Source organism: Schistocerca americana, chromosome 1, assembly GCF_021461395.2.
Source record: "Schistocerca americana isolate TAMUIC-IGC-003095 chromosome 1, iqSchAmer2.1, whole genome shotgun sequence".
NCBI classification, from domain to species: Eukaryota; Metazoa; Arthropoda; class Insecta; order Orthoptera; family Acrididae; genus Schistocerca; species Schistocerca americana.
The window spans coordinates 662,503,617-662,575,705 of NC_060119.1; positions in this window are offsets into that span (position 1 = coordinate 662,503,617).

The following is a 72,089-nucleotide window of genomic DNA, read 5'->3' on the forward strand; positions in this document are numbered from 1 at the left end:
AGGTTCGTCGATGACATTGTAATTCTGTCAGAGACATCAAAGGGCCTCGAAGAACAGCTGAACGGAATGGGCAGTGTCTTAGAATAATGGAATATAGTCGAATTAAATCGGGCGATGCTGAGGGCATTAAATTAGGAAATGAGTTTTGCTAGTTGGGGAGCAGAATAACTGCTGATGGTCGAAGTAGAGAGAATATAAAATGTAGACTGGCAATGACAAGGAAAGCGTTTCTGAAGAAGAGAAATTTGTTAACGTCGAGTATAGATTTAAGTGTCAGGAAATCATTTCTGAAAGTATTTGTATGGAGTGTAGCCATGTATGGAAGTGAAATGTGAACGACAAATAGTTTAGACAAGAAAAGAATAGAAGCTTTCGAAATGTGGTGCTACGGAAGAAAGCTGAAGATTAGATGGGTAGATCACGTAACTAATGAGAAGGTATTAAACAGAACTGGGGAGAAGAGAAATTTGTTGCACAATTCGACTAGAAGTAGGGATCGGTTGGTAGGACAAATTCTGAGGCATCAAGGGATCACCAATTTAGTATTGGAGGGCAGCGTGGAGGGTAAAAATCTTAGAGGGAGACCAAGAGATGAATATACTAGACAAATTCAGAAGGATGTAGGCTGCAGTGGGTACTGGGAGATGAAGAAGCTTGCACAGGATAGAGTAGCATGGAGAGCTGCATCAAACCAGTCTCTGGACTGAAGACTACAACAACAACACTGTGTATACGTAATTAAACTGCATCATATACGTAATATGGTGTATATTATTTGTTGTTGTAGATGATTTGGTGACATATGAAGAAGGGGGCACGGAGGGATATGTGCTGGAGGTATCCAGGAACCATCGCAGATCTCATGTAAGTGGGTGGAGGAGATGGAGAGAGACTTTCGTCGTCGCGAGGAGTTGAACGTGATGTCAAGGAGCCAGAGCGAAACAGGTAATATATATATTCACTCTGCTTACAAATAATCAGTATCCTTTGTTTCCCTGCAACAGTAGCGACAGCTGGTGATGTCTAGAACGTAGTATTTAATTTTGTTTTTCATTATTCTACCGCGGTCGAGTCAGGGGAACAATTCCTGTAGTATGCCGTGGTTCGAGTACCGGCGGCGGCGAAGACTATAACATCTAAACGAGGTCCTGTGAGGCGTACTTCGCCGGCGAGAGCGCCGTTAGTCACCGCGTGGGAAGTGGCCGCCGCCGCCCCCGCAACCACTGACGCCGCCGCTGACCCCTCCGCCGCCGGCGCCCCGGCTGCGCCCGCCAGAGCATCGCCCTGGCGTCCATGAGCCGCTCTCCCTCAGGCTAGTGGGTCAGGGCTGCAGCAGCCAGACTGCTCGCAGCGGCCCGATTCCGCAGCGTCTCCTCCTCATCCTTCGCCGTCACGTCCTCGCTGATCACGTGAGGTACAGCACATATCCCTGTCCACCTCGCCAACTCCATCGACTAGTTGTAGTTACAGTATTAGTAATAGAGAAGGTCCTATGGCTAGCGGCAGTTCTCTCTCCCGTCGTTTTAGTGAAGGGCATCAGGTCAGTGACACCATACTACAGTTAGAATACTCTGAGATTGCAGACGCTTTTGAGTAGCAAACCTCATTCACTAGGATCGAGAACCCGGCAGGAGGGTACCGCGACCCTATTGGTTTTCTAAGGGCGTGCCTTCCTGTCAAGGAAACGGAGCTCCTCAAGGTAGTCAATGATCAGCGGTAATCCGCCATTAAGAGCGGTGCTTTGCATCGAATTATCGCACCCTCCTAAAGTTGTGTCTGCTGTCGAAGAGACTTGTCTTCACTATCTTTGGGGGAAGGTGGGGGAGGGGGGATGGCGTGATAACGCAGACCACATCAATCGCCGAGTGGTTTCGTAAATCCACCCTGAGTGCTATACTGGGCCATTTTTCCAAGATGGAAGTCAGAGGCTCAGCCAAAGCACTCAGCCGAATACTACATCGGGACATCTATACACATGTCTAGGATCCAATAAATGGAGGGTCAAGCTGTATCAGGCTCCCTATAGATATAGCTGATAAGCATGCATGCATTAATGTCGAAAATAGAAATGATCAGCCTTGTTTTGCGTGGTCAATCCTGGCTTCGGAGGTAAATTGTACAAAAGGTCTGCAATGCACAACTCAGTATGGCAGATACCTTGACATTCATAAGTGTTATAACTTTGATGGCATAGAGTTCCCCGTCAAGATGAAGGACGTATCTAAATTTGAGGTGCAGAATACCAGCATATCAGTTCATGTTTATGGCCTGGAGAAGAAAAGCAAGTGAAATGAGCACGACAAGCTTATTGTCGTCGGCCCCCTCCATTTCTCAAAATTTGCCAGTCAGCGTGAGTTGCATGTAAACATGCTGCTCTTTTCTGAAGGTGACAATTATCACTATGTTTCGATCAAAGTCTTGTCCCAACTCCTTTCCTCCCAACTATCAACAGATTGTCATGTAAAGCACATTTGCTTAAGATGCCTGAATTACTTCTCCTCTGACAAGTTATTAGCGGCACATGTAGTAGACTGCGCTTCCAAGGATCCGGTACGTGTTGTTATGCCTACTGAGGAAAACAAATTCATGAAGTTTAACAATGCTCACCACCAGGAGTGATGCTCCTTTGCAGTGTACGCCGACTTTGAATGCCTCCTCACTCCTGTGATCCACTGTGAAGATGACCCTACAGCCTCACATACCACCTTTAGAGGAAAACACGTACCGTGTGTGGCAGCGTACCAAACTGTATCGTCATATGATTTCAGTCTTAACTGCTACAAATCTTTTGTTGGGGATAATCCTGCGGTTTGTCTGCTCATTGAACTTATAAAACGTTCATGGGAGGTTGATAAACTTTACAGCGACAACGTTCCCATGACCAAATCGAAGGAGAATGAAGATTTGTATAATAACGCACTTGATTGTCATATTTGTGGGCTGCCGTTAGATAGAAAAGTGGAAACTACTTGTAGGGACCACTGTCATCTTACGGGGAAGTTCTGTGGTGCAATTCAGAAGGCACGCAATTTGAAGTACCAGCTACCTAGACACATACCCGTTTTCTTCCATAATTTAAGCGGGTATGATGCTCACTTTCTAGCTGAGCACTTGGGTGATTTCAGCTTGGAGAACAGTCAGGTCAGAGAGAGTCGAGAAATACATTTCATTACCCAAACGAATGACTCCAATAACTATGCTCCGCTTCCTTGATGCACTATGTTTTATGCAGGCACCACTTCAGAAACTCGTTGGAACTCTACCTTGGGAGTATAGGCATATCATTCGAGCTGCATTTCCCGATGAGGAAAATTTTCAACTTGTGATTAGGAAGGGGGTTTTCCCATATGAGTATGTTGATAGTATGACGAAACTCAACGAAACCAGGTTACCTGACATAACTGCATTCTCCAGCAACCTTACAGTTGATGCCATAACGGATGCTGTGTATGAGCATGCCGTGAATGTCTGGCGGGAATTCAGTATTTCAACTTTAGGAGAGTACACATGGCTTTACTTGGACACAGACGTGTGCTTGCTAGCGGCCGTTTTCGAGAAATTACAGAGTCTATGCATGGCCATATATTCTCTGGATCCTGCCTTTTATTACATGGCACCTGGGTTGTCTTGGGATGCAATTGTTAAGAAAATGAAGTACAGCACTGAATTATTGACCGATACTGACATGCTCCTTTTATTTGAGCAAGGGATCCGTGGGAGACTTTGCCAATGTGTCCATAGGCACACGAAGGCAAATAACCAACAGATGGGTGACAGGTTCAGTGCATCCCTTGATTCAAGTTACATAATATACCTGGACCTGAATAACTTATACGGGCATGCCATGCAGCAATCACTGCCGATTGGTGAGTTTCGATGAGTGCCTGATGAGGAATGCAAGGGATTAGGTGGAAAAATCATGGGGGGTATGGGAGCTGATTCTGATGTAGGGTATGTGGTGGAGGCAGAACTCACATACCCTATTAGTTTTCATGATGCACACGCCCATTTGCTGCTGTGTCCAGAGCAACTAGTTCCGCGAGAAGGCTCCATGCCAAAACTGATAATTATGCTGGGGGATATATGGAGGTACATCATTCATTATCACAATCTCCAGCAGTGTCTCAGCTAGGGTATGGAGCTGGTTAAAATCACCCGAGCTATCTCCTTCAAGCAGTACCCCTGGTTGAAGGAGTATATTGATTTGAATGCGACATGTGACTTTGAGAAATATTTTTATAAATCAATGAATAATTAAATTTTCGGTAAAACAATGGAGAATTTGAGAGAAATTTTGATTATAACCGAATGGGATGGCCGTTATGGCGTAAGAAAATGCATTGCCAGACCAAATTGTAAGCAGGTCACCATATTCAATAAGAACTTTGTTGCTGTGGAGATGGAGAAGACATCACTATTTATGTGGCAATGTGCATACTAGACATATGAAAACTCCACATGTACCGCTTTTATTATGAGTTTACGAAAACTCATTTCACAGACCCTAAATTTATATAGATACTGATAGCTTCATCTATTGGGTGAAGAACTGTAATCCATATGAAGTAATTAGGTGCCATGGTAATGAATTCGACACGTCCTCATACACGGCCGATAATCCTTATGGTATTATTCCATAGAACAAGAAGGTTGTCAGTCTTATGAAGGACGAGGGGAATGTATTGCCAATTGTGGAGTTTCTAAGTCTACGCTCAAAAATGTATGCGTATCGCACATTGGAAGGTGCCATGCAGAGGTGGGCTAAGGGTGTGCATTGTATGGCATCGAAAGCACTCTCTATCGAAGACTATATGCAGTGCCTGTGCAGTGGTGTTCGCGGTGCTGCACCACAGCCACCACATATGGTATGGCAGGCCAGTATTCGATCGAGAGGACACGAGGTGTACACTGTGCTGCAGTCTAAAATCAGTCTGTCGCCTCATGATGATAAGAGGGTAATTTGTGATGACAGGGTTGAAACTCTCCCATACTCACACTACTCACTTGTAGGAGAGAAGGGGTGGGGGGGGCTCTGATTGAGTGAGTATGTGAGAGATTGAGAGAGTCAGAGAGAGAGAGAAAAAAGAAAAAAAAGAACAAAATTTATCTTTATATTTGCGGACTATGTGTGTGAAAGAATGAAAAAAGAATAAAGAAAAAAATTGAAAAAGCAAAAATAGAAAAAAGTCTTTGTATATTGATATATTCGTTCAAAGAATATATATATATACATATATATATATATATATATATATATATATATATATATCCCCTCTGTTTGTAATTATATTCCTCCCGACTATGAAGACTCCTGTAGCACCAGTTAAGTACAATATATTATTTTTTACAACGACTTCTAATTATTTTAGTCGTTTTAGACCCAGAGCATGCAGGCAGCTCGTTATCGAATTCACTGACAAACCTGCTGTATATGCAAAGAAGAGATTTGTATGTTTCTATTTAGCATTGGCCACTAGTCATTCACATTGGCGACGATTCGTTCGTCGTCTTCATAACAGAAATAGCTGCGTATGCGATGCGTAGGTGCCAACCTCGTCGCTGATAATGTCGGATATATCTCACGTATTTTCTCGAAAATAGAAACTGGCGTAACTCTCCTTCCACCGTCAAGAACAATTTCGATGTATTAGCTATATATCGTACACTGTAATGTATGGTGTAAAATGCACCAAATGCAAAGTGGCCAACACTACATTTTTCATTGCAAACTTTTCAAAATATGTGAGGTGTTGTAATTTGCTTTGGAGTACCACAATAACTAGGGGCAGTAATAAAAAGAAAAAGAGTTCATTATCAAACTGTAATATGTGGAGAAAGAAATATGCGGAGAAAGAGTTTTTTTTTTTTTTTTTTTTTTTTTTTTTTTTTTTTTTTTTTTTTTTTTTACCGAATAGTTTCCTCAAAATCGAATGAGAAAGACAAAGACTGCATAGTGGATAACGTGCATGAATCCCAAAACAGTGGTTTTTGGTTCATGCCTTTTTACACGAAAAGTAAACCTTTTACTGATAAAATGACTACACAGATGGATGTAGCTTTGCAGCATCTATGGAAAAAAAAGGGGGTTGGCAAATCGGATGCTTGAAATTTCACTCCCCATGTATCTTCGGTTGGAGTTGCATAGAGTGACCAGCTCCTCTGTGGTTGTGGGTACCCAAAGGGAAGGAGGCCTACTTAAAGGAGATGAATAGTATATAAATAAAAATCAGCCTTGTTTTTACAATACTTTTGTCATTAAATGAACCTAAGCATAAATGAGAAAAAAGTTTCAACGTGAAAATTAGAATCTTAACCCTTACATCAATGCATGTGGCTCACCATTTTATCGATGGTCCTGTTTATTGATCTGTCTAGTCGTCACACAATATTGTAGCCGATGGCCGGGCTGGATTTACAATTAACGATTCAGTAAAACAATTACGTTATTACTTCAGTGGCCACAACAAAATTTGTTACCATTTCACTTGCTGAGTCGTCTGTTAGTGGAAGAAACTTGTTAATCGGTTAGTTAGAATACAAGAAAACGACTTTTCCCTTGATTCATGTTTTATAACAACTACTTCCATACGTTCACCTAGGAAAAGTAATATCCAGAACTACCAAAGTAAGCCACTGAATGAAAAACGCACTACACGCCGTAAACCGTCTCCAAATGGCGTGCACTGTTCTTATCCAGTTCCCTACTCTCATCGTCCTTCCTCTTCCTGATCATGTTCCATCCTTTCTCAAACTTTCTTAACGTCGTCAGGTGTTCATGCCAGGCCAGTTAGGATTGTAGAGAAGTTGGCAATTACTTGCTCTGCAAAACAACCGTTTTTTATTATCCTCATCTAACACATAGTCGACAACAAACACCAAACAGGTCTCCTTACATTAACTCATTCACTCCGATAGTCACGTGTCATTACCTCGAGTTTCTTCATTCCTTCCTACACTTGGTTTGATGGCTACGTTTATTTGCAGAATTTCTCCCCATAGGCGATTAGTGCTTCTACTCACTTACTCCTCAATATGTTCTTCACCTCTTAAAATTTCTCCTCCGGTGACGCCAAACTCATCCACATGGTGGTTACTTAGAGAGAAAAAGAGCAGAAGAAGAAAAAGTTTGTGTTACCGTAACTTCAGTCACCACTCTACTTTCACAAAGGTTTTGTGACAGGGTGTTGGTCGCCTTACTCCTATACTGGGCGAAATGTGTTGGTTGATTTGATCAGACCCCTGGTAATATAAATCTTTGGAAATATCTGGGCCTCATATTCGATAATGAGTTGTGAACTAGTAACAGCTGATAGTTCCCGTCCTACTAGATGACATTAAAAACTATCACCAGATATTCATTCTTTTACTGGATATAATTAGTCGTCAACCATAAGTGCAGTTAATCGGTTAGTTACAATACAACCAAACTACTTTCCTCTTGATTCATGCTTTATAACAGCTACTTTCATACACTCACCAAGGCAATGTAATGTCTGGAACTACCAAAGTAAGCCAAAGAAAAGTTATGAATCATCTAAGCCCTGAAATTAATAGAGAGTGTACTGAATCTAACGATATGCATGGTAACGATGACTCGGTACAGCCATATGGAGATGACTACTTGATCTTTAAATGATATTTGAAGTTTTCAGATTTATGCCATTGACTGTGATTTCACTGGGACTGTGGAAGTAATTTAAAAATCGCCGTAGCAAAATAGCGCTTTTATTGCCGTATCCTGGAAAACGGACATTAAATTTGACTACAAAATTATGGTGAACTGCTACGCACTATTGTGCCGCACGAATTTGTTTCAGAGGCAAAGCAGATGGGAAAAAATGATCAGCATTGTGCGGACTCTGACATTAAGGAAATTAGTTCTAAGATTGGATGGAATGTTAGCCATGCGGGCATTGGGCATACTCAGTTAAATAAGCTAAGGAATCTGGCTGAAGATGCAGAAGCATTAGCAGAAAGTTCTACTGAGCAAGCAAGGGGCAAGATTGGAGTGGCTAAGTTAGAGCACCATTAATTAAAACTTCTGTAGACAATAATTGGATGGACCTCTGTAGGAACTTGCTTTTTTAAAAGAACTGATCGGTCACTTTCGCAGACTGAAAATATGGCTCTAAGTCGACTCATTGCGTGCACATGCACTAATCTCGCTTACGTTACATGTTTTCTTACCATTTCAGCCCGCGGACTGAATGAGTTCTGCACGGAGGTAACCACTGAAGTGTTCCATCAGCCTTCTGCTGCGTCCTATATAAATTTGATTTATACAACACCCAATAACTCTCTGATACTTTCAGCATCGAAATTGCTCTCTGCAAATTCCCACTGCTATCTGACTGAACTGTACATCTTCCCATAGCTATCTATCTACACTCTACAACATCACAATAACTCTCCACTATCCACACACATCTGGTCCCTACCGCTCTTCAAAGTTATCTGACTATTCCCTATGAAACTATACAGCTAACACTCCCAGCCAGCGAAAGACATGGATTCTCGCGCTCGTTTTTCGCAGTCCTCTCTCACCAACCCACTGCCATGCTTCTCTGCGTGCCACTCTAGTCCAGTCAGATCACTAGAAAAACGCGTAGGATACATCTTCCTGACGCTCTTGCGAAGAGAGAGAGAGCTACCAGATACTTCTAGCAGCTTCTGTCGGGAGATCTGAAGAGCCAGTGAAATATCTCTCCTAGAAATTCCACGTACGACTCACGAGTCACGTATACCACTCAATAATCTTCCAGAATTTGTTCCGACCGTTTTTTCTTGTTATTTGTGCGTCCATCCTGCTATTGTCCACGAAAGCTAATGGAAGTTCCTTCCCCTACTCTAGCAAGGCAGAGCAGAAATTCATCCCAACATCCAACTAAAATTATATTTTCAAACAAGGCAGAGAACAAGCACAGAGAAGTGATTGCTGGTCATAAAGGGCACTTACAAGTAAAATAAAATGCAGCTTGCACAGACATTTCCTCTGGGCATCGGTATTACTCAGTTCTTTTAAGAACAGGTGAAGTTGATGAGTTCAAGTACTACCAAAATCTGTGTACGTCCTTCATAACTCCCTTGCTCAGAGTAAATTACTGTACGATCTCATCTATTTCTTAATGGATGAGGGACAAGGAAATTTAGGATCAGTTGACAGAGAAACATTATGACGTAAGCCAGACAAACTTAATATTTCAAGTGATCCAGAATGCACCCTACTAAGAATTTCAAAAATAGTTGTGAGCGTAAGTCTGTTACCATTATCACATGACTGCTCAGGAATGTGGATAATATGATTCAATGTCTATAATGCAAAATGTACAGACAACTATTGTGATTGAAATATCACGGGATGACCAGTGAGGACAACAACAAACAAATACGAGGGTATTGCTGAAGGCAAAGACATGACTACGTGGCCAGCATCGACAGACAGCACTATAAACAATATCAGGGACTTTTCCACTAGTATTGTTACATAGGATGATGAATACATCCACATTTGGAGTTATTTTCTATGTATGGGTACTAGCTTATTTTTGGTGTCTTTTGTTCGACCTGTCATAATTCGTATTTGCACACCGGAAATTTTTCAAACAGAATTCTTTCTTTGTCGGTGTGCTACGAGACAGAGGTTCGAAGTACAAGAAATGTGACCTCTGGTTGTCAGTAGCGTTGTCGTTGCCATTTTGGCATTCAGTGGGAAGTAAGTGAGAGAGTTGGCTGTTGACCCACATTGCTGAGCGGTCAAAAATAACCAACAGAACACAGGAATGCAAATGCAGAGGATTTTGCTTTTTGGAAAAATGATTTTGCAAAGATTGATTTGAGAAATGTTAAAGTATTCGGGGAATATTGTCGCTTTGTTGCTTCCATGCACATAATTTATCATCTGGGATTGAAAAAGGCAAGTATTTAGCACGATTTTTCCTTACTGGTTCTCGTCAGTTAGTTTGATTGTCGAGATGTGATTAAACAAAGTTATCTGCTTACATAGCTTGGACACAGAATTATAGAGTCACCACTCCTTTACCATTTTATTAACTAATTTCGTGGCAGTTATTTTCGGAAAGACGGTGGTAGTTGTTAAGGAATTAGGTCAATAATACCGTTTTGAATGCTAATGTCTTTTCAGTCATTCAATAAGTTTAGTTTCTTTCCCCGTCTCCTCACCAAAATTTTATTTTTTAATGTGTGTCTTTACTCAAAGTAAAGTGCGATGTGCTTAGCATAGCTGTGTTCCTTGCATTGCACTTTTCGCGGTTTTCTTTACCTGGTTTGCTGCCGCGCTGTACTTTAACATTCATCACTTTCGAACAGTACCCTAACATGAAAATTTGTTAGGGCCAGTTTAAGATCAGTCAGGACACAATAAAATCGTTCAGTCACGCGTATCATTCCAAAACTGTCTTCGGAGTCATCTTAGGTAAAGTTCAGTTTAGATTTCATTTCTTTTTCAGACATTCTCATACTTGCAGTGCACTGTTGCATATTTGCGCGTATGTCATTAAGGATTCGTAATTTTGTTCAGCGAGTTTGTGTGGATAAATTACAGGGCATTTTAACAGAGGCGTTGTAGAGATATTCTTTCATAGTTTGGTTTGTAATTTTATGTCGATGTTTTACTCTGTTGGCTTTGTATTTTGCATCTGCAACACACGTACTGTGACGTCACTAACGGGAGCATTGTTCCCTGCACCTCACAACACAGAATTTCACAGGATAGTTCCTTTAGTATACGGTTTTAGATTTTCCAACTATTTTTGGTAAAAGGTAACGTCTATAGAGTTACATTGTTTCTGATGGCTTTGGCGACTCTTTTTATCACATAGTGTTTACGTTGGTACACCACTTGCATTCTTCAGGTTCAAATTACAACACAGGCATACAAAAAGGTTTTGGAATAGGAAACCAGTTTACATAGCCAACAATCAACCAACAAAAATAATGAAAAAAAAGTCAATGACATCTACTAACATAATCACAACGTATAATTACTAAAAGTTAAGCTGAAACACTTACAAATAGCCAAATATGTAAACTGTGTCACTCAAAGTGAACTATACAAGTGTAGATTGTTACAACATCTGTACAATGCACAGTACAATAATTCATACAACTGTATGTGTAGTTAAATTGTGTTGAAACAAAAGTGGATAAATCATAGTGTAAAACAAAGATGAAATTAGCGCATCAAGTTGACATAAGCAAAACAGAAACTTACAAAACCTAAGAATGTGTAACACTATGTACTGAGTCAAACTGTGTTGAAACAATAAAGAATAACTGATAGCAAAAATAAGAGTAAAATGAATATATGCAAATTGACACGACAAAGATACCGTACAAGACTATGCCAGGTCGTGTATTAACACAACTACAATTAAGGACTAGGCTTAATCACAAGAGTACAAGACACATACATAAAACGGCACACACATATTTACATGAAACTTATTCGTAAAACAGGAGGAAAAAGGACAAATACAAAGAAAGACACACATATAAAATGATGAAGAACACGGGTTGAGAGAGAGACACACACAACCAAAAACAAGTCGTTCAACAGAACATGGTTGAGAGTACACCTAAACATAAGCAATAACAACAAAAATATACACTCAAACAGAATAAACATCACAAAATCACAAGGGTTCATAGACAAATCAAGCATGTATAACCATAGCAAAATAAATATTTTTATAGTGATTCGCTTTTACCATTTCATGACAAATATACCACAGCCCAGAGCTGTTTCAGACTACACCTTAACCGTAGTAATACAGTGTCCTCTCAGTTCACACGAAATTAGACACTGCTGAGATGGGATGCAGTCGTAACCACGGAACGGTTCGAAGAATGGTATGCTTTGGTTGGCAGTTCTGTAGTAAGTAGTAATTCATATGGCGCCTCTTTCATAGAAATGAATCAGAAACAGGCGAAAAATTAGTACTTTACCAAGCTAAATTAATGAATCGCCAGAATCAATGTAAATCTTTAACAGATAACGCATCGTCGTAATCCTGGCCCTGTCTTCTCCTTTGCATAAGGCTAGAAATCTTACAAATTAGCATTAGCCCCTGCCCATTCTGGGCTCCTAAACAAAATACAAACAAGTGTCAGCCTTTCATAATACAAGCCGAGAGGTGTATTTTACACTGGACAAATAAAATGCAAAAAAATCCTGTCGTACTTAACCTGTCGATAGGATCCAAACGCTCATCAGGCGTGAACATGAATGTAACTCAACCTCACTTCGTACCCAAGACAAAGACGATGTTACTCAACTCTTCCATCTAGGGATGTCACAAACCAAGAAAAACTGGAACCCGCTACAATACTGGATAAAAGAAAACCACATCGCATCCACAATGAATTGACTGAAGCGAACCCTACGTATCCGTTTGACTGAGTAATAAGAGCAATAAAATTATCCACGATCTTCACTTCTTTCTTAAGTACAGCAGCGAAACAAATGTCCAATTGGTACCAAGGCTACCACACAGATAAACAGCTGCTACGCTTCTCTCGGACTCCAGCCCACCCATCAGCCTCACAAAAATAATAATAGAACGTACTCTTCGCCAAGACAACATAACTTTCACGTCGTCAAAAACATAAGACAAAAATATCCCAGAGAAAACACTAAGAATACTCATGAGATGGACTATATAGCAAATAAAATGAAGCTCTTGCTGATTTTACCATAATACATAAACAAACAAGAAAAGAGTACATCATTTGATCAACCCATAACTAAAATGAACCAGAACTTTGTCCATGAACATCTTAAATGAAGAAATAGACGTACATTATAACAAACAAGAAAGTAGAAGAAATAGTTTCCTGGGAACAGAGAAGGACATAAGCACAAAGATCATGGACATGACCCTCAGTTACTTTCAATTCTTGAGGTTCCACGGTACGGCGGCTCTTTCTGTGGTTAATGATGCTGGGCTGCTCGACACGTTATCATTCTGCTCATCCTCTTTCGTTCATGAGATGGGAGAACATCTCAGACCATAGTTTATTTACAGAACAATGCGTCGTGCTTGATGGGCGTGGTTTCTTATAAACTGTGCACAATGAAATGCGCCACTGGAGTCTTCTCTTTCGCAAAGTTCGCCTTGGAATCTTCATAATCGTTGTTCTTATTCCTTTCGTGATTTTGCTTAGTCTTTATAAGCATACCCCTTGGATATACACTAATCAGCCAAAACATTTATGACCATTGCCCATGGCGACGTTGGATACCGGCTGGTGACGTTGCTGGTACATGAGGCAGTAACAAAAGTATATCAGCGGAGCATGAACTGCAAAGATATTTATAGTGCTCATGACATGAACGGAAAATATAAGACATTCACGAACAATGTCAATACCATGTTTGAAAACTGTTTTCCTCTAAAAGTTACTCAAATTAAACAGAAGTTTATAATAAAACCATGGATTACACAAGGAATAAAGATTTCCTGTAAGACAAAAAGGAAAAAGTATCTGTCGACCAAGAATAGCTCCAATGCTGATGGTATTAGGAATACTGTAAAATATTAAAAAAAGTAAGTCAGACATCCAAACAAATGCACTACGAGAAGAAGATAGCAATGTCAGGGAACAAAATAAAAACAATATGGAATATAGTGAAAGAGGAGACTGGTAGTACCAGAAAGGAGCAGGAGCAAATAGCACTAAGGGTAGATGACACATTAGTAACCGATGGGCATAGTGTGGCAAATCTATTTAACAAGTACTTTGTATCCGTTAATGATAGAATGGGATTGTCAGGATCAGTAAATAATGCCCTTGAATATCTGAAACTAGCCTTTACAAATAGCTTCAGGTACATGAAGATGTCACTCACTTCACCAAAAGAAATAACTTCCAAAAAAAACAAGGCACTCTAGTGGTTACGATGAAATATCAATGTACAGGCAGCTTCTCAACCATCTGACCACAAATAACATTATCAAGAACACAGTTTGGATTTCTGAAGGGTTCTGATATCGAGAAGGCTATTTCCACCTACAGTGAAAATGTACTTAATTCATTAAATAACAAGTTACAAGCACCAGGTATTTTCTGTGATTTGTCTAAGGCATTCGATTGTGTGAACCACAACATCCTTCTAATAAATTAAAATTCTATCGTGTCACCGGCAGTGCTGCAAAATGGTTCAAGTCATACCTCGCTAACAGGAAACAAAGGGTGTCAGTGATAGAGACTAGTGAATTAAGTCATCAGTCATCATCAGAATGGGAAGAAATTACATTTGGTGTCCCACAAGGATCCAACTTAGGGCCATTGCTTTTTCTTGTGTACATTAATGATCTCTCATCAGTTATACTGCCAGAAACAGAGTTCGTTTTGTTTGTAGATGACACAAGTATTGCAATAAATAGTATGTTGAGTGTAGTTCTAGAAAGATCTGCTAATGATATTTTCATGGATATTAATAAATGGTTTAAAGGTAACTCACTGACATTAAACTTCGAAAAGACTCACTATATGCAATTCAGAACCTGTAAGAGGTTTCCACCCAGAATATGCATAAAGTATGAAGAAGAGCAGATAGAAGAGTTTGACAGTCTTAAATTCCTGGGATTACAACTTGATAATAAATTCAGTTGGGAGGAGCACACCACAGAACTGCAGAAACGCCTTAACAAATGTGTATTTGCAAGTAGAGTGTTAGCAGACATAGGCGACATAAAAATGAAAAAGCTTGCATACTTTGCCTACTTTCATTCCGTAATGTCGTATGGTATAGTATTTTGGGGTAACTCTTCAAGTCAAACAAAAGTTTTCAGAGTCAAAAAGCGTGTAATACGTATTATTTGTGGAGTAAATTCACGGACGTCCTGTAGAAACCTCTTGAAAGAACTGGGTATACTAACTATTGCCTCTCAATGTATTTATTCCTTAATTAAATTTGTCCTAAATAATATATCTCTTTTTCCAACAAACAGCTCAGTTCATGCATACAATACCAGGAACAAAAATGATCTGCACAAGGACTTAATAGCACTTACTTTAGTTCAAAAAGGGGTCCACTACTCAGGAACACTCATCTTCAATAATTTGCAGCAAACGTAAAAAATTTAGTTACAAATAAAGATCAGTTTAAAAGGAGCCTGAAAAACTTACTAGTGGCCAACTCCTTCTACCCCATTGACGAATTTTTTAATGGAAACAAATGATGTATTGTATATATTCATACTATTAGTATTGTTATTTCAGCTTGACATGTTCCACATCCACGAGGATCTCGTCAGCACGGATCTATGGAACGAAAAACTGATCTAACCTAATCCAAGCATAGACAGACGGGGGATCTTCCTAGCGAAGATATGGGCTGCAAGTGAGGACATCCGTTGAGGTAAACGACTTTGAGGAAGGGCGGATTATTGTACTAAAGTGCTCATGGATCACAAATATTTAGTGGGATAGACGATTCACAAATGCTTGTTCAGTGCAGATCTCGGGTTCTTCTGCTTAAAGGTCCGGATCAAACTATTACACTTAGGAGTTCAATTGATTGTTGTTCCTCCATTCGGGGAATGAAGAGCACAAAAACCTCAAGAATAAAAACTGTGGCGGGATCCTCAGACCTTACTCAGTTCATTCATGTGTTCAAATGTGGGGCAAATCAGTTCACGCAATGTTCAGTTGCAGGCTAAATCAGTTCATGCAAATGTTGAATTGTAGGCTAACGCTAAGTCTTTTACGATATCCTTTGTTAAACCACGCACAGTACATACATATAGACAAAGATAAAAAATAAAGTTTTCATTACATTTAGTTTTTTTGGCTTGACCAAAAGTTTTTAAATTCTCAAAACCGATGTCTTTCACGCAACTTCCTCAAGGAAAAAAAATGTTATCCATTCAGTTTCTATGATCACTCATTACATGACGCAAGTGTACAAATTATTTGAACTTTTCTATAGCTTCTTTCTTTAACAGCGTTTGAGGTAAAATGGTTAGTTCTTCTATTGATGTCAGTTCTTAATGAGAGTTTCAACTGGAAGGAAATGGTGATGGTTGCATTGCCGACGATGAACAGGACACTGGTGACTGCAGACTCTGTTGCATGATGACCCAGGACCCTCATCGGAAGACAGAACACTCTTGGAAAGGTTTCCGTAGTTAGTGGACAGGGCATCTCGAGGCCCCCGCGGATAGGGTTCGAGGAGATCATAATGACGTCCACGTTTGCCTGATTACATGAAAGAATGCATAAATAGGAATTAGGATAGTTGCACACACGAGGTATATGCGTATGTAGAAAGAAAATTTCACTTTACGGTACAGTTAAAGTTTTCTCTAAATGACACAGGCCAAGAGCATTTTACATCAAAATTCATAGGGAAATCTCGTGAGCTGAGAGGCCAGAGTATCATTTATGACCATGAAAGTTGTAACTTTAGCACAACTTATTTGCGGGAAACTCGTAGACAGTTTCAAACCACCAATTAATCACCAGTATATTCATAATCACAGGCATGTGATTTTGTCAGCTTTAAAACTTCTTTTACTTGTTAGTTGAACATTATGAATGCAGAAGTTATCTCGGGACCGCTGACAACAATTCGATGTAAACCTCTGCACAGCGCAGCTCACACAGTCCATGCAGCACCAAGCTGCCACACTGACCGGCTTGTATACTATTTTCATTTCGGACGTGTGTTTGTGTGTGTGTGTGTGTGTGTGTGTGTGTGTGTGTTCTGCCAGCGACTTCGAGACATTTGCTGTTACTCACAGAAAGGAGCGAAGACCTTTTTCGAGTTCAATCACTGTCCGTCCCTGCAACATTCCAGCACTGGTAAATAAAACATTCTTTCATTTCCAGCCAGCTTTTCAGTAGGCGGCACAGTTACCTCGCATCGCTGCATATCAGCGCTTCATGCTTGTTCGCTTTCACTAAAAGTTCTGAACGTAAATAGCACAGGTAATTATTTAGACTGGGTCAATTAAATTTGTTCTCCTCCCGGCTTTATACACGACCGGACTTCAATTACGAATAGTCTAACTGGGCGTCAGCTAGAAGTCTATATTCAGTTTTTAGATCAATTACTTGCACATTTATAGTTTTCTTTTCTTGTGTGGTGAGAACATACGATTAACTAAGTGGTAATATTTTGTATTTTTATGTTATTCGGACAGGAATATTATTTAGCTTATATACCGTCCTCATCAAATAAGTACAGCAAGGAAGTGCCACTTTTTCGTTTACCAAGGAGTAAATCAGCAGCTTTCAGTAAGCGAGATAATATATAACAACCACCAACACTTGCAGGTAAAACTCTCAACCAATGGAGGAAAAAAAAGAAAATACAGCGAAATATTACCGAGTAAATTGCATTTACCTGAGACCCATACATGGAATTCTACAGTATTTATTATTTGGTTATCCACTCATAAAAATAAGCGAAAAATAACTGTAATTACTCCAATAGGAAATTATCGTCAGATGCTTTAAAGCCCCAACGCTTTTCTTTGATCACTAAAATAGCAACGCGTTAATCCACAGTGATCGTCTTTAGTGTATCCGAGAACCGACAAATGTGATGAAATGTAATCGTTCCACCATCGGGCTACCTTTGCATGCAAATGGGGAAGGTTCAAAAATCGATTGTATGGGTATCCCATGCTCTAAGTCTAAATCGCAAAAATTAGCGGATGGCGATATGTGCATCTCTGCTTCTCATCAATTGGCTCGTGAAGAACACTGGCCATTCCTATGCCGCATCGTTAATAGTGACGAAAAATGGTGTCTGTATGTTAACACAAGGAAAAGAAATGAATGACTGAACCCAAACAAAACAGCAACTCCCTGTAGAACACAAAAATCAACGAATGGCCATACGTGCATCTCTGCTTTCTCGTCATCCATTGGTTCTTGAACAACACCGACCATTCCTACCCCGTTTCGTTACTGGTGACGATAAATGGTGTCTTTACGCTAACATAAGGAAAAGAAAAGAATGACTGATCCCAAACAAAGCAGCAACTCCCCGTACAAACACCTGCAGGGAGCCACAAAAGGCCGAAAAAGATAATGTTGTGCATCTGGTGGAACAGCGATGGTGTGGTGAACTACGAATTGCTTTCCTGAGGTGTAACCACCGCTGCTCACATTTATTATCAAGTGAGACGTTTTGCAGACGTAATCCAAGAATAACGGCCAGGAAGACTGCCTGATGTAATGCTACTCCACATTAACGGCCGTCCGCATTCTGCTAGATTGACAAGAAACACTGTAAAGGAGTTGGGTTGGGAAGTTATTCCGCATCCACCTTATTTACCCGATGCTGCGCACTCAGGTTTTCACATTTCCCGCTCTGTCGAACAATATTCAAGGAATTTCCTTTCCGGATTAAAATGTGTGCCGAAGATGGGTTCGACGAGTTCTTCGCCTCAAAACCATGTGATTTCTACAGTAGCGGAATCGAAAAGTCATCTCAGCGATGGCAAACTATTGTAAATAGTGAAGGAGAATATATTATTGATGACTAAAGTCTCTGTCACGTGTATCTACCGTTTTTATTAAACTTATGGAAAAACGCTGATAAGTTAAGCACCAACTCAACATTATTTCCACTAGGCATAGTTTATTAACTTTGCAAGTAGGTAGTGGGAAAAATACTTTCCGTTAAATCGTATAAGAAGATTGCTTACATATTACAGCTATGAGTGAACAGTACTTCCAGTTTTAAACTTAAGGCTTCAGTCCAAAGTACGCATACATATTTCCAGTATTCAGCACAGTTAAGCTTCCACTTTCATGAGTATTTGTCATAACATTACTTACCTACCCCTTTCTCTCAGAATGCCAATACTTAACCTATAGTTCATATGAACCAATTACCCGCTTCTAAATGAGACAGTACTTGTTTTATCATTTACACATTTTATATAGACATATTGTACACTTGTTAATTGTCTATCAATTAAATTCTGCCGCACAGAGTGGCCGCGCGGTTTGAGGCGCCATGCCACGGACTGCGCGGCCCCTCCCGCCGGAGGTTCGAGTCCTCCCTCGAGCATGGGTATCTGTGTTGTTCTTAGCGTAAATTAGTTTAAGTATTGTGTAAGTCTACGGATCGATGACCTCAGCAGTTTTGTCCTTTAGGAATTCACACACATTTGAACATTTGAATTAAATTCCAATGAAGGTCGTTTTATCTCTCCGCTCCGAGTTTCGTTTATCCTGACCAAACTGCCTTTAACTACCAACACTGAGGTGACGAAAAGCCATGGGATACTTCCTAAAATCGCTTCGGACTCCCTTTTGCCCGGCATAGTGCAGGAATTCCACGTAGCATGGGCTCAACAAGTCACTTGAAGTCCTCTGCAGAAATATTGAGCCATGGTACTTCTACAGCCATTCATAATTGCGGAAGTGTTGCCGGTGCAAGATTTTGTGCACGAACTGACCTCTAGATTATGTCCCATATTTGTTCAATGGGATTCATGTCGGGGGATCTGGGTGGCCAAATCAGTCGCTCTGATTGTCCAGAATGCTCACAAGAGGTCGGATTGAGGGAGGACATAGAAGCAATTCAGAGGCAGGCTGCTAGATTTGTTGCTGGTAGGTTCGATCATCACACGAGTGTTACGGAAACGCTTCAGTAACTCGGGTGGGTGTCTCTGGAGGAAAGGAGGCGTTCTTTTCGTGAATCGCTACTGAGGAATTTTAGAGAACCAGAATTTCAGGCGGACTGCAGTACAATTTTACTGTCGCCAACTTATATTTCGTGAAAGACCACAAAGTTAAGATAAGAGAGATTAGGGCTCGTACAGAGGCATATAGGCAGTCATTTTTCCCTCGTTCTGTTTGGGAGTGGAACAGGGAGAGAAGATGCTAGTTGTGGTACGAGGTACCCTCCGCCACGCACCGTATAGTGTATTGCGGATTATGTATGTAGATGTAGATGTAGAAACCAATGGCGAACAAATGTGGCCCAGTGACATAGCGTATTGTCATGAATAAAAATTTATTCCGTATCATGAAGTCCATGAATGGCTTGAAACATTCTCCAACTAGCCAAACACAAGCACTTCCAGTCAATGATCTGTTCATTTGGAGCAGAGGACCAAGTCTGTTCCATGTAAAAAAAGCCCACAGCATTATGAATCCACCACCAGCTTGCACAGTGCCTTGTTGACAACCTGGACTATTGGCTTCTTGGGATCTGCGCCACTCTCGAAACCTACCCCCAGCTCTTACCAACTGAAATCGTGGCTCATCTGACCAGCTCATGATTTTCCAGCCATCTAGATTTCAATCGATATGGTCACGATCCCAAGAGAGGCGCTACTGGCGATGAGGTGCTCTTAGCAAAGGGACTCGCGTTGGTTGTTTGCTGCCATAGCCCATTAAGCCCAGATTTCGCCTCACTGTCCTAACGCATACGTTCATCGTACATTCTACATTGATTTCTTGCTGCAACTTCCATTTCGCCTTCAAAGTTTGTTAATTCCCGTCGTGCGACAATAATGACGTAGGAAACCTTTTCACATGAATCACCTGAGTACAATGCACTGCCCTTGTGTACGCGGTATTACCTCCATTCGTGTATGTGCAAATCGGTATCCCATGACTTTAGTCACCTTGGTATATGAGGGCCAAACAAAAATGTGAATTTTATTTGTTCCAAATCGTATATTTCCGAAAGTTCTTGGCCGATTGCAGTGAAACCTGGTTCCGTTCTAACACAGACGTGTGTATTATTAAATTTATAAAAAAATACATTACAAATATTAAAAAAAGGTATATAAAAACAAACGTGTATTCCAATGCAACATTGTATCAAAATTTGAAAGCATTCGGTCAAATATTTTCGGAGACTTGCGATTACGAAGGTTTACAGTTTCTATGATGTACAAATTTAGATGTTCCCTTGTTCAAACTCTGAGATCTCCGAAAGTGCTTTACAGATTGCTTTGAAATTTTGACAAAAAATTGCATTCGAACACTCATGCGCTTTTATATACTCAATGGAACCCCATGCAGTATATATGTAATAAAAGGGGAAACGTTTTAAAAATCTAAATGTTGGTTTGTCCATAATGGTTAATATCCGAAATTTCGCTACCGATTGCTTTGAAATTTTGACACACGATTGAATTCTAATACTGGCGTGTTCTTAGGTTCCTTTACCAAAAAAAGTTTTGCATCACCCCTGTTCCCAGAACTTATGAAGAAAGGCGTTGATTGTGGATATTGTATCACAGACACAGTCCCTATGACAGTTCAGAAATGTCACTAAACCTTGCCGGCGAGAGTGGCCGAGTGGCTCTAGGCTCTACAGTCTGGAACCGGGCGACCGCTATAGTCGCAGGTTCGAATCCTGCCTTGGGCATGGATGTTTGTGAAGCCCTTAGGTCAGTTAGGTTTAAGTAGTTCTAAGTTCTAGGGGACTGATGACCTCAGAAGTTGAGTCCCATAGTGCTCAGAGCCATTTGAACCATTTGAACCATTTTTTTTTTTTTTTTTTTTTTTGGCACTAAACCCGCCCAAAGATGTAAACAACCATGCATGAGCAGCGCTTATTAGCCGGAGGGGGTCCGACAATCGGTCAGTTCCTGTCATTCCACTAGGAAGGTGGTACATGGTTCGTGTTGTCTGTAGTTCAACTATGCCTAGACCGTCAATACCGCGGTTCGATAGCGTCCGCATTGTTACTTTGTGCCAGGAAGGGCTCTCAACAAGAGAAGTGTCGATGGGTCTCTGAGTGAATGAAAGCGATGTTGTTCGGACATGGAGGAGATACAGAGAGACAGGAACTGTCGATGACATGCCTCGCTCAGGCCGCCCAGGGGCTACTACAGCAGTGGATGACCACTACCTACGGATTAAGGCTCGGAGCAACCCTGACAGCAACGCCACCATGTTGAATAATGTTTTTCGTGCAGCAACAGGATGTCGTGTTACGACTCAAACTGTGCTCAATAGGCTGCATGATGCGCAGTTCCTCACCCGACGTCCATGGCGAGGTCCATCTTTGCAACCAGGACACCATGCAGCGCGGTACAGATGTGCCCAACAACATGCTGAATGGACTGCTCGTGATTGGCAACACGTTCTCTTCACCGACGAGCGTTGCATATGCCTTCAAGCAGACAATCGTCGGAGACGTGTTTGGAGGCAACCCGGCGAGACTGAACGCCTTAGACACAGTGTACAGCGAGTACAGGAAGGTGGATGTTCCCTGCTGCTTTGGAGTGGAATTATGTGAGGCCGACGTACGCCGCTGGTGGTCATGGAAGGCGCCGTAACGGCTGTACGATGCGTGAATGCCATCCTTCGACCAATAGTGTAACCACATCGGCAGCAATATTGGCGAGGCATTCATTTTCATGGACGACAATTTGCGCCCCCATCGTGCAAATCTTGTGAATGAGTGGCCAGCACGTTCTCTAGACATGAGCCTATGACACCTTTACGTACGTTATGCCAAATATGACATACAATAAGCGTTATCCTCTGTGAGGAATTTTGAGGTTTGACCGCGTGGTTACCTAATGGACACACGTATAGAACGTGAATTTCGTATAAATGGCAATTAGTAGAAAGACTTTAATATTGAAAATATTGAAAGTAGAGAAAGTTCTCGTGAACTATCACTGAGTTCTCGTTATTTTCGGTTTTCTGATCATCTCCTAAATTCCGCACTTGATTTACAGTCACAGGCACTTCTTCAACGTTTCTTCGTATGACGCTGACTTTTTCATACTTGGTATAATAATCGTAGACTTCAGTGGTTTGCATGTAATTGTCGGAATCGACATCTTAATTGATATCGCTAATAATTGTTTAATCATCGTAGACATCAGTGGTTTGCATGTAATTGTCGGAATCGACATCTTCATTGCTATCGTTTATAGTTGTTTGTGCGAAATGTTCGTCAGTCAGGATCGCATCTATCTGTTGAGGGTTTCATCTTCCTCCCGATTTTTACTTATACCGGCCATTTTACTATTTCCTACACCACCTTCCCTAATAATGGCAGCTTCTTTTCTCTCACTAACTTCTTCTAAAGTTACTGCACGCGTACCTTGCGCGGCTCTTCCTACTTCCACCTCATCTCTACCAACAGATAATGTCTTTGTTCCAACGTTTCCTTCTTTTATCACATTTTTGGCGGTATAACTTTCTTTAACATTTCCCTGTTCAAACTGCTTTATACTGTTAATTACATCGTCCCGCTCTTTTTCGATCCCTGACAATTCCTTTCCGCACAACACGTCCCCCTTTTCACTTCTACTAATTAACAGGCACGACTTTTTGTTTGTTTTGGTGAAATTATCCAACGAAACGGTTCTACTGATCTCTTTCACGACATCTCTTTTTATTGCAGCTATTTCAGTCTCACAGCGGCTAGCTGATCGCTCCGAAAGGTTCAAAGCACGCTGAGGCTTAGTTTGATTGCTACTGCCTGTTGCTTTGTAGTCCGTGCGTGACTCATATATGTCCGCACTTGTCATTTCGCTTACACCGATTCGTGAGGCGTCTCTACCGTTATCTCACGTCTTGCGTTCATCCTTCTTAACTCAGTATGGTTTCTCCAGTTTGGGCCCAAAATAATTGTCCATGTGAATTGGCCCGTAATACATGCGAGTCTCAGTTTTCTGTGTCAATTCCGTTTTGAAAATTTTGCGGTACAAATCCTCTACCGCTAAATGATACATTACCGCATCCTCTGCCTCTACCTCTTTGTATTGTATTTATTTAGTAGGCGTTCGATTTCCGTTTGTTCGCTTTGTTCATGATTTTCCCTTGTCCGATTATTATTATTGTTTTGACTGTAGTCACGGTTTCCTTTCCAGTGATCTATCTCTTCGACTATCTCCAAAAATGATGAGTAGTTTTTGTAGTTCCTTCCCACTATCGTTTCGAATCCTCTGTGAGTTTTTTCCATAGTTCCAGCACTATCGGGGATTCTGTTAGCCTAGTTCTTAAATGGGTCAATTTCCTGTACCACATTTCGCAGAATTCTTTCATGGAGTTCCTACCTCTATTATCATATAGTCTGGCCATAATGAATTCTTGCCATAAATAGTCGTGTTTTTGTTCCGACCAGTTTTCTTCAATACACTTTTGCTTCAACTCTTCAAATGACAGCTGGTCCGTTTCTAGATTTAATCTCCACCTTTTCGCATGGCCTGCTAAAGCACTGATAACCACATTAATATTCTCTCGATCTGTCAAATAATCAGAAAAATTTCTTTCGCAATTTTTCAAAAATTCTAAAGGATGCCTTCCGTTATGTCTTCGCTATCCAGTAATTTGCTATAACTTATTCTTTCAGTAGTATAATTAGGTTTTTCTCTCATCTTTCGTTCTAGGTCGCACATTTGGCCTTGAATCTGTGAAGTGTTTTGTTTGCACTTCTGTTCGCATGTTGCTACTTGTTTACTCAATTCTCTTTCAGACTCAGTCACCGTTTATATCAGTTGAGAAATTTCGGTTTTATATGTAGTTATCCCCTCGGTTTTGAGACCGAACACTTTTTATTCAACTTTAATTATTACCAAAGGTTCTACTTTATCTTGAATTTTTATTATTTCGGTGTCAAATCTATCGTTAATTTCATCAATTTGTCCTCGCATAGTGGCAACATTACTATTAATAATATTCATTTCACTTTTTAAATATCTAATTGCATCGCTCACTACATCTACTCTTGAATTTACTTCATCAATTTGTCACTGATCTTAACCCCTTGCATTTCAAATTGCTTACTTCGTGCTTTCTCAAGTGTTTTAATTTGGTTGTTAATGTCACTACTCAATGCTTTCATTTGATGACCCTGTGCTGCAATTTCTTTGTTAATGTCACTACTCTGTGCTTGAATTTGCTGACCTTGTGCTGCAATCTGTTTGTTAATGTTCCGACCTTGTTCTGAAATCTGTGCTGCCAGCATTTTTAACCATTCGGTCATATCTAGCGGTTTTCACTTTCCTTTTCTAATGCAACCTCATATTCAAATTCCGTTCCTCGCGACTCACTCGTTTCACTTTTGACCTTCGATGAATTAAACATATCCATCGATTCGTTGATATAACCACTGACTTCGATCGTGTCCTCTTTCCTGCCATTTTTCATTTGCGACAAGTTGATTATTTGAATCTGGTCGTTTACGTGTGTATGATACTCCGCGTAAGCCTGCTCCGTCTTGTGGCGTCATATATGTTTGCATCTAGCGAACTACTGCCACGTAATGCACTCTGTACTTTCTCGTCCCGCTCGTCCTGGTCTACTTTCGTTTTTGTATCCATTTTTACTTTTTTACTATTTTGTATCTTTAACTTTCAGGTATGGGAAACTTTCTGCTAATTGTTTTGCCTGTTGCACTGCAAACTCGTGCTGCTGGACATTCAATACTTGTCTCACTATTTTTTTTCGCTCAACATTTCTGTTCTGAACTATTTTTGTAATTAAAACTGAAAATAAATGTCCCATCACGCGGCGCCAAGTATAACAACTTTACGTACGTTATGCCAAATATGACCTCAACATACAATAAGCGCTACCTTTTGTGAGGAATTTTGAGGTTTGACCGTGCGTTTACCTAATGGACAGAGGGTATCGAACATGAATTTTGTATAAATAGCAATTAGTAGAAAGACTTTAATTTTGGAAATAATGAAAGTTGTGAAAGATTTCGTGAATGAAATAATAAACAGTCTCCAGCCCAATTAGGCGTAATAATGTTGAAACATTCAGTTCAAAGAATTTAAATATAATTTTGTAAAAGGGATTTTCATTCTTTTTCTCTTTGTAAAGTGCAATGAACACACACGACTACCAGACGAAATGAACAGTGTATAGCAGTAGTTATCATTTTCGTAAATCGGGAATCACAGAAAGATAAATGGGATTTTACTCCTATTGATAATAATTACTGTCCCAATCATTAATTAATCCAGCACCAGAATGTTATCAAAGACATCACGAGACTAAGCGAAGCATGACAAGAGTCCTGGTTTAACTAACACACAAATATCACAAATGCAATAAAATAACACTGTACAAACACTTATTTATACTCTCTCTTTTATGGAAATACTTCAGATTCCTTTAGCAAAAATAATATTTAGTTTCACTTTCTCATTTTAGAGAAGAATATAGTGGGGCCCATATACTGTAATTTACTCTACAGGCAAATTCTGTAACTGTTTCAGAGACAAATTGCAGTACACTAATATGGATTTCTAACCCCACTTGAATTTGTTTTCATTTCAACACTATACAGCAGTTTGCTCAAATATTATTCTCAAATAAAACTTCAGAAATTAGTTTATGGTAATAGTCAAGACAAAATCAAATTTCCTGTAGGTCTAATTATGTGCCTTTTTCACTATCTGTGAGGCAGGTGGTTTAACTAGCCACATTTATAAACTTTAACACTGAAACTTTGGCACATTCAAATTAGAAACAATACAATGGCTATTCAGAAACAGGATATTCGGTCTTTTGCACGTTTAGGATAGGACCCTAAAACGGTTTTATGATCAGGACAATTTCAAAGTTCATACACGTTTTATCACTTGAATTATTATTGAAAAAAGCACTCACACAAACGTACTGGTCCATACTAAGACACATATCTGGTTTCTTGAAGTTGGCGGAGCAGTGGCGCAATAGTGGTGGGAATCACGTGGCGGCTATCTGGTCTCACCTCTTGCAGTTTAAGGCTTTCTTCAAATTTCTTCTTGGCGACGGATTGATCATTTTAGAGCCATTCCGTAATACAAGAGCACCATATTACAGCCGAGACCACATCCGAGGCAATTTCAACATAAATCGGCTTCCGAATACCTCACTTGGCACCTACAGTGTTGACTGTACAACTGCTGGCAACTGACTGCGTTATCTGCTCTCTCTCTTGCCGCCCAGATTGACCGCCAAGCCCCTACACCTTTTCCTTTATATTATTCAACTTCCCTAAGTATGAACCAGTATTCAAAGTACAATTTCTCTTTCACGAGCATACATTTCTTATGATGTTTCATTATTTTTAAACATTATTAAATCTTTAAAATATATACATCATAAACTTCCAGTTTCCCTCTGACAATTCAAAGAACTTAACTAGTACAGAACAACCATCTCATAGTTAAATACACATAATAACACTGTATTAGTTACCTACAATCAATAATGGTGTTACAAACCCTATCGAATATACCTGTGGTAGATCGAAAAGGGCTGTTTATGGGCGACGTGACCCATCAACCACTCTGAGGGATCTACGCGGAATCACCGTTGAGAGGAGGGGCAAACTGGACCAACAGTGCCTTGATGAACTTGTAGATAGTATGCCAGGACGAATACAGGCATACATCAATGCAAGAGGACGTTGTATTGGGTATTAGAGGTAACAGTGTTTACAGCAATCTGGACCAGTATCTCTGAAGGTCTCACTGTATGGTGGTACAACATGCAATGTGTGGTTTTCATGAGAAATAAAAAAGGCAGAAATGATGTTTGTGTTCATCTATATTCCAGTTTTCTGTACAGGTCCCGGATCTCTCGGAACTGAGGTGATGCAAAACTTTTTTGATGTATGTGGGCGAGAGCTGCTCTTCTATCTTCCGAGTAGGCTTCTGTCCGTTGTTGTTCGGTCATTGACGGACTCTGTTCGGCCGGCAATTGGCTTAGGCGAAGTCAATATCTTCATCCTCACCGCCGTCCTTGGCGCTGGTGGAATTCGTGCAAGTGGCAAGTCTCTATGGCACTGGCACCAGCTGTGGTACTTTCGCCCTAGCTGTGACTTGTTCGGACGACACAGCAGTATTACCTTTGCAATATCCTCATATACTTTCTCTATTTCTTCATATTCAGCTTGTGTCGTTGACATATATATCTGTACTATCGTTGACGGTGATGGTTTGCTTTTGTATTTCCATCCTTTTAGCAGGACGTCTCTGGGACGATAATGTGTCAGCAAATGGTTGGAGTGCTGACACATTATCTGCGAAACCAGTAATGCTGGCAACTGATGGGTTACGCATGGGGATCGTATCAACCTGTACCGCATCAAAACAGCCTGAAGATGACGCAATGAAGCGTCGAAACTGGTAGCGACAAAATAAAAAAAAAATCACAAGGACGGCTGTAGGTCGTGATGGTTTGCTGTCGATTCTGATCAGAACACTCCTGTTACTAAACTGTTCACAATAACTCACTCTCTGCCCTACCTTCTTATTAGTAACGAATCCCACTCCCGTTACACCATTTTCTGCTGCTGTTGATATTACCCTGTACTCATACGAGCAGAAATCCTTGTATCCTTTCCATTTCGCTTCACTGACCCCTACTATATCTAGATTAAGCCTTTGAATTTCTCTTTTCAGATTTTCTAGCTTCCCTAACCTCCTGACTTTCCACACCCTGACTAGTAGGATGTTATCCTTTCGATAGTTATCCAATCTTTTTCTCATGGTCACCTCCCACTTGGCAGTCCCCTCCCAGAGATCCGAATGGGGGACTTTTCCGGAATCTTTTGTCATTGGAGGGATCATCAATAAACTTTGTCAGTTACAAGCCACATGTCCTGTGGATACACGTTATGTGTCTTTAATGCATTGGTTTTCATTGCCTTCTGCGTCCTCATGCCGTTCATCATTGGTGTTTCCCCCGCCTTTAGAGACAGTTTGCACCCCATGGACAAGAGAGTGCTCTGAACCTCTGTCTGCTCCTCCGCCCTCTTTGACCAGACCATTGGCAGAATGAGGGTAACTCCTTATGCTGGAAGTCTTCAGCCGCCAATACTGATTATTAATCAAAATCCAAGTGGTGACGCGTTTCGAACCCGGGACCGATGACGTTTTGATTACTAATCAAAGATGCTACCCCTAGACCATGGATGCATCTAAGATTACATCGCGGCCCTAATTGCATCCCTCCACAGGAAAGATCCAACCCTGTTCTTGCTCAGGACTTATCCCCACCATGAGCCACTTCCATCGAATTACATAACCAGTGACACATTCCCGAGATTATACTAGGCCAGAAATCTGAAATACTACGTATTTCTTATACAACATTAAATTTTGTGGCTGCTTCCTTGTAATTCCTTCAGCACATCCATTGGTTTCTGCACCTGCGTTCACCACACATCTTCGCTCATTAAATGGCTTTCTCTGTACTTCTAATCTCCCTTAAGTCTAATGAATTCATCTTTTACAAAGTTGTCTTCGTGTCATCCTCAGAGGTCCATTCCACTGCGACCTGGGTTACCCATGGATTGGGCTGCTGATCGGGACTCCATCTCAAATAAATAAAAGCTATGCAAAACAAAATCAGAGCCACCATGGCGCTAGCTACTGCGACATTCAATGTCATGGCTACCCAGCTTCTGTCATTCCGATATTGTTCAATGTGCTGCATTTGTTGCTCCACAGTGATCTGCCTCTCCTGCGTAGCTATCATCTTATTCAGAGAATGAACTAATACTGGTTCTCAGGTAACGGAATAATTTCAATGGGTTCGTCCAGTCAACACAGCTACAATTGGGTTATGTTCAAGTGAGAATCTCCCATCATTAAAGCTACTAAATGGAACATTTCTCACATAATATCACACATGGTTCCATTAACTAACACGGCCTCTTAGTTCCATGTGCCTCATACCCATGAGCGTCCATTGTTCATAACAACTCCTCATCACTTTTAACCAGTACCAATGTAGACCCGCTCTAAGAAAGTATGGCTTCAATTTCATCACCTCCTTTCGGCATGGCTGACCCTCTGCCTCGTCCCTGAACAACTGTATGCCGTATGTGTGTGGAACTCATGAATAGGACATATGGTGAACAATCTGTTCTGACATTACTGTAATTCTTCTTCGGTCATTACCACATGCTGATCCCCATCTTCTGCTGCTAGTAACACAGTGCTTTCTCTACCTGCACAAACTTACCCAGTGTTTCTTACCTTAATGGATAGATGTGTACACAGTGCGGAGTGGCTGCGTGGTTAGAGGCGCCATGTCACGGATTGCGCGGCCCCTCCCGCCGAAGGTTCGTGTTCTCCCTCGGGCATTGGTGTGTGCAAATTGTTCTTAGCTTAAGTTAGATTAAGTTAGTTTAAGTAATGTGTAAGTCTAGGGAGCAATGACCTCAGCAGTTTGGTCCCTTAGGAATTCACACACACACACACACACACACACACACACACACACACACTGGAACAATGTATGTTTGTCAGCCACCGGTACTTTCACAGATACAGACAACTATGCACTATCCTTTTTCTCCACCACAGTTGCTCCATAATAGTATAAAGACAGGTTGCGACTGTTAGGCTCTGCCACTAACAGCAGTCCCAGTGGCAGCTCTTTCTGCACACTTTTAATTCCTTCAGATATTGTGTGGGTGACAATAGGACGGAATTAATTGCCCATGCAGTGAGTGATGAATGACTACCTCCGAGCTCGATAACTCGTGTCCCAAACTACGTCACCTAGTGATTGTAAAAGCTTTGTTAGCGTTACTCTTACATCCAACATTTTCATTTATGCTTAAACTGCCTTTAAATTACGGTTGACAGAGCTAGCTGATGCCCTAGCATATTTCATTACTTCCCCAGTAGCTGTCGAAGAATGAGCACGCTGTTTAGCATGTCAGTCTACAAACTCACAGTCTATGTGGAAAGCCACTCCACAGTTGCTTGTTCCCTTCAGCTAACTCTCTCAAAACTTCCACTGTCATATTTAGCTCACTAATGCCGTTTGCATCTGCTGTTCAAAATATTGTTCTGAGTACCCTTTCTCCCCATCCATCCCCTCTTTCCTACGCAATTGTCATAGCGCCACCCGTACTACTTCTTGCACTTGTTCGCTCAGTCGCCCATACACCGTGTATAGTTTTTATGTTCCTTTGACACCCCCCTAAATAATTCATTGCTGATTTCTAATTGTCATAAATCCAAGAATACTTCTTCCAATCTCCTTAACCCATTTTGCAGTTCCCATACATTAAATATCAAACTTAAAGATCCCCTGTGGCTAGATTATACCACAACATGCTGCCTTTCTCCTTAATCATATCTAGAGGCGACGGCATCTTTTCAACATACTCCATCTCTAATGGCGATAAACCTAGACAGGTGTGCTCTTTTGTATTAGACGCACTTACCATAAAAGACAAATATGTATTGCAGTCCCTATAGTGGAAGCTGATATAGTACCGGAGCACCCTTCTGACTGTTCAATGAATCAACTCTGTCCTTGTGTTTGACTGAGGATGAAGTGGATTGGTTCTTAATTTCTTCACTCTCCACAACCGACATAGCTCTTCTGTCAGGTCCAACATTAAGTTTGTCCCCTGATCTGTTGTTTCTGGCACCATAAACTTCAACACCCATCTATCCACCAATGCTTTCATGATAGTGACTATTTGCTGGTTCGGCATCAGCACCATATTGACACAGCAACAGAAATGATGTATTATAATCGGCACAAAACGATTCCCTGATAGAGCTCGGTTAAATAGCCCTAATACATCCACCCCAAACATTTGAAACCGTCCTGTAGCCTCTGCCAATCTCTGTAACAATACTTGCTTTTGACTCAAATCTGAACGTTACGCACAGTGCAAACAATTCTTGACATACTGATCTACATCACTTTTTCCTCCTTTATATCAGTACTTCTATTCCACACTCCAATTTATTGATTTGCACCCTCCATTGCCAGACAAACTGTGATCATGCATCTCTTTAAGCACCTCTTCCCTTAGCCCCTCTGGTACTAACATTCATGGCTCAAAACTCCGTACATAACAGCCAAATGGCTCTGAACACTATTCGACTTAACTTCTGAGGTCATCAGTCGCCTATAACGTAGAACTAATTAAACCTAAATAACCTAAGGACACCACACACATCCATGCCCGAGGCAGGATTCGAACCTGCGACCGTAGCGGTGGCTCAGCTCCAGACTGTAGCGCCTAGAACCGCACGGCCACTCCTGCCGGCACATAACAGCCTATCACGCTTGCAGAATTGCTGCTGAATACTGTATTGCTTTCATTCTCCATCAGCATTCTGCACTGATGGCTACTCATCAAGGTCTAGGCCTAGTACTTATATCACCACTTCCTTCCTGCTTAATGCAACTGTATATCCGTGTTTCTTACCTAGGTTGTGGATTTCTTCATACTGAGATTGACTTTGTTTTAAAGCAGTTGATCTGTCACAGCTTTAAACTTTCTCCTATAAAGATGAAACGAAAAGTATGTTACCAGTCTAAGCATCTCCATCTCTGTAGCAGAATAATTTCACTAGGCTCTATTAAGTTGTCTCTATTCAAAAGCAGTAGGATGTTTTTCTCCACTGACCTACTAACTCAAAGCACACGGAAGAGTGTAGCTCAATGCATCACAATATAGTGTAAATTCTTTCTGAAAATAAGTAAACAGCATCACTCGACTGATAGCAAGACTTCTTGTAGCTCATCAAATGCTTTCTGAAAATCCTCAGACCACACAGGTCCAATGCGCTGTGTCATTAAGTCCTCCAGGGTGGACAGATTAAGGGGCTGTTGCCCCATTGCAGTCTTGAACCAATGGCTGCATCTGGTGACGCCTAGATGTCTCATCATCTTGTGTAGCAATGAAGTAATGTTTTTACTGCTAGATTCCAAATGCCTTTGTCTCAGAATTCACAGTTATTTATACTACTATGGGGTGCATTTGTTGCACCACTGCCCAACGAACATCCTGTGGCTACACTGTGCCTATACGCTAGTGGTAGCTAGTGCGACGCTCCACCGCAGCTTCTTACAAATTTCACCTAAGATTGCACTGGCAATGCAGCTCGCACTATTTCTCATGGAATGTGTCATGAATGTGCCCTGATACTGAACCTGGTATTCATTGAATCTCTTTGGTTGCATTACTAAGTGGCAGTCTTCTGGGCGTCCCCTGTGGTGGCGCTTTTCCAGCAATGTAAGGATGATTTGAAGGTGGAGATAGCTCACAGTTGGGTTGTCTGTTCAGGGGATCTTTGGCTGGAGGTCGCTGGGGCACTGGGCATTGGATAGGCCATGTCTGGAATCATGATTAGCACCGAGGTGTCGTAGTGACTGTTCCCTATGTTTGGACCGCTGGTGTTTACTTCACGGACCATGCCTTTGCATGCTGAGTACCTGCAGCCATACTCTGCCTGTGAGATGATGAGGCCACACACTGCTGTTCGTTTCAGCGGGTTCCCTGCTGTCTTGGTTGGTGGATGTTACATAATTCGTGATAGACTTCAGCCTAATGTAGGAATCATGATGAACTCCATATTGGGCAGGCGTTAATGTGTTGGTTGCGACTTGTGACTTGTGTACTCTGCCACCCTTGTTGTTCTTGGCCGCTCATTCTACTGGTAATAGTCTAGCCGATGCATTTAAGTGGATCAGCGTCCTGAATGTCATTTGACTGTAATTCTCACCTTTCTCGGTTGGTGCGTGAATTTGAAAAACTAAGTATTTTGTATTCCTGAAATCAAACACTTCTGCTCATGTTTAATATTTGTGCTCTGTTTCCATGGTGTTTAGGAGGACACTTATGTGGTCTTTTACTTGGTATCCCATTTTCGTTCTGAGTGTACGTTTTAGAATTCATACACATTCTATGCTGTACTGACGAATGTAGCCAGTTATGTCCTTTCATAATTTGCAGCTCTGTCATATAATGTACCAGTCTCTTCTGTGTACTTACAACGAGTCAAAATTTTATTTAATTATAATGTGCGCGGTTGGTTCCTGTGTCTGGTAATTTAAAAACCAGCTTAACTGGATGTAATTTCAATTTGTTTAGTATTAGTACAAAACAAAAATAAAAGAACTCTGTTGCATGTTCACATGTCACTGTAGTGTGTAAGTATTCGTTTGCTACATAAATCTAATTGTATTCTGTATTGTTCAGAATCTGTTCTGAGTAGAGTACCACCTGGGCTCCTAAGAATAAAAGTCCTTGTTACTAACTGAAAAGTTTCTACTACAGCATTCTGCTCCGTCTGCTTCATGGACGTGTGCAACTTCTTTTTCTTAAAGTATTTTGATCAAAATCCTGCTCTATCTGCCTTATGGACGTGTGTAGTTAGATTCAAGAAATGGTTCAAATGGCTCTGAGCACTATGGGAGTTAACTTCTAAGGTCGTCAGTCCCCTATAACTTAGAACTACTTAAACCTAACTAACCTAAGGACATCACACACATCCATGCCCGAGGCAGGATTCGAACCTGCGACTGTAGCGGTCGCGCGGTTCCAGACCGTAGCGCCTAGAACCGCCCGGCCGGCAATTAGTTTCCTTTAAACGTATAAATGTGTGAGGTGCTACCAATGAGAGGCGGACATGTCACTTACATTCATTAAAGAAACCCGTATTAGTTAGGCTAATACGCTCAATCCCCCCCTCCCCCCTCTCTTTAACTACCACAGTTCCGATCACGCAATAGACAATTTAAGGAGGCAATTATATATATGGCCCTGTTTGTGTTCAGTTTAAGAGTTGGACCTTTGACATAATTCTATTTATTACTATTTACTAGCTGATCACTCGTACGTGGCAAAGGGCGCTTATAATAAAGCTGAAATTCAGCTATTAAGTAATACAGAGATGATTCACAAAATGATTTATTGCGAGAATTCGTAAAGTATTACAAGAGACAAATATTGAATAGAATATAAATAAGAACAATGTATGTTGGGTAATGAGATATCTGAATTCGCGTACAGGAGAGGGATCAACTACCACGTTATGCAGCCTTACGAACTTTGTCAGTGAGAGTATGCTTAAAATGTTACCCCCTGACTATTACGAAAAATATTGATCAGGAATAAGAGCCCTTGTTACGGATCACACATGCAAACTGCGGGTGTGTACGGCGACGAGGCGACAGCACAAGCTGGGAGGGGTCAAATTAATTAGACAAGTCCCTACTGCGCCGATGCTGCCAATACATTACCTCCTGCAAGATTTTGCACCTGCTCTCATTGGCGGTCTGCACCAGTGGATAAAAACCCGACGGAAACAGCGCAAGTGCGAAACGACGAAAAACACTGACTGTTGTCACCAAGTGGTGACAGACGGGCTCTGCCAGGACTGCTGTGGCGCCAATACTTCTGACTCTTGCGATCACCTCCACTCTGGCTGACCAGAGGTGTCTAACGTTCACTCTGGCGGTCCATTGTTAAAACACAACTAATCTCTCCGGCCGTCCAGACGTGGATCACTCGAACCCTACACTTTACCTTCACACCGAAAGATTAGCACCTTGTCCCCACCATGCAGGAAAATATCCAATCGTGGGATGACACAGACGCAACTGCCAATCATACTCTTAGATTCTGCCGCACCTTTACTCTGCAAACCATTACAACAAATTTTCCTCCTATCGCAGGTCGTCCCTCCGAGTTCGGAGTGCGCTCATTTGTGTCAGCATATGTCTACCGGCCCACCGGTCAGATGACGTTTTTGGGTCTATGCTTGCGAAAGTATAGGCCTGAAACCGCCTCTGGCCATTGAACGGCAGTGGTCTGTGTAGGCCTCGAGTACGGCGACCCCGTGTGGATGCAGTCATTAAAGATCTGTGAACGGACACAGAGAATGCAGCTATCCGGCGTCGTGTGGTAGGCAAGCAGCGGGCCCCGGTGTACCAAAAAGACTTGCGAGACGCCCCCCCCCCCCCCCAGTTGTCTCAGATACGCTGTTCGCCTCGCTACAAAAGATGAAAACGCCGGATACCACCTGTAGTGCGACGAGCGGGCCATACTTCGCTCTTGTAGCTCAGGTAGCTGTGCTACCACACATCATCCCACGGCTAAAAAAGTGCACCAGTCCCATCTAAAGAAAATCAAAGCGCTCATTCCTGATTACATTACTGAATGATCTTAACTGGTCGTCACCATTCAGGAACTTAACGAGAAGTTGAATCAAGGCATCAGTGTATGCCGCCTTTAGAACATGAAGATAGTCATTGTATGGCCGACACCGGTTGTGACTGTGTCATAAGAATGTGACTGCGTCAATAAATAAACAAAAAACTTTTACAAAATAATCAGTCACTCACTCCATTGACAAAATGTTTTTTTCCATAAAAATGGAAGGGGACAAGCCACGAGAGCTTGGCATCTTTTAATTGTATTACTTGGTACTTTTTTTTTAGTTTTGATCATAGAACATAGATGACAATATGTCATCTTTTAAAAACTGTGGGTTTACGGTTTCACTATCTGCTTCACAGATGCGTTGAGACCTTAAGTATCAGCTGTATGTTACTATTTATTACAGGGCTTTTGTTAAAATTTTTGTATATTTATCAGAATCTAAAGATTTGTTTTCAGTTTGCTGATCAAATGGTTCAAATGGCTCTGAGCACTATGGGACTTAACTTCTGAGGTAATCAGTCCCCTAGAACTTAGAACTACTTAAACCTAACTAACCTAAGGACATCACACACATCCATGCCCGAGGCAGGGTTCGAACCAGCGACCGTAGCGGTCACGCGGTTCCGGACTGTAGCGCCTAGAACCGCTCGGCAACCCCGGCCGGCTGTTTACTGATCCTCGTAATAAAAAGTTTGCGCATTGCGGCGAATCATTTTTTCTTGTTTTGGTAATTGTAAGACAGACATCTGAGGCGAGTACATAAATAACTTTTTAAAATTATTTTATTTACATTTAGTACCTTACTACTCCCAGACCTTAGCCCCTACTGGTTATACGAGGGTTGGAACAAAAATAGTGGCAACTAGTTATTCACAGCCGATACAAAAGAGTTACATGTTTTCCCCTATTACTGTCCTTCAAAGTAGTCACCAGCATTGTGTAGAACCCGTTGCCAGCGATGTGGAAGGCTTAGTGTACCGTTAGCGGAGCTTGTTCTGTTGATGGTGCCAATGGAGGAGTCTAAAGTTATGGTGATTCTCGTGTACGACTGTGATTGTGTTAGCCTAACACATTACGTTCCTCCACGGCAGACCGTCAATGCACTGTATTAGTTTTCGTTTTTGGAGCATCAACTGCGACCAGCTTTGCGAAAGAAGCGGCGACACTTTCTGCGCAACCCACGACAATGGGCGGGCCCATACTGCACAAGCTGTGTGGCTGTTCTGTTCGGTCGATGGGACTGGGAAGTTCTGTACCATCCACCATACTCCCCGGACTTAAGTCATTGTGACTTTGATTTGATTCCGAAGATGAAGGAACCACTTCGTGGCATTCGCTTCAGAACTTTTCCAGAGATTCGACAGGCAGTAGACCGCTCCATCAACAGAAGAGGCTCTGCTAACGGTATGATACGCCTTCCACATCGCTGACAACGGGATCTACACAACGCTGGTGACTACTTTGAAGGACAGTAACAGGTGCAAACATGTAACTCTTTTGTATCGGTTGTGAATAAATAGTTGCCTCTATTTAAGTTCCAACCCCCGTAATTTATTGTCGCTGCCTGAAGCTTGCCTGAGTACTTCAGGTTTCATGCCCCACATTGTTTTACTCATAAAATGATGTACAGATATTCCATTTATTCTTGAAAAGCACACGCAATCACTGACTATTGCAATTCCCTGCACGAGAAAAAAAGAAATGTCACAAAATTTAATGTACAGTATTCTGCGTTATTAATACTTCAGCATAATATATACTGTAATAAGCTGTAATTTACCAGATAACTTTATTTTCACTGAAGCACTTTGTACCAGACAAATCAATGGTTCAGTATAAAGCTGTAATGTTATTCATTAAGTAAACAGATTGTATTTGTTAAGTAACCTAGAGAAAGCATAACACCTGGCAATTTTATCAAGCAGTGTTGACGAGATGTATGGCATCTGTGAAAGAAAATGTGAAATGAAAATGCAAACGTTTTTACTTGTAGTAATGGAAGTCAGAGTTCCACTTCAAATTACCTGGAGTAATGACGCCTTCTTTATTGAGTGAAAGAAATTCCTGAAAAATTATTATCTTATGCGCAAACGGATTGTCCTCAGGTATGATTCTTTACAGACAGTCGTACTTAGCACAATGGATATTTTTTAAGGCTGAAATAATTTACGATTGATGACTGATTTACTTTCCCAATACTGAACCTAAGTTTAGATTCCAAAATCAACAACAAGATATGCGCCAAAATCGAGAATTCAGTAACGAATCTATCATATAGCACTTGGTTTCTGTAAGCTGGTAATGTAACGTTATCACAAAACATATTTTCAGGATGAAGAAGCAGCTGCTGTCCTGGAGTTCTCTAGGAATACTTACTTTCCGTGATCTGAAAATAATTTACTTAAGTGAAAGAATTATTTGCTACCTGAATAGTTTATACGACAGCAGAAGTGGCTCTGACAGAGCTGTTGGGTGAAATAATGGTAACAGCTCATTCCTTTCTGTACTTCTGTATGAGGCTTTGATGCAGAAGCTCATGGTTTCTCAGTTCTGCCATCACATAAATATCTCATTTAACTAAAGAGATGAGAGAATGAAATGTAAATGAAGATATCGGATTCTCTTGAACCTTGCAATTATTATTGGTTCCCAAGAATACAAATGTTTCACACAGGATATTTCAGCCTTAAAAACACATGAGATACAAAAACCTATTGATGAATGAAAATCTGGCTTGCTAAACCCGATCATGAATCTGATACTGCACATTAGTAGATCAGAATCTGTCCGATACTAATCGTAACAATGTGACAGCATACCAGAACTGGAAATTAGAGGGTAAATAATGGCGTAGTTGTACTTGGGTTGGCCGGCCGCAGTGACCGAGCGGTTCTAGGCGCTCCCGTCTGGCACCACGTGACCGCTACGGTCGCAGGTTCGAATCCTGCCTCGGGCCTGGATGTGTGTGATATCCTTCGGTTAGTTTAAGTAGTTCTAAGTTCTAGGGGACTGATGACCTCAGATTTTATGTCCCATAGTGCTCAGAGCCATTTTTTCTTCTTGGGTTGTAAATAAAATACAGAGGTGTGTAAGGAGGGACGGAATCAAATACCTGGGGTGGCTGTCTTCATAGGGCGTTGCCATTCATGCGGTGGAAGAGCTTTTCTGAAGTTCCTAGTATGACATGAAGCAAGACAGCATAGAGCTGCGGCCCATGAAGTTTGGAAACCAGTTCGGCATTGACCCTGTTCCTGTCGAGGGCTGACACAAGGAAAACTGTCTGTAGTAGGAGACAACAACAATACATCCTATGACAACCAATCCAATTCGTAGTCAATTTTTACAAAAGACGGAATGTCATGTACAGCATACTAACAAAACATATATCGTAATTTTAGAATAAATCGAAATAGGAACAACAAGTATTGGCGTACGTTTGCTATGACTTTTTATTCCTGTTGCGGTAAACTGATTCAGAGGTATATCAGATAACCTGCAAGCTGTTCTTTGATATAGTGTTACTACTTTGTATATGTATTATCACACTGTTGGATGTCAGTAGACACATGCATTCGGTTCATCTTTACAAAACCTTTTCGGGCAGAAATTGTTAAACGTATATTTTCAAAAATGGCTCTGAGCACTATGGGACTTAACTTCTGAGTCATCAGTCCCTTAGAAATTAGAACTACTTAAACCTAACTAACCTAAGGGCATCACACACATCCATGCCCGAGGCTGGATTCGAACCTGCGACCGTAGAGACCGCGCGGTTCCAGACTGTAGCGCCTAGAACCGCTCGGCCACTCTGTCCGGCCGTATAATTTCAAGTGCCGGGTGGGTATAACAGAAGTGCAGCTATCATGGAGGTCCAGTGTGGGCTGTAATTATCGCGTGGCAGCGAAGCTCGGTATATATGCTAATGGTTTAATACGGAAGCGATTTACGTTGGAAAAACATTAGTTCCAATTTTGGGCACCAGTTCCTACTCTGGCGCTGTGAATGCAAGGAATACGTATTTAAATGCGTTTCGATATGTAATGGATCAGGAGCAGGACGTGGGCAGGAAAGGTCAAACAAGTGAGAACGACACAACGTTGAATTCATTATTAACCATCTTGCGTGAAAAAAGTGGTTTCCACACAGCTGCGCTCTTCCAAAGCAGGAATCACAAGCTGTACGAGGAGGTCTCGATAGCGTGCGGACGTTACGTCACAGCTGATACACCCTTTGGTTGTATTCTCTTCAAAGAAAAACGGACGGAGAATAAAAGTGCTTGTGAATCCACGCCACACAGCCGCATGCGGCTATGGTGACAACATGCGGTTTGATAGTAACCCAAATTCAGCAGTTCTGTGTATTCGCTGCGCCTTGTAGTGTGAAATGTGGCTCTTCACTCCATAGAATATTGCCTGGCCACATGCCATCAACGTCGATCCATTACAGAAACCCAAGACAAAATTCAGAACGTTGCTGCGCATCCTGAGGTTTCAGTTGGCGTATTGTCTGGATCTCGCATGGATACCAATGTAATATAGACCGCAGAATTACTCCTGTGTTGACCAAGGGATGGAAAATTCTCGTGACACTGCACTAGCACTACTAGGAGCACGTGTGGTTCTTTTACAGCACAACAGCAACCTCGTCAATAATATCCGTCGGAATAGGATGCCTTTCTCTTCCAGGTGCCACACGAAGCTCACCTGTGTTTTAGAATTTCATTATCTTTAATGATGTCGAGTCTCTCCTCAGACCTTTCAATCGGCGATACTCGCTCGATGCAGCATTGTAATTGCTGCCGTTTACACAAAACAGTTTCACTAATAGCGCATGGGCTCTCTTCTCGATACCAATACTATTCACTCATATTATGGCTTGTCAGATGACAGCGCGGATGCATACCGCCATACAAACAATGCACAGGGACAGGTTTGCTTCTGGTGTCAAAATTGGAACTAATTTTTTTCCATGCTGAATCGATTCCGCATTAATGCATTGGCATATCTACCACGTTTGCTGCCATACTATAATTTCTGCCCACACTGGACCACCGTTAGTAGACGCACTTTAATTATAACTACCCACTACAATTACAGCCATTTACTTGAAATTTTCTGACCTTTACGTGATTTTATCTGCTACGGGAGGAAATAAGATTGGGATTAACGTCCCATCGGTCGACAACGAGGACATTAGAGACGGAGCACAAGCTCGGATTGTGTGAAGGAAGGGGAAGTAAAATCGGCCGTGCCCTTTCATAGGAAACATCCCGGAATTTGCTTGAGTGATTTAGGGAAATCACGGAAAACCTAAATCTGGATGGCCGGACCCTGGTTTGAACCGTCGTCCTCCTGAATATGAGTCCAGCGTGTTAACCACTGCTCCACATCACTCGGTTGCCTGCTACGAATTTCATAGACTGACCTACAGGCTCTATTAACATTTAGTTCGATAACAGTTTAAGCCGTTGTGGGAATCCTTAACTGACGTCATAAACATTTATATAGATAATGCGATAATAGAGCGATGTAAGAAAGAAAGTTCATGACTCATATACATTGTGCACTACTAGTTAATTTAGTTTGCTCAATTCTATAAACGCATTGCCAGTCGCTTAATTCTTTCTCTCAGCTACTGGAATCGCCGCTACTCTCATTTCCTTGGCGCCCAGAAGACGTTAGGGATCCGAAGGCAGCCGAGTTACGGCACGCATCAGTAAAGCGCGGCAGATTGCCGCTGCACGGGAGAGTGCCTCCCATTTCAGTTACACGGTCTTAACAGAATAGCAAATGATGTCCCTTAATTCTCTGCCGAGGAACGTGTCCTTTGACTCCGCCTACCGGCCTATTAAATACTTTGATTGCACATAGGCAAAGCAGCCTTCACGCTTCGTAAGGTTTTGTAATTATGGAACGCAGCCACCAGAGTCTGCTATATCGCTGCTCTTGCACTCCGCTTTTCACATAAAGAAGGAAAGTTTCCGAGGCTTGGAAAGAACAAGCGACGAAACGTTACGGTAATAATACACTCCTGGAAATTGAAATAAGAACACCGTGAATTCATTGTCCCAGGAAGGGGAAACTTTATTGACACATTCCTGGGGTCAGATACATCACATGATCACACTGACAGAATCGCAGGCACATAGACACAGGCAACAGAGCATGCACAATGTCGGCACTAGTACAGTGTATATCCACCTTTCGCAGCAATGCAGGCTGCTATTCTCCCATGGAGACGATCGTAGAGATGCTGGATGTAGTCCTGTGGAACGGCTTGCCATGCCATTTCCACCTGGTGCCTCAGTTGGACCAGCGTTCGTGCTGGACGTGCAGACCGCGTGAGACGACGCTTCATCCAGTCCCAAACATGCTCAATGGGGGACAGATCCGGGGATCTTGCTGGCCAGGGTAGTTGACTTACACCTTCTAGAGCACGTTGGGTGGCACGGGATACATGCGGACGTGCATTGTCCTGTTGGAACAGCAAGTTCCCTTGCCGGTCTAGGAATGGTAGAACGATGGGTTCGATGACGGTTTGGATGTACCGTGCACTATTCAGTGTCCCCTCGACGATCACCAGTGGTGTACGGCCAGTGTAGGAGATCGCTCCCCACACCATGATGCCGGGTGTTGGCCCTGTGTGCCTCGGTCGTATGCAGTCCTGATTGTGGCGCTCACCTGCACGGCGCCAAACATGCATACGACCATCATTGGCACCAAGGCAGAAGCGACTCTCATCGCTGAAGACGACACGTCTCCATTCGTCCCTCCATTCACGCCTGTCGCGACACCACTGGAGGCGGGCTGCACGATGTTGGGGCGTGAGCGGAAGACGGCCTAACGGTGTGCGGGGCCGTAGCCCAGCTTCATGGAGACGGTTGCGAATGGTCCTCGCCGATACCCCCGGAGCAACAGTGTCCCTAATTTGCTGGGGAGTGGCGGTGCGGTCCCCTACGGCACTGCGTAGGATCCTACGGTCTTGGCGTGCATCCGTGCGTTGCTGCGGTCCGGTCCCAGGTCGACGGGCACGTGCACCTTCCGCCGACCACTGGCGACAACATCGATGTACTGTGGAGACCTCACGCCCCACGAGTTGAGCAATTCGGCGGTACGTCCACCCGGCTCCCGCATGCCCACTATACGCCCTTGCTCAAAGTCCGTCAACTGCACATACGGTTCACGTCCACGCTGTCGCGGCATGCTACCAGTGTTAAAGACTGCGATGGAGCTCCGTATGCCACGGCAAACTGGCTGACACTGACGGCGGCGGTGCACAAATGCTGCGCAGCTAGCGCCATTCGACGGCCAACACCGCGGTTCCTGGTGTGTCCGCTGTGCCGTGCGTGTGATCATTGCTTGTACAGCCCTCTCGCAGTGTCCAGAGCAAGTATGGTGGGTCTGACACACCGGTGTCAATGTGTTCTTTTTTCCATTTCCAGGAGTGTAAAACCAGCGAAGATCTTTCCTTCACCTGTGGGTATTGTACTGTGAAGTAACTCAAACTGCAACCTCTGCAAACTCATAGGCAGCTACTCAGCGTCTTGCGGAAAATCAGGGAATCCAGGCTGAATTTTAAAATTGCTTTTGCCAAACGGTAGTAACTGCTAATATTGGGAGAGAATTCAAGTCTTTAGATTTTCCAAGTTCTCTCGTTATTTATGATGCAGCAGCTTTACATCTCTATCACCTTTTCCGCATCACCTTTCCCACTATCGATTTTCATTAAACAGTTAACTTTATGTAACGTGAAGGTAAATCTGAACATCGTCTTTTTATTGTATTTCTTATTTGGCCGTCAGTTCTGGAGCTTTCACATCGTACAACAAACATGTGTAGGTGACTTTCAAAATTTATTCATAAGGATTAAAAATGATTTAAAACATATTGCACGAATTATTGAAGACTTCAGTAATAATCAGATGTTAACTATTTAAATAGATATTTCGTATAACACTGAAGAAAAATAAAACTAAATTATAGAATCAGAGTTAAATGTTCAGACCACTTTCTGAAATATGTATCATTAAGTTTCTGTGAATATGTATAATGTTTAATACCAGAAAATACTGAATGTTAACAGGAAATAGTAGTTCTCGTATTTTTAAAATCGTTTACAGCTCATCCTTGCCTCTCACTTGTTTCTTGCAATTAAAAAAACGTGGTACCAAAGGACAGTATCAGTAAATTTCAAGCGTAGGAGGCGTTGTGAAAACTGCCATTGTTAAATCTCCAACAAGCAATTGACGAAGTGTCTGCTTGGTGCTCAGTTGTAATACTTCTGTATTTACACGCGATGTCTCACAGTTTTCCTTCCAGGTCTGTTTAACATTGGCCGGTATGCACTGCATCATACATGTAAACGCTACTTTGATATTATGAGGCTTCTCGCATGTAGTAGCCTCCTATGTCATATCATTCACTGATTCACTGTGCCATGATCCCGAAGAAACAAATGTATTTGTATGAGAGAGCTCGATGTACTGAGACAGTATATCTATCTCGTATTTATTGATATGTTTTGAGCAGTTTTTCCGTTCATTCTTTTGGACTATACTTGTTGCACCATATATCAACAAGTTTCTTTTGTATGTTACAGCTCAATGTTACATTACCCCTTGTCAATTAAATACAAGAAATGTATTCGCAGTTACTAACATGGACAAACATTAGATGTATAATGGAATGACAACAGTGAAAATTCATGCCGCTTCGGGACTCGAACCCTGATATCTCGCTTGTCACCAGCGGTCACCTCAGCATTTTTTTTTCATGCTCGTTCGTTGTATTTGTTCGGGGCGGACGTCGCCTAACACACGTAGAAGGTCATCGTTGATCCATTCACTCAGTTTTTTATTATAGAGAACAGCTAACTCTCTCACCGAACACGCTGAGCTACTGTACCGACTGCCAACGCTATTTTCTTTTCTTTTTTTTTTTAATTTTCCACCTCCGTGGCGTCTCTGAAAAAGGAGACATGACTTGTGCGAATGTGTTTACGGCGTGATTGATAAGGAAACTGTTGCAGTCCCTGTGTTATTCCGAATTACGATGCAATGTGCCTTTGGATATGCATGCATGTCTGAAGGAACAAGGCCGGCCGTTGTGGCCGAGCGGTTCTAGGTGGCTTCAGTTCGGAACCGCGCTGCTGCAACGGTCGCAGGTTCGAATCCTGCCTCGGGCGTGGATGTGTGTGCTGTCATTAGGTTAGTTAGGTTTAAGTAGTTCTAAGTCTAGGCGTTATGAAATGCAAGCAGTGTATTCACAGTTGTAAATGTGGACAACCATCAGCCGTATAATGGAATGACGGCAGGGAACATTTTTGCCGGACCGACACTCAAACCTGGATAGCCCGCTTATCGGGAGCGGTCGCCTTACTGTTAGGCTATCAGATCACGACTCACAGCCACGCCCGAACTTCCTACAACCTAAATTCGTACATCCATCATGTATATTGCCGCCCAGGGGACACATGCATGCATGCATGTCCGAAGGAACATTGCAACGTAATTCGGTATAACACAGGCACTGCAACAGTTTCCTTATCAATCACGCGGTAAACACATTGACACAAGTCATGTCTCCTTTTTCAGAGACGCCACGGAGGTGGAAAATTGAAAAGAAAATACAGATGGCACACTCAGTATGTATTAAACATGTTCAATTAGAAGTATTTGTATTATTTTCCCTCAAAACAATACGTAAGCTTCAGCTTCATTGCGTAAAAATGGCGCCATTTTAAACAAAGGAGTAGTGTTAGTACTACTGTATTTCTATATCGAAAAATACGTAACCTTCACACGAATTGCTCGAATTTTAAATATCTCAGTAGACTAGTTGAGCCTGAAGCCTTCCACGAAAATTGTGTTATGTTTGCTGAGTTTAACAAAATCATCGATTCTGAACTTGGCCCTCCTTGAATCTGCCATCTTGATACTATACACTTACACAGTAGACACACAACAAGTCTCATATTAATTGTTCTCTAAGGGGGAATCAAACGAAAACGAGACAGATTAAAAAATAGTAAGTAAACTGTTTATTATTTCAAAAGCAATCGCGATACCTTTTATGACATTATCTCACAGTGGGACAAGATGCTCAGTGTCTTCATGGAAAAATTTTCGCAGTTACCTACAGAACCGTGATTGTACCATCCCTTTGTGCGAAGGAAATCTACGGCCGCAAGTGACTTTCTGCAGGACTCCAAAAAAATGGAAATCACACGTGGAGAGACTGTGACTGTACAGAGAATGTTTAAGGGATTCCCAGGGAAATTTCTGTAGCACAGTCGAAACAACGTTGAAAAACTGTGAACTCGCAACCGAAAACTTTTTGCTATGAAGGCACTGACCGCTCTGTCTCACTTTAGGGCAACTGTATTGACAGTAACGGCGATTACTTTTGAAATAATCAACTGTTTACATGAAACTTCCTGGCAGATTAAAAATATGTGCCGGAGCGAGGCTCGAACTCGGGACCTATGCCTTTCGCGGGCAACTGCTCTACCGACTGAGCTACCCAAGCACGAGTCACGGCCCGTCCTCACAGCTTTAATTCCGCCAGTACCTCGTCTCCTACCTTCCAAACTTTACAGAAGCTCTCCTTCTGGCTGCCCTTTATATGTTTTGTGTGAATATGCTGACTACATATTGCTCTCCTAAGGTAAAGTTTGGAAGGTAGGAGACGAGGTACTGGCGGAATTAAAGCTGTGAGACGGGGCGTGACTCGTGCTTGGGTAGTTCACTTCGTGCCGGCACGGTAGCTCAGCGTGTTCGATCAGACGGATAGCTGCTCTTTGTAATAAAAAAACTGCGTTAATGGATCAACAACGAACTGAAACGGGTGTCTTTCGACCTCCCCCGAGAGCAGATACAACGAACGAAAACGAACAAAATGAGATTAAAAAAAAAAGTTGGTAGAGCATTTGCCCGCGAAAGGCAAAGGACCCGAGTTTGAGTCTCGGTCCGGCACACAGTTTCAATCTTCCAGGAAGTTTCATATTAGCGCACACTCCGCTGTAGCGTGAAAATTTCATTCTAGTAACTGTTTACTTATATTTTTCCAGCTACCTCGTTTTCATTTAGCTGCCCTTTATATGTTTTGTGTGAATATGCTGACTACATATTGCACCATATCAATCCGTTTGAATGAACCCTAAAAAGTGATATATTTAAACATCTTTCCGTCAAGAGTTCTAGTGAGTTGCTTTGGGACTCTAGCTTTCAAGGTGGTAAACGATGAGTAATGACTAATCTTATATTTTTCCATTAGCTTCTTCAAATGAATGTTGTAAAATTCCTTAGCTAAATCTGGCTGTACATGATTTGGAATCTTATTAGTTCGTCTGTATATTTACCTGAATTTACCTTCAGCCTCAGCACGAGTTTTAGGCTTTACAGCAGCGACTCCTGCATGTTTGCAGTTCATGTCGGTTAGTGTTAGTAAGTACTGTACTTATAGCCTGATTTGAATTTGGAAAATGCAGTTGTGTCAACCAAACTGTCTTGTGAAGGTTATCAATCCAAATTGTGATAAACACTCTCCTCGGATAAAATTACCATGCTAAGTGATACAGTATTTCAGCTATCTCATCTTGCATACTAATTACAGTGGTCACCAAAAAGACTAAGATCTTATCCGAAAGAGTCATCGACAGTAAAATAGTTTATGTAATTCCGAGATTTTGTTGGTAAAAGGACAAGCAACTAAAATTATTATTATTCAGCTTTCTGTACAGTTAGATATTTCTTGGAGGTGCCGGCTTCTCAAAGCATTGCCTGCATCTTATGAAGATGTTTCGTAGGCGTATCAGTCGAAGTATGCTTTAACAAACACTCGAAATGCAGGCAGTTCTTTGAGGATGGACATTAATGTTCGAAATTAGTCACTATAAATAAGGTGTACGCAACTGTGACAGAAACCTGAATAAATAAGAAATAGGATAATTCTCTATAATATGTTACAAACGGAAAAGAAAAATGGCTCTGAGCACTATGGGACTTAACTTTTGAGGTCCCCTGGAACTTAGAACTACTTTAACCTAACTAACCTAAGGACATCACACACATCCATGCCCGAGGCAGGATTCGAACCTGCGACCGTAGCGGTCTCGCGGTTCCAGACTGTAGCGCCTAGAACCGCTCGGCCTCCCAGACCGGCACTGAAAAGAAAAAAGAATCTCTAGATATAAATTTTATTGCACTAAACATTTCATTTCTTTTATTGTTTAACAACGGAGTACATTGCGCTAAATGGTGTCAAAAAGGAAATTTCGCAAGAAGCAATCGCACCACCACTGATCCAATGATAACGTCACTTTTAATTTATAAGCTAGTGACAAAACACATTGTCTGTCAGAGCACGAGAATAGAGGAGCAGCCCTTGTCCTCAGTATTATAATGTTTTGACAACAACTCCTTAATCCACTTCACTTTCTCCAAACCCTTCACAGAGACACGTAACTATGGTGGAATAACATAGTGTAAACGTTCAGTGCCAGAAGCAATAACACAGCAGATGATCCAGTACTGCAATGGAGGTGGGAGGTGATTTTACTTTAATTGATGTGTTAAAGTTACATCCAGTTCATAGTTGGGCATTGTCCACTGTAGAATGAAACTGCCAGAAGCAACTACTTACTTCGGGCACCACCAAACATCTGAAATGCAATTTCCTTGAGAATATATTCATTGTTTGTGGTGCTGAACCTTGGCATGCAAATGAGACGTCGTTCATGTTCCTCTAAAAAAAAAAAAAAAAAAAAAAAAAAAAAAAAAAAAAAAAAATCAATGACAAATCTCACGCTAAGGAAAAGAAGAAAAAAAGAGATAAAGCGGTCTCCTATCCTAAACGTGAGAGAGGTTTTATTTACCTAAACTAAGATATCCGCGAGTCTTTACTATCACAGATTACTGATTGGTTGTGGCTATCATGGCTTGTTATATACTCTAAAGATCCAACATAGCTGCATGTCCAGTTACATGATCATGACGTCATTTCTGAGTATGCCTCTTAAATTTGTGAGACTTTTTCATCTGATCGACTTCAATATGTACAGCATTAAATCTCCTATATATATAGAGGTGCTTCGTTACCCAGTTGGTTGAAGGCGTCGCATCTACACGGCCGACCCCCCGTAATGGGACATCGCGTATGTTCGTTGTCAGTGTACAATAACCAATCACAGATGACAGGTGGCAGCACAAGTAGTGGAGGGTATGTAAAACGTGTCGGGCGGAGGGGGTTGGCGGAGGGGAGGCGACGCGGAAAACAGTACACTCATTGCCATAGCGCAGTAAGCAAGCGTTTTTTCTAATGTCTCACAGAGCATCATCATTGCTGACCAAGGGTGGAAGCATATTCGAAAGGCCAAGTTTGTATATGGTCGCATGTCACCGTTGTTAAAGTATACCGTGCATGGCAAAATGGCACTATTCAAAATCAGTACCAAGGCAATGTGGTACGCCACTAGCCATAGATAAAAGGCGTGAACGACGAGTACGAAAATGTATACGGGCGAACAGACGTGTAAATGTTGAGGGACTGATTGCCCAGAAGAAACAAGCGGCTACCAACAGTGTTTGCTCAACGACCGTTGCTGCATATGGGTCTTCACAGCAGACGCCAGTTTCACGCACTCACGCTGATTGCTGTTTATCGGCAACGAAGCCTGTAATATCGCAACCGGACGACCACTGAGTGGCATCAAGTGGCCTTTGCAGGTAAGAAATGGATAACAGATGGCTCTTGGCGCGTGTACGGTGCGAAACGTCTGAAAACAAACACCCCGCAACAATCGTCGGAAGGTTGCAGACCGAAGGAGACGACGTTGTTGTTGTTGTTATGGTCTTCAGTGCAGAGACTGGTTTGATGCAGCTCTCCATGCTACTCTATCCTACGCAAGCTTCTTCATCTCCCAGTACCTACTGCAACCTACATCCTTCTGAATCTGCTTAGTGTATTCATTTCTTGGTGTCGCTCTACGATTTTTATCCTCCACGCTGCCCTCAGAACATGTCCTACCAACCAATCCCTTCTTCTAGTCAAGTTGTGCCACGAACTCCTCTTTTCCCCAATTCTATTGAATACCTCCTCATTAGTTACATGGTCTACCCACCTAATCTTCAACATTCTTCTGTAGCACCACATTTCGAAAGCTTCTATTCTCTTCTTGTCCAAACTATTTATCGTCCATGTTTCACTTCCATACATGGCTACACTCCATACAAATACTTTCAGAAACGACTTCCTGACACTTAAATCTATACTCTATGTTAACAAATTTCCCTTCTTCAGAAACGCTTTCCTTGCCATTGCCAGTCTACATTTTATATCCTCTCTACATCGACCATCATCAGTTATTTTGCTCCCCAAATAGCAAAACTCCTTTACTACTTTAAGTGTCTCATTTCCTCGTCTAATTCCCTCAGCAGCACCCGACGTAATTCGACTACATTCCATTATCCTCGTTTTGCTTTTGTTGATGTTCATCTTATATCCTCCTTTGAAGACACTGTCCATTCCGTCCGACTGCTCTTCCAAGTCCTTTGCTGTCTCTGACAGAATTACAATGTCATCGGCGAACCTCAAAGTTTTTATTTCTTCTCCATGGATTTAAATACCTACGCCGAACTTTTCTTTTGTTTTCCTTACTGCTTGCTCAATATACAGATTGAATAACATTGGGGAGAGGCTACAACCCTGTCTCACTCCATTCCCAACCACTGCTTCCCTTTCATGTCCCTCTATTCTTATAACTGCCATTTGGTTTCTGTAAAAATTGTAAATAGCCTTTCGCTCCCTGTATTTTACCCCTGCCACCTTCAGAATTTGAAAGACAGTATTCCAGTCAATATTGTCAAAAGCTTTCTCTAAGTCTACAAATGCTAGAAACGTAGGTTTGCCTTTCCTTAATCTATCTTCTAAGTTTGGTCATAGGGTCAGTATTGCGTGTTCCAATATTTCTACGGAATGCAAACTGATCTTCCCCGAGGTCGGCTTATATTAGTTTTACCATTCGTCTGTAAAGAATTCCCGTCAGTTTTTGCAGCCGTGACTTACCAAACTGATAGTTTGGTAATTTTCACATCTGTCAACACCTGCTTTGTTTGGGATTGAAATTATTATACTCCTCTTGAAGTCTGAGGGTATTTCGCCTGCCTCATACATCTTGCTCACCAGATGGTAGGGTTTTGTCAGGACTGGCTATCCCAAGGCTGTCAGTAGCTCCAATGGAATATTATCTACTTCCGGGGCCTTGTTTCGACTCAGGTCTTTCAGTGCTCTGTCAAACTCTTCACACAGTATCATATCCCCCATTTCATCGTCATCTACATCCTCTTCCACTTCCATAATATTGCCCTCAAGTACATCGCCCCTGTATAGACCCTCTGTATACTCCTTCCACCTTTCTACTTTCCCTTCTTTGCTTAGAACTGGGTTTCCATCTGAGCTCTTGATATTCATGCAAGTGGTTCTCTTTTCTCCAAAGGTCTCTTTAATTTTCCTGTAGGCAGTATCTATCTTACCCCTGGTGAGATAAGCCTCTACATCCTTAGATTTGTCCTCTAGCCATCCTTGCTTAGCCATTTTACGCTTCCTGTCGATCTCATTTTTGAGACGTTTGTATTCCTTTTTGCCTGCTTAATTTACTGCATTTTTATATTTTCTCCTTTCATCAATTAAATTCAATATTTCGTCTGTTACCCAAGGCTTTCTACTAGCCCGCGTCTTTTTACCTACTTGATCGTCTGCTGCTTCACTACTTCATCCCTAAAGCTACCCATTCTTCTTCTACTGTATTTCTTTTCCTCATTCCTGTCAATCATTTCCTTATTCTCTCCCTGAAACTCTGTACGACCTCTGGGTTAGTCAGTTTACCCAGGTCTCATCTCCTTAAATTTCCACCTTTTTGCAGTTTCTTCAGTTTTAATCTACAGCTCATGACCAATAGATTGTGGTCAGAGTCCACGTCTGCCCCTGGAAATGTCTTACAATTTAAAAACTGGTTCCTAAATCTCTGTCTTACCATTATATAATCTATCTGAAACCTGTCAGTATCCCCAGGCTTCTTACATGTATACAACTTTCTTTCATGGTTCTTGAACCAAGTGTTAGCTATGATTAAGTTATGGTCTGTGCAAAATTCTGTCAGGCGGGTTCCTCTTTCATTTCTTACCCCCAATCCATATTCACGTACTACGTTCCCTCTCTTCCCTTTCCTAATAAGGAATTCCAGTGACCTATGACTATTAAATTTTCGTCTCCCTTCACTATCTGAATAATTTCTTTTATTTCATCATACATTTCTTCAATTTCTTCGTCATCTGCAGAGCTAGTTGGCATATAAACTTGTACTATTGTAGTAGGCATGGTCTTCGTGTCTATCTTGGCCAGAATAATGCGTGCACTATGCTATTTGCAGTAGCTTACCCGCACTCGTACTTTATTTATTCATTATTAAACCTACTCATGCATCACCCCTATCTGATTTTGTATTTATAAACCTGTATTCACCTGACCAGAAGTCTTGTTCCTCCTGCCACCGAAATTCACTAATTCCCACTATATCTAACTTTAACCTATCCATTTCCCTTTTTAAATTTTCTAATCTACCTGCCCGATTAAGGGATCTGACATTCCACGCTCCGATCCGTAGAACGCCAGTTTTCTTTCTCCTGATAACGACGTCCTCTTGAGTAGTCCCCGCCCAGAGATCCGAATGGGGGACTATTTTACCTCCCGAATATTTTACCCAAGAGGACGCCATCATCATTTAACCATACAGTAAGGCTGCATGCCCTCGGGAAAAAATACGGCCGTGGTTTCCCCTTGGTTTCAGCCGTTCGCAGTACCAGCACAGCAAGACCGTTTTGGTTAGTTTTACAAGGCCAGATCAGTGAATCATCCAGACTGTTGCCTCTGCAACTACTGAAAAGGCTACTGCCCCTCTTCAGGAACCACACGTTTGTCTGGCCTCTCAACAGATACTCCTCCGTTGTGGTTGCACCTACGGTACGGCTATCTGTATCGTTGAGGCACGCAAGCCTCCCCACCAACGGCAAGGTCCATGGTTCATGGGGGGCTGGGGGGAGGGGGAGGGGGCGTTATGGTGTGGTAATGTTATACGGCACTTCCTGGGGCATCTTGTCATTCTGGAATGACAGTCGATCAACACACGTATTCCTCTATCTTTGGTGACCATCTCCATATCTGCAAGCAGTTCGTTTTTCCTCGGCATTGCGGCATTTACCAGCAGGACACTGCAATGTGTCACACTGTACGAAGTAAATGTGCGTGGATTGAAGAGCACAAGAATGAGTTTACCTTACTTTCCTGGCCACCGAACTCCACAGATTTAAAACCAATAGAGAATCTGCGAGACTACCTCCATCTGGCAGTTCACGCCATGGATCCTCAACCGAGAAACGCAGCGCAGCGGGCCTCGGCACCGGAGTCGTCATGGCTCCACATCCCTGTCGATGCCTTCCAGAACCTCATCGACTCTCTTTCTGTACGTCTCTCTGCGGTCAGCGACGCAAAAGGTGGTTGCTTAGGTTTCTGATACATTTTCACAATAATGTGAGTTGACATTGTGTAACAGGATCATGAATAACCAGAAAATATGCTATGGCGTCTTTTGGGAATTGTGTTTTTGTTTACGTTTCAATTCTCGTAGCAATGACAGAATTTCAGTGTTTCTTTATCTTGATACGAAGAATGAGTGAAATGTATGGAACACTTCTGGAACTTTGTACTGATTTCTCTTTAGTCCTCTCTCTCTATAATACAGCGACTGAAAATTGCAGTGCATTACGTATTTTTGTGCAATATTCTTTGTGCTAAGCCCGCATCTCGTGGTCGTGCGGTAGCGTTCTCGCTTCCCACGCCCGGGTTCCCGGGTTCGATTCCCGGCGGGGTCAGGGATTTTCTCTGCCTCGTGATGGCTGGGTGTTGTGTGCTGTCCTTAGTTAGGTTTAAGCAGTTCTAAGTTCTAGGGGACTGATGACCATAGATGTTAAGTCCCATAGTGCTCAGAGCCATTTGAACCATTTTTTTTCTTTGTGCTAAAATCAAATGTATAATTCTCTTCACGGTATTTAGACGATTTCTAATTTACCTTCGATTGCGTTATGTTTATTGCATATCTTATGCTACAGTCGTCGAAAATCGTGTTCTTGTTTGATTGAGAAGCAAAAGTTACGTGTCTCGCTGTTTCAGCGCTTTGTTGAATTTACTTGCCTCGTAAATCAACTACTTTCTGCACCTCATATTCAGTTAATCCCAATCACGTATTGCTACAGTCAAGATTGGACATTTTTTAAGATGTTCCATAGTTATATTTGCTCTTTCTCGGGCACTCGCATATCTAGAATTACCCAGTGTACTTTTTCTAGAACAATTTTCGACTTGTTGTGTGCTTTATCTTAGTCAATGAATTTAGTGTATTTTCGGTTGCTAATTAGTGCAATAAAATAACCTTCATATACACCTCTGCGAATCCAAGTATCCTATTGATCTAGATGCAAAAACCAAAACGTCCGTTACCATAAACAACGTTTCTTATTCCTTCCTCGGTTCCTGACCCGTATTGCGCGATGTGATTACGTCTGAAGCATTACATGGACAGAGCCATTCGCAAAAACCAATCCATATCTAAATAACTTATGTCAATTAATTTTTCGAAACGTAATTATTATATCATAAAGTTTCAAAGATATAGTGGCAGTCAGCCTGTGGATGATTGCGTTCGATTGTAATACGTTTTTTTTTTGTTTTATAAAGTAAGTGAAGAGCGTTCCTACTTCGATCTCTGCTTGTCTGTTATCTTTTGTACTGATAGGACGCACTATAACTGCGTTCCTTGTGTACCAGTAACTAATCTTTCTTTTGTGTAGACGGATCTGATGTAAGGGTACCTTCAGAACCATTTGTAATTAAATTAATGTAAATTAGTTAAGTCTCATGAGTTGTCATTTTAACAGTTCTGCTAATACATATAAGATACATGAAATATTGTCATGTTTTCTTGTTACAGCCATCGATCAATACAAAATTAATGGATCGTGGCGTGGAGTCGCAATGGCCGAATACAATTAGTGTTCTGCCATTCATTCATTTGCAACTTGCTACAGCGTCCCTAACTGCTGATCATCACTAAGCGTTTTGCAAACTTGAGTCCAAGCGCGGAACATTAAATGATCCGGAGACAGTATCCGAGCTACTATTCCGTTTCATCCGTAAATAACAAATACCATCCCCCCATAATGGACGGTGGTATTAAAAGATGTAATATCCTCTAAATTTTACAGCATTTTTCCAGAAGTCAATATGGTCACTAATAAAAATATATCCACCATTAACAGTGGATGTCTGCTTCACTTAATTCTAACAGTTTTCCTGCAGTGATTAATTTCAATTTCTACTTAAAACCAAGTTTTGGTAATCTCATCTGAGCAAACGCGTCACGTCATCGGCGTAAAAGATTCATATCCTCTCATTTGCGTTGCAATTATTGAGTTGGATGCATGGTCAAATAAATCCGTTATTGAAATTACACTGAATTCCTGAAAATACGTGTGCGATGCTTATTTAAGTGAAAATCAGTAGCTTTCCGTACCCCTTTTCGTTGAGTTTTTTTTTCTTTATTGTGATTTCATTCCCCTGCCCCATATGGGCAGGGGAGGGCTGTCAGCAGCACAATCCGCCGCTCTTCAGACGAGTGACACGACAACTAAAACAAGAATAAAATAGTACATACATAAGGAGATAAAAAAGGGGAACATGAAACAGAGTAAGGGGAGAAAATGGAGGTAAAAATACACTGACATGGAGACGTTCATTGGGGACAGTTAAAAAAGTCACCAGAAAGTTAAAAAACACAGTTGGCGATTCTTAAAACACAGAGAAGACACTGGATGCGCATGCACAGGTTAAAAGTTGGCTACAGTATTAAAAACACTCCGAAACAACACACTTAAAACCCACTTGGAGCACACATGACGAAGAATAAAACTACCAGGTGGGACCTGCCGAGGGAAAGGTCAGAGAGGATGGAAAAGGAGGGGAGAGCATGGGGCAGCTGGGGAAGCGGCGGGATGAAGAGAGGAGGGGGCAACCGTGGGTTCACGAAGAAGCAGGAGACACATGGGGCGGGAGAGGAAAAGGGAAGACAGGGCAGGAGGGAGCGCAGAGACACTGAAAGAAGGCACAAGAGAAAGAGGGGGAGTAGGAGGGGAAATCCGCTCAGAAGGAGGGAGGGGGAGGAGAGGGAGCCCTGAGGAGGAGGCAGGAAGAGGGGGTTAGAGTTGGTAGGAAGGGTAGATGTCAGGGCGAAGCTCATCATCCGGGAGGGGTAGACGGTGGAAGTTGTGTTGGGAAAGGAGATGGAGGGTGTGGAGATGGAGAGAGGGAGGGACACAATGGTAAAGGTGCGGCAACTGGTTGGGAGTGGAGAGGAAGGGAGACACCAGGGTGTGAGGGGGATCAAGGCGGCGGACAATATATAGTGTGCGGATGTGTTCAAGGAAAAGGAGAAGGTGGGGGAAAGGGATGAGGTCATAGAGGATGCGCGTGGGGGACGGAAGGCGGATGCGGAAGGCGAGGCGGAGTGCATGGCGTTCGAGGATTTGGAGGGCGGTATAGAACCGGGGAGGGGTGGAAATCCAAGAGATGCTGGCATAACAAAGGATGGGGCGGATCATGGATTTGTAGGTGTGTAGGATGGTGGAAGGATGTAGACCCCACGTCCGGCCGGACAGGAGTTTCAGGAGGCAGAGGCGGTTGTGAGCTTTGTTTTGGATGGTAAGGAGATGGGGAGTCCAGGTGAGGTGGCGGTCGAGTGTGAGGCCAAGGTATTTGAGGGTAGGAGTGAGGTGGATAGGACGGCCATAAATGGTGAGTTAGAAATCATGGAGGCAGAAGGAGCGGGTGGTGCGGCCTATGATGATCGCCTGGGTGTTGGAGGGATTAACATGGAGGAACCACTGGTGGCACCAAGTGGTGAATTGGTCAAGGTGGGTTTGGAGGGTACGTTGGGACCGTTGAAGGGTAGGATAAAGGGCTAGGAAGGCGGTGTCATCAGCGAACTGGAGAAGATGAACAGGAGGGGAAGGTTTGGGCATATCAGCAGTGTACAGGAGATAGAGGAGAGGGGAAGGGACAGAACCTTGGGGCACGCTGGCAGAGGGGGGGAGGAAGTACGGGAGTTGGAATTGTGGATAGTCACATAGGAGGGACGATGGGAGAGGAAGGAAGCAACGAGACGGACGAAGTTGACGGGGAGAGCATAGGTCTGGAGTTTGAAAAGGAGCCCGGGATGCCAGGCATGGTCATAGGCGTTCTGGAGATCAAGGGAAACAAAGATAGCAGAGCGACTGGAGTTAAGTTGGAGGGAAAGAAGATGGGTAAGGTTAAGGAGCTGGTCGTCAGCAGAGAAGGAAGGCCGGAAGCCACATTGGGTAAGAGGAAGGAGGCGGTGCTGGTTAAGGTGGCGGTGGATACGGCAAGAGAGGATGGCCTCAAAGACCTTACTGAACACGGAGGTGAGGCAGATGGGACGATAGGAAGAGGTAGCAGAGGGGGGTTTGTTAGGCTTAGGGAACAGCAGGACACAGGAAGTCTTCCACAGGTCAGGGTAAAATCCAGTGGAGAGGAGGACATTGTACAGGGTAGCAAGGACAGACAGGAAGGATGGAGGGGATTCCTTGAGGTGACGGTAGGTGACGCCAATTATGACCAGGGGCGGTGTTGCATTTGGAGCGGAGGACGAGTGTGATGTCTTGCATGGTGATGGGAGTGTTGATGTCGGAGGGGGGTAACCGATCCAAGTACTGGAAGCTAGGGGCGAGTGGGGGGACAGAGGTGTCAGTGCGGTCAAGGACGGTGGGGAAGAGGGAGTAATCAAAATGGGGATCATCAGGAATGGAGAAGACCTCGGATAGGTGGGAAGCAAAATGGTTAGCCTTACTGAGGTTGTCAGGAAAGGGTCGATCGTCATGGAGGATGGGGTAATGCGGGGTGGGATGGCTACCAGTAAGGTGGTGGAAGGCTGACCAGTACTTGGAGGAGTTGACAGGGAGGGTGGAGTTGAGGCGTGTGCATGTCTGACGCCAGTCCCGGCGTTTCTTTGCTGTAAGGAGGTTCCGGATATGTTGCTGTAATTGCTGGTGGCGGGTGAGAGTATCCCGGTCATGAGTGCAGAGGAAGGAGCAGTAGAGCCTGCGGGATTCACGCAGAAGAAGGACGGCCTGTGGAGGAAGCGTAGGGCGGTGAGGGTGGATGAGTTTGGTAGGGACATGAGCCTCCAGCGTCAGTGATGGTCTTCTGAAGGAAGGAAGAGGCATGGGTGATGTCATCAGGGTGGTGGAAAGTGAGGGGGTGGCATACGACCTGTAAGGCAATGGATTCCCGGTAGGTATCCCAATTGGCACGGTGGTAGTCATGGACAGACTTTGGAGGGGCAGTTGGGCGGGTGGCTGCAGTGGCGGGACGGGTAGAAGAGATGGGGAGAAGGACAGGGAGATGGTCACTACTGACGGGATCGAGGACATCAACGGCAATGCGACCAAGGAGGTTGGGGGAAGCGAGGATAACATCGGGGGTGGAGTTACTTTCAGGATGGGTGAGTTGTGGGAGAGGAACAAGGTCACCATGGAGGGTGGCAAGGAACTGATGCCACTGCTGAAGGGTGGCAGGGTCAAGGCTGTGGATGTTGAGGTCAGCGGCGATCACATAGGTGGAGAAGGTACGGTCAACATGGGAAATGAAGTCAAAGGGGAGAGGAGCTGCGGGGCGAATATAGATAGTGGCACAGGTGATGGTGAGGGAGGGAAAAAAGAGGTTGAGGAGAAGGTGTTCGGTTGGATCATTGAGGAGGGGTTGTGGCCGGACAGGGAGATGCCTGAGGTGGCCTATAACGACCCAGCCTCGAGCTAGGGGAAGGGGATTGTCAGTGCGGTGAAGGAGATAAGGGGAGATGTGGACCACATGGTGGGGTTGGAGGAAGGTTTCATTAAGGATGAAGGAGTCAACCTGGTGCTGGGAGAGGGTATGCATGAAGAGGTATTTGTTTGCAGGGAGGGAGCGAATGTTGAGGTAGAGGAGACGATACTGTTGACGAGCCATGAGGTTTGGTGTGGGAAGGGTGCAGGAAGGGGAGAGAGGGGCTTAAACAAGGGTGTCTAGGCGGGTGAAGGTAAAGTGGGCCTGGTTGTGGGAGTATGTGGCGTAGGTGTTTAAGTGGAAAACAGAGCGGGCAGTGAGGGAAATCTGCTGGAGTGTGTGGGGGCGCTGGAAGGGGGTGGATGTTCTGCAGGACAACAGTGAGGAACCGGATGATGTCTTCTGCTGTAGGGGGAGGGCGAAGGGAATTGTTAGGGTGGATGGGTGGGTCAATGGGGCAAACGGGGACAGTGAGGTCAGGGTTGGTGGGAGGGGGCTTGGCTTTGCATTTGGAGGAATAGGTGGGGTGAGGTTCATTGCAGGTGTTGCAGGATGGGGGGGAGGCGAGGTTGGGACACTGTTTGAGGAAGTGGGAGGCTTTACAATGGGGGCAGGTGGGTGGGTTCTTGCAGTTTTGGGTGAGGTGGTCATTGTACAGAAGACAACGCTGGCAGCGGTAGGATTGAGGAGGGGAACGGGACGGGTCAACAGGGTGGCGGCGGTTGAAAATCAAGGCTCCCTGCGTGAGGAGGTGGTCGATGGAGGAGGCTGACTCTGTAAAGATACGCGTGAGGAAAGTAGGGCCAAAGGAGTTGTAAATACGGCGGGCAGAGCGGACTTCCAGGGAGGGGTGGGAATTCAGTTCCACCAACACCTCAGCCTCCGTGACCACAGGGGTGAGTTTTGTGATGACGGCAGTGAGGGTCGGCGGACGATGAGGTGGTTGGGGTTGACGAGGAGAGGAGGATGTAAGGAATGGGGTGAGGGATGCGTGAGGCCCAAAGGTGATGCGGGGAAGGCGCCGGAGGAGATCAGTATGGAAGGACGGAGAGGGAGACTTGATGAGAACAGAGTCTCTGCGAGGCATAAGTTGGGTGATGGGTGCACTGGGGATGTACTTCCGGATTTCAAGGGTGAGGGTGCGGGCATCCAGGAATTTCGGATCAGGGTTGGCTAGGACAATGGTATACAGGGAGAGGGAGGTGGGGTGGTATCCATAGCAGGGTCAGTGGGAGGTGGGGCAGGTAGTGGCTTTTTGGAGGAAGGAGTAGAGGAGAGGTTGGCACTGGGCCGTTTGGAAGATTTTTTGGCGGGTGTTGCCTGGGAGGAGGGATGAGGGACTGGATGGATGGGGAGGTGGTGGGAGGCAGGGCCCTCCTGTGAGGCAGTAGCACCGGATGAGAGGGTAGGGCGCTCTGTGGTGGCGACTGTGGCGCGGCGGGCGGAGACTTTGGCAGGGGAAGCAGTGGTAGTCGTAGGGGGGAGAGGGGGAAAGTCGTCTCGGCGGGCGACAGGAGCGGGAGGGGGGTTGGGAGCAGGGACAGAGGCAGGAGCGGGAGAAGCAGCAGGGGCAGTAGCTGGGGTAGGAGCAAGAGTGACGTACAGGTGGGGATACAGCGATGGAGAGGACATAGATGGGGAGTAGACTGTGAGTAGGGGAGGTGCATGAGACGGGTGAATCCCAGAGGAAGCACTCCATGACGTGACAGTGGGGGCAGGTGAAGGAGAGGTGTAGATGATGGTGGTAGTTGGGGCGTCCATGATTGCAGTCGGCAGCGAACACCGAGAGACGGCGGCAGCGGCGAGCACCGAGAGACGGCGACAACGGCGGCGGCGGCGGCTGAAGAAGCGGGGACCAGGCGGCAGCGGCAGAAGAGGAAGCGGCGAGCACCGACAGACGGCGACCAAGCGGCGGCGGCGGCGGCGGCGGCGGCAGCAAGCACCGGACGGCGGCGAACAGACGACGACGACGGCGGCGGCGGCTGAAGAAGCGGCGACCAGGCGGCGGCGGCAGAAGAGGAAACGGCGAGCACCGACAGACGGCGACCAGGCGGCGGCGGCGGCGGCGGCAAGCACCGGGCGGCGGCGAACAGACGACGGCGGCGGCGGCGGGCAGCAGTGACGGCGTGCAGACGGGCAACAACGCGACAAGCACGGTTGGGGCTCTTCCACTTCGAAGATACACCCTGAGAGTAGCCCAGGCAGTGCGAGTCCTCGATGAGGAAGTGAGGGAATCCAACCCTCGAATCTTTTCATTGAGAAGTCTTCCTTCAATATGTAGATGACTCTTGCATGGCAGCAGCTGAGTGTTTACATTTTGTATCACAATCGATATGGAATTGTTGTTAGCAAAAACTGGTAGACCAAACTGTTTATACTTATGATGTTTTGAGCGAGTAATAGACTACTTTATGAGAATTTTTCTCTCTCTCGTTCAGTATGAAGCTTATTCTGGCTCCGAGCGCCGCAGGTTTCGAATCCGTGCCACACGGCATGGAACTCTATGACCACTAGAGGTCTCTGCAGCCGTCGAGCCGTAAGCTGTGGCTGCGTGCACACCTGGCCCGTTTATAACGTGAGGGAGCCACAGAGGAGCACGTGGTCCCAGCGGCCAAAAGCGACGCACCCTATCATGTATTTAAGCGCCTACCTCTCGCTCAGCGAGCAGGCGATCATTGTAGGCCGCACCACCCGCTCCTTCTGTCTCCATGATTTCTACCTCAACATTTACGGCCATCCTATCCACCTCACTCCTACCCTCAAATACCTTGGCCTCACCCGCGACCGTCCCCTCACCTAGACTCCCCATATCTTTACCATCCAACACAAAGCTCACAACAGATTCCGCCTCCTGAAACTCCTGTCCAGCTGGACGTGGCGTCTGCACCCTTCCACCATCATTCACACCTACAAATCCTTTATCCACCACATCCTCTATTATGCCAGCGTAGGTTGGATTTTTGCCCCTCCCTGGTTCTATAAAGCCCTCCAAATCTTCGAACGTCATGCACTCCACCTCGCCTTCCACATCCGCCTTCCGTCCCCCAGGCGCATCCTCTATGACCCCATCCCCTTCCCCCACCTTCTCTTTTTCCTTGAACACGTCCGCACACTATATATTGTCTGCCACATTGATCCCCCTCACCCCCTGGTGTTTCCCTTCCTCTCCACCCCAACCCGTTGCTGCGCCTTTACTGTTGTGTCCCACCCTCTCTCCATCTCCACACCCTTTCCCTGCTTTCCCAACGCAGCTTCCACCATTTACCCTCCCAGATGATGAGCTTCACCCTGACATCTACCCTTCCTACCAACTCTACCCCCATCTTCCTTCCTCCTCCTCAGGGCTCCCTCTCCTCCCCCTCCCTTCTCCTGGGAGGCTTCCCCCTCCTACTCCCCCTCCCTCTCTTTTGCTCCCTTTCAGTGTCTCTGCACTCCCTCCTGCCCTGTCTTCCCTCTTCATATCCTGCCCCACCGGTCTCCTGCCTCTTAGTGTACCCGCTGATGCCCCTACTCTCTTCATCCCACCGCCTCCCCTGCTGCCCCTTGCTCTCCCTTCCTTTTCCAACCTCTCCGGCCTCTCCCTCGACAGGTCCCACCTGGCAGTTATATTCTTCATCGTGTGTGCTCAAAGTGGGTTTTAAGTGTGTTGTTCAGGAGTGTTTTTAATACTGTGACTGACTTTTAACCTGTGCATGTGTATTCAGTGTCATCTTTGTGTTTTAAGCATCGCCAACTGTATTTTGTAGCTTTATTTTAACTTACTTTTTTAATTGTCCCCCCATGAACATCTCCATGTCAGTGTATTTTTACCTCCATTATCTCCCCTTACTCTGTTTTATGTTCCCCTTTTTTATCGCCTTATATATGTTACATTTTATTCTTGTCTTAGTTGTCATGTCACTCGGCTGAAGAGCGGCGGATTGTGCCGCTGACAGCCCTCCCCTGCCCTTATGTTGCAGGGGAATGAAATCACAATAAAGGAAAAGAAAAGCTCAGTGAGGCAGTCTGATATTTGCGTGAGTCTATCGACATCTCGCCTACAGACAGCACGTTTACTTTTCTTATTTCCGTGTACAAGTGGCTTTTCGCTTGTGACACCGTTGCTTTTTGCATGTTGTTGTTCGTAGGGTCTTGCTCGGTTGTCAGTCATTGTTCGTGTCCGTCCTTTCCTGGTCGTCTGTTACATTTGTTTGTGGGCCGCTACCATTCTGTCCCAACACGCTTTCGTTCTCGGCAACCCCGCGCCCGACACTCATCACCACCACCACAATTATCATAATCATCTTCTTCTTCTTCACTCATCACAATATCTAATAAGAGATCACAGGGAATAATGTTAGTGTTTATAGCACTGGCTACCCTAGTGGTGAGAGAGTTTGCTTAATGCTAGGAGTCATCACACTTTTCAGTTTTTTATTCTTCTTCATCTTCTTTGTATCTATTTTTTTCAGACTTAACATGCTACCTGCATGCAGAGTCCATTACGTGTAATCAAATATCTATTTTGCCGGCCGCGGTGGTCTAGCGCTTCTAGGCACGCAGTCCGGAACCACGCGACTGCTACGGTCGCAGGTTCGAATCCTGCCTTGGGCATGGATGTGTGTGATGTCCTTAGGTTAGTTAGGTTTAAGTAGTTCTAAGTTCTAGGGACTGATGACCACAGATGTTAAGTCCCATAGTGCTCAGAGCCATTTTTGAAATATCTATTTTTTCACCATCGAAATCCACAAGATTGATTTCTTATTGATACACATAATTCTGAAACGAGACTTACCACAACTGGCGTTCAAATGGGTGGATTTAATGATTTCACATCATGTATTTGGTACTGTAGGCCAGAACTGATGGTCGTGTAGGAGCAGCATTTTGGAGCGAACTTCAACTAAAGTTACAATCAGCATATGGGACGTTAACGTTTTGAATATCTGCTGGATGTTCTGCTGTCTTTAAGGCTCGTTTTTTAATTAATGTATCTCAAACCTTACATATTAGCCAGTATTAGCATCAAGATTAAAGTCAACGTAACCATTACTTGTCATTATGTATGGCTCAGCTTGTCATGATGCATTTACACATGAGGCAGCTGCTGTTAATTTTTGCCACGAAATTGTAGTTATTGCTACAAAAACAGTCAATGCAATGTAATGCAACGTAGATCTCATAGACATACACGCATCGTTAAATGTGCACTACATAGAAGTGTCAGATCATGAGTGATAACATACATAATGGCGTCAGACAGATTGAAAGTACACTTGATATTCAAGATTGGAATAGCACTCCAATGAAATGTCAGCATATATAGATTTCGTCCGCTGAAATAATCAGATTGAATTGGTACAGTGATTAGTTTTCTTGGTAGCTTCGAAAGAGGCAAGCAACAATTAAAGTGATAATGAAATAATATTTATTGAAGAAGAGCTTTGGGATGCATCGACTACTGTTTGAGATTTGTGATGGCTCATGAAAATAATAAAGTGAAAGACTTAACTGCAAAATGGTAAGTTGCACATGAAACATTCGATGAGCCGAAACGCACCTACAAAAGGTGCGTTTCGAAGATTTGAAAACAATTCACATACTGTAATTATTGAAGGATTTCACGTGCTGAATAGCGTGCACTGGATGTTGGTAACTGGTGCAAATTGTCATGTACGATTTCAAAGAAGAACTGAATATATAGACAGAATTATAACATCAATAGTAAAAGCTTGCCATCATAAAAGGGTGTATCTTAATGGAATGGATGTATCTGGCGTGATATCCCGAGCAGCTCTGAGCACGTATCTAATCTAGTCCCCCAGAATCAGTGACCGCTAAAGCGGCCTCATTGTTTTGACTCCTCAGAATCTGTATCTCACCCTTTCACCATGCACTCACACATGAGGCAGCAGCAGTGAATTTTTACCACAACACTGTAATTATTGCTATAGAACCAGTGAATGTAACCGGTGTCGTTTGTTATACAACCCGGAGGTAAAAAGGCGAATATGCTTTTGATATTTCGTTAATTTCTTGAACGCCCATCACTCCAGAGTCCACCTGCTATTTCAATTGCATTTCCTGTTCTTTGAAAGTGTAAATCCTAGAAGACCATATGCATTCTTGTTGGTTCAGCTAAAAATTATGATTCATTGAATGGAGCTGTCAGCAAAACACGACTTGTTTCTAGCAAGCCACAACCTGCAGACTAATTTGTTTTTGCTTGATGCAACAAGTTTGAATTTGTCTGTAAACTAGTTTGAATTAGTTGAAACTAGTTTGAATTACTTGAAATCAATTTTAACTAACTGACTCGGCACGAACGTGGATTAAAAAAGCGAAGCACTCGCTACGAGTAGCATGTTACTGATGCTTGACCATTACAGACACTGTCATAGGCGTCGTCATTGTTCAATGTATTCTTATTGTTGGAAACACACACAACTCTCCATAACGTATTTCTGGCATGCAGTAGATACCATCTGTACTAATAACATCTATGTCTTTATGTTAATTACTTGCAATTTATGAAAGAAGGGATCCTTCTGCATCCATGTTGCTGAATTAGAAGCATTTGTGCAACAGCAGGAGCTCAGTGTACACAAAAAGAACTGTCGACACTTGAGAAAGGAGAGAAGCAGCCAATCTTAAGTGCAAGATACACCAACACGAAATTTGGAGTGACAACGCTGGTTTATTTGAAGGACTGCAAGATATATCTACCAGCATGATTCTCAGCCATCAGTGATTGTGAATTTGGTTCTGTCAACAGTGGCACAGCGTGCCGTGTTTATCACAGTACAGTGAACAACATGAATACAGTTGATTTCTAAAGTAGTTGTATACACTAACGTAATTTCTTTTCTTTCGTACAGGGTGTTTCAAAAATGACCGGTATATTTGAAACAGCAATAAAAACTAAACGAGCAGCGATAGAAATGCACCGTTTGTTGCAATATGCTTGGGACAACAGTACATTTTCAGGCGGACAAACTTTCGAAATTACAGTAGTTACAATTTTCAACAACAGATGGCGCTGCAAGTGATGTGAAAGATATAGAAGACAACGCCGTCTGTGGGTGCACCATTCTGTATGTCGTCTTTCTGCTGTAAGCGTGTGCTGTTCACAACGTGCAAGTGTGCTGTAGACAACATGGTTTATTCCTTAGAACAGAGGATTTTTCTGGTGTTGGAATTCCACCGCCTAGAACACAGTGTTGTTGCAACAAGACGAAGTTTTCAACGGAGGTTTAATGTAACCAAAGGACCAAAAAGCGATACAATAAAGGATCTGTTTGAAAAAATTCAACGGACTGGGAACGTGACGGATGAACATGCTGGAAATGTAGGGCGACCGCGTACGGCAACCACAGAGGGCAACGCGCAGCTAGTGCAGCAGGTGATCCAACAGCGGCCTCGGGTTTCCGTTCGCCATGTTGCAGCTGCAGTCCAAATGACGCCAACGTCCACGTATCGTCTCATGCGCCAGAGTTTACACCTCTATCCATACAAAATTCAAACCCGGCAACCCCTCAGCGCCGCCACCATTGCTGCACGAGAGACATTCGCTAACGATATAGTGCACAGGATTGATGACGGCGATATGCATGTGGGCAGCATTTCGTCAATAAACAGAACTGGCGCATATGGGGAACCGAAAAGCCCCATGTTGCAGTCCCATCGTCCCTGCATCCTCAAAAAGTACTGGTCTGGGCCGCCATTTCTTCCAAAGGAATCATTGGCCCATTTTTCAGATCCGAAACGATTACTGCATCATGCTGTCTGGACATTCTTCGTGAATTTGTGGCGGTACAAACTGCCTTAGATGGCACTGCAAACACCTCGTGGTTTATGCAAGATGGTGCCCAGCCACATCGCACGGCCGACGTCTTTAATTTCCTGAATGAATATTTCGATGATCGTGTGATTGCTTTGGGCTATCCGACACATACAGGAGGCGGCGTGGATTGGCCTCCCTATTCGCCAGACATGAACCCCTGTGACTTCTTTCTGTGGGGACACTTGACAGACCAGGTGTACCGCCAGAATCCAGAAACAATTGAACAGCTGAAGCAGTACATCTCATCTGCATGTGAAGCCATTCCGCCAGACACGTTGTCAAAGGTTTCGGGTAATTTCATTCAGAGACTACGCCATATTATTGCTACGCATGGTGGATATGTGGAAAATATCGTACTATAGAGTTTCCCAGACCGCAGCGCCATCTGTTGTTGAAAATTGTAACTACTGTAATTTCGAAAGTTTGTCTGCCTGAAAACGTACTGTTGTCCCAAGCATATTGCAACAAACGGTGTATTTCTATCGCTGCTCGTTTAGTTTTTATTGCCGTTTCAAATATACCGGTGATTTTTGAAACACCCTGTATGTGGCTAGCATATGACTGCGAAAATGTTAACGATGTAAAATGCAAATTTCTATTTATAATGTATTACACAGTGTAGCGATAAGAGAAATTACCGTTCATCCTCTAAAGGATGATTATTGTGGGTCTGAGTTTAGTGCCCAAGAGTGTTTAATTCTCACACACAAAGTCAGTGGTGTTGGTCACAAATTGAACTTTTTTACCAGAAGTAAGTGCGAAAATAAAACACTAGCTCAGGAAGGGTTCCTTAAAGAATTCTGAACACATTTTTGCTTTCAAAGCAAAATGGTAAGTGTGATTGTACATACACAGAAAATACTGAACTGTCTCTATTCCAGTGTAACAAACTGGTTTGTAGTTACATTAAGGCTATATTATTCATACTGTACAGTGTTTGCTCACAAAACTATTAAATGAGTCTACAGCACTGTGTAAAGTGTAACTGTACAATACTGATAAAGCACTTCCAGAAAACACACGAGTGTGTGCATTACTTGTGGAAGCTATTCAGCATGCCACCTAACTTTGTAGTGTAATGGAGTTGCAGGTTCTGTGTGGAAGCAGTATGATATGTGGCTCAACTGTGGATCTACACATAAGATTTTGCTTATTTTCTGTGTCCAAAAACACACAGATATATTGGAATCAGGTGTTGGCCAGACTAAAGGAATGTAACACAAGTATGTGAAATGCATCCAGGAGATTCTACGTTAATATTCCAGCAAAGCCAAACATTTTTGTGTCCATATTAAATTGCTTTTATTAATGTTCAGCTGCAGACTTACTATTTTCTTCTCAGTTCGAAGCTGAAACTGAGCTGATGCTCGATGTCTGGTGATACTGTTATCCTTGTTGAAATTTTGTACCACCGACAATTCTAACGGGTGGATGAAAACAGGCATATCATCGCGATGTTCCCCACACGTGTCTCTGCAGGAGAGCACATGCAGGTGCCAAAGAGGCTTTTATAACATGAAGAAAGTAATAATTCCAACTCCAAAGACAGCAGATGCACACAAGAATGAATATTAGCGAACTATCAGTTCAATAAGTAATGGCTGGGAAATACTGACAGGAATTATTTACAGAAGCATGGAAAGAATGGTAGACGCCGACATTAGAGAAGATTAGTTTCGATTCCAGAGAAATGTGGGAACACGTGAAGCCATATTGTGGATCCACACCCCAACATCGGTCCGGATATAACGTGCGGCAGGTCCACACTCGAACACTAACTCGGCTCTACTGCGGGTCCTGGGGACCATCCGCGACACGTGCACATACACAGACATACAGAAAACAGAGCAAACGCTCTCCAAATGTGTGGGTGACTGGATGCAGTCAGGTACTGTACTATACTCTGCCCCCCTCCCCCGATCAGTGTACTTCAAATGGCTCTGAGCACTATGAGACTTAACATTTGTGGTCATTAGTCCCCTAGAACTTAGAACTACTTAAACCTAACTAACCTAAGGACATCACACACATCCATGCCCGAGGCAGGATTCGAACCTGCAACCGTAGCGGTCACGCAGTTCCAGACTGAAGAGCCTAGAACCACACGGCCACACCGGCCAGCTCAGTGTATTTGGGCTAGGTGTTGGCAGCTGTACTAAATTTAAAACCAATTTTAGAAAACAGAACGAGAGGTTATTACACTATCGCATGGATAGCGAAAAATGATGGGGGGGGGGTGGGTATAAATTGACCTAATATAAATGCCGCGAAATTGAGCAAGTACTTGCTTATCTCTTGGTTGGTGCAGAACAATTTGTACATTGGGACAAGTATGAGGCAGCAAGAGGAATCCGAGAAAAACGTCGAGATGGAAGCGAAGGGAATGAGGGAAGGAGTCAATTTTTGTCCGTTGAGGCAGAATTAAACTGTATGTGGTGGTGGTGGTTGGTGGGATGTTTAAGGGGGACTAAACAGCTAAGGTCATCAGTCCCCCATTCCAAAAACAGGCGAGACATAAAGTCGCGGAGCAGATAAAACCCCAAGGGGAAGGAGACTCCCCCCCCCCCTTCCCCAGGCACTAAAGAACACAAATTAGGCAATGAACACTACAGAAAAGAAGAGTACAGACGAACACCAGACAGAAATAAACAGAAGAAAAGAAGATGGCCAGAGACTGGTTGACTGACCACAAGAACAAAAAAAAAAGGGAAAGAGTCAACCATCCGACGACACACCAAAACAGCAACAAATATTGAGAGACACGAGGACAAAAGACACAGAAAGGGAAAGGTGCAGGACCCCCCTAAATGGAGCCATAAAAAGGACTACCACGGATAAAACGTAAAACATTGTCAGCCATGGAGGCATCATCGCATAAAATCAAAGGCAAAGTGCCCGGGAGATTAAAAGACTGCCGGAGGGTGCGCAGTCGGGGACACTCCAATAAAATGTGGGCGACCGTCAGCCGGGACCCACACCGACACAGGGGGGGATTCTCCTGACGCAAAAGATGGCCGTGCGTCAGGTAGGTATTGCCGATGCGCAGCCGACACAGGATTACAGACTCCCTGCGAGAAGCCTGCAGGGAGGAGCGCCACACATTGGTGGTCTCCTTGACAGGTCGCAGTTTATTCGGGGCTGTCATGCCACGCCACTCAACAGACCATATCCCAAGCACCTTACGGCGCAACACCAGCTGCTGATCGCGAGCCGTAAGGCCGATCTCCAAAGCTGGGGCGTCGATCGCCCCTTTGGCCAGCCTGCCGACACGTTCGTTCCCCGGGATGCCAACGTGACCTGGCGTCCAAATAAAGACCACTGAACGACCAGAGCAGGTAATGGTGGAAACAGACTCCTGAATAGAGGACACCAGAGGAGAAGAGGGATAGCAGCGGTCGATGGCCTGGAGGCTGCTCAGGGAGTCACTGCAGATGACGATGGACGTACCTGAGCAGGAACGCATATGATCAAGAGCACGCAATATGGCCACCAGCTCTGCAGTAAAAATACTGCAGCCAGCCGGCAAGGAGAGCTGTTCAACATGGGCAGCGTGAGCAAAAGCGTAGGCAGTGCGACCATCAACCAGGGAACCATCAGTGTAGACAGTCTCACAGCCCGGAAATGAGGCGAGGAGCGCAAGAAAACGGCGACGGAGGGCCACAGGCGGAACCGAGTCCTTGGGTCCCTGTGCCAAGTCCAGATGGACGGATGGCTGGGGCAAACACCAGGGAGGCGTAGGTGCACGGACCCGGAAGGGAGGCAGAAGAGGGAATGAGCCCAGTTCCGACAGCAGGGACTGGACGCGGACAGCTATGGAAAGCCCAGACCGAGGTCGACGTTCTGGCAGACGGAGGACCATGGCAGGGAAAAGCAGGCGAAGATTGGGATGGCCCGGCGAGCAATGCACGTGGACAGCACAGTCGGCGAGCAGTCGATGGCGGCGAATCCGCAGTGGGGGAACCCCGGCCTCCACCAGTAGACTATCCACGGGGCTCATACGGAAAGCGCCAGTTGCAAGCTGAACCCCACAGTGGTGTATGGGGTCTCACATCGTCAACACTGAGGGTGACGCAGACCCATAGGCCAGGCTCCCATAATCAAGCCTGGACTGCACAAGGGCTCTGTACAATCGCAACAGCGTGCAGCGATCTGCACCCCAAGATGTGTGGCTCAGGCAGCGGAGGGCGTTGAGGTGCCGCCAGCATTTTTGCTTCAGCTGAGTAATATGGGGAACCCATGTGAGCCGGGCATCAAACACGAGTCCTAAGAAGCGGCAAGTGTCCACCACTTCAAGCAGGTGGCCATCGAGGTAAAGTTCAGGATGAGGGTGGACCGTCCGACGCCTGCAGAAGTGCGTAACTCGAGTCTTGGCTGCAGAGAACTGAAAACCGTGAGTCAGAGCTCAAGATGCTGCCTTGCGAACGGCTACTTGCAGCCTGCGTTCGGTGACTTCCGTAGTCGTGGAGCTAAAGGAGATGCAGAAGTCGTCGGCATACAAAGAAGGAGACACCGATGACCCCACGGCTGCAGCCAGACCATTAATGGCCACTAGAAATAAGGAGACGCTCAACACCGAGCCCTGCGGGACCCCATTTTCCTGTATATAAGATGAACTAGAGGCGGCACCCACTTGCACCCGGAAAGAGCGGCGCAATAAAAAGGTTGAAGAAAAGCCGGAAGCTGACCACGAAGACCCCACTCATGCAGTGTAGCAAGGATGTGATGCCTCCATGTGGTGTCATACGCCTTACGCAGATCAAAAAATACAGCAACGAGATGCTGACGACGGGCAAAGGCCGTACGGATAGCAGATTCCAGCCGCACCAAATTGTCCGCTGCAGACCGGCCCCGACGGAAGCCACCCTGGGATGGAGCGAGGAGACCGCGCGACTCAAGGACCCAACACAAACGCCGCCCCACCATATGTTCGAGCAATTTGCACAAAACGTTGGTGAGGGTAATGGGACGATAGCTGTCCATCGCCAGTGGGTCCGCACCAGGCTTCAAGATGGGGACAATAACACCCTCTCGCCATTGCGACGGGAACACGCCCTCGCTCCAAATGCGGTTAAAGATGGTGAGGATGTGTCGCTGGCAGTCTCTGGAGAGATGCTTCAGCATCTGTGCATGGATGCAGTCTGGTCCTGGTGCTGTATCAGGGCAATCGGCGAGGGCAGCGAGGAATTCCCTCTCGCTGAAAGGAGCATTGTATTTTTCAGAACGACGCGTGTGGAACGATAATGGCGTCTGCTCGGCCCGCTCCTTGAGAGAGGGAAAGGTGGTGGGATAAGATGCAGTCACAGAGCTCTTAGCAAAGTGCGCGGCAAGCAGTTCAGCAATGGCGGCAGCGTCCGTGCAGACAGCGCCGTCCAAGGAGAGCCCAGGTACACCCATAGGGGTCTGGTATCCATAAATCCACCGGATCCGG